General features: G+C 44.2%; 1 protein-coding gene across 1 annotated transcript; it reads left to right on the top strand.

The window, feature by feature from the left end:
- The first annotated feature begins 29,874 nt into the window (after positions 1–29,874).
- On the top strand, positions 29,875–58,791 carry deltaCOP (coatomer subunit delta). Its single transcript, XM_045743075.2, has 9 exons — positions 29,875–30,201; positions 38,334–38,597; positions 38,893–39,105; positions 39,517–39,684; positions 48,052–48,236; positions 50,342–50,471; positions 50,773–50,956; positions 55,501–55,817; positions 57,710–58,791. Exons 1-9 carry the CDS (start codon positions 30,199–30,201, stop codon positions 57,797–57,799), a joined length of 1,554 nt encoding a protein of 517 aa, XP_045599031.1. The 5' UTR covers positions 29,875–30,198; the 3' UTR covers positions 57,800–58,791.
- The last annotated feature ends 13,298 nt before the right edge of the window (positions 58,792–72,089 follow it).

Raw genomic sequence — 72,089 nt, 5'->3', positions numbered from 1 at the left:
GCTACTTGTGGTGTCTTGCTACTTGTGGTGTCTTGCTACTTGTGGTGTCCTGCTACTTGTGGTGTCTTGCTACTTGTGGTGTCCTGCTACTTGTGGTGTCCTGCTACTTGTGGTGTCCTGCTACTTGTGGTGTCCTGCTACTTGTGGTGTCTTGCTACTTGTGGTGTCCTGCTACTTGTGGTGTCTTGCTACTTGTGGTGTCCTGCTACTTGTGGTGTCTTGCTACTTGTGGTGTCTTGCTACTAGTGGTGTCCTGCTACTTGTGGTGTCTTGCTACTTGTGGTGTCCTGCTACTTGTGGTGTCTTGCTACTTGTGGTGTCTTGCTACTAGTGGTGTCCTGCTACTTGTGGTGTCCTGCTACTTGTGGTGTCTTGCTACTTGTGGTGTCTTGCTACTTGTGGTGTCCTGCTACTTGTGGTGTCCTGCTACTTGTGGTGTCCTGCTACTTGTGGTGTCTTGCTACTTGTGGTGTCCTGCTACTTGTGGTGTCCTGCTACTTGTGGTGTCCTGCTACTTGTGGTGTCCTGCTACTTGTGGTGTCCTGCTACTTGTGGTGTCCTGCTACTTGTGGTGTCTTGCTACTTGTGGTGTCCTGCTACTTGTGGTGTCTTGCTACTTGTGGTGTCCTGCTACTTGTGGTGTCCTGCTACTTGTGGTGTCCTGCTACTTGTGGTGTCCTGCTACTTGTGGTGTCCTGCTACTTGTGGTGTCCTGCTACTTGTGGTGTCCTGCTACTTGTGGTGTCTTGCTACTTGTGGTGTCCTGCTACTTGTGGTGTCCTGCTACTTGTGGTGTCCTGCTACTTGTGGTGTCCTGCTACTTGTGGTGTCCTGCTACTTGTGGTGTCCTGCTACTTGTGGTGTCCTGCTACTTGTGGTGTCCTGCTACTTGTGGTGTCCTGCTACTTGTGGTGTCCTGCTACTTGTGGTGTCCTGCTACTTGTGGTGTCTTGCTACTTGTGGTGTCTTGCTACTTGTGGTGTCCTGCTACTTGTGGTGTCCTGCTACTTGTGGTGTCCTTGCTACTTGTTGGTGTCCTGCTACTTGTGGTGTCCCTGCTACTTGTGGTGTCTTGCTACTTGTGGTGTCTTGCTACTTGTGGTGTCCTGCTACTTGTGGTGTCCTGCTACTTGTGGTGTCCTGCTACTTGTGGTGTCCTGCTACTTGTGGTGTCCTGCTACTTGTGGTGTCCTGCTACTTGTGGTGTCTTGCTACTTGTGGTGTCCTGCTACTTGTGGTGTCCTGCTACTTGTGGTGTCTATGCTGCACAATTATACTATTTCTATCCTTTTAAGATCCTCTGAACATAACTTAATTTCTGTTTCTTAATATTTAACAATTCCTCTCTTGCTCTCTAACCCTCTTAACAATTCTTGTATTACCCTTTTTCTACTAAGAAGATTAATCATTGAAGTTCTTGTTTGAATCTCCTTGGAGTGAGTAGTTTAGTTTTGTGTGTGTGTGTGTGTGTGTGTGTGTGGTGTGGGTGTGTGTGTGTGTGTGTGTGTGTGTGTGTGTGTGTGTGTGTGTGTGTGTGTGTGTGTGTGTGTGTGTGTGTGTGTGGTGTGTGTGTGTGTGTGTGTGTGTGTGTGTGTGTGTGTGTGTGTGTGTGTGTGCAATACTTCCAAACATGCTTAATAAGTCACTGATTGTAATTTCTGGTTCAGTAGTGTTCATCCCATTTTGATGTTTTCTCTCCCTTTCCCGTGTATCTGAGCATCGATTTGATGAGGTCTTCAGATCCTGGTCAGCACCACAGTTAACCTTATCTCTGTTTCTTTAAGGAACCGGGACATGTCTGTTCTTTGCTTCATTAAACATAATTCTGTAAATGATTAAAATAAATAATTAAAAGTGGTAAATTTTCATGGTATAACTCTGAGATCACCATCTAGGCTCTTGCTTGCCAAATCTTTCATAACTTGTCCGTTTTCATTTCCTTCTTTAGGTAATTCTGACTATTCTACGGCTACCTCTAACCTGAACTTTTCAGCACTTGTTAACTCGCCTTTTTTGATAGCTTACTCGGTTTGAGAGAATGTTGACAGTAGTCTAGCATGTTGTACTGAAGCCTAGCTCCCTAAGCCTGCATGCTACTGTCTTGTAACAGTTTAAACCATACTTGCAACAAGGGAGGCCCAGTACCATAGTGCTGCATCTTTGGGCATTGCTATGATTGGCTGATACTGGGAACTACAAAATGCCCATTGCCATATTGTGAACACGCACACTTTTTCTTGTAACTCTAACTTGGGAAACTCCAGCCTTCGCGATTATCCAGTTTCTTCTTGGGGTAAAACTCTATGGCTAACTGTTTTCCCTAATATAAGCTTGTTATCACACTGGAATTGATGCCCCTATCCAACTGCACTTATTGTCTCTGTTTTCCATTTTCATACTAAACCTTAATCCTCTTGGAAATATGCTTTCAACTGGTGCCAGGGAAAGATAACTGTTCCAACAGTTGCCCCTCGCCTTCAATCTCAAGTGTTTCAAGCTGTCCTCATTTTAAAATGTTACTCACCTAGAGTACTGTTTTCTATAATTATAATTGCCACAGTATATCTGCTACCTCTTAATGTCTAAGGCAAAACATAGTGTAATTCTCCTGCTTTCAGAACATCAAATGTTTTCAGTAAAATAACAACATACTGGAGTGAACGATATGAAAGGAAATGTTGAATAGAACCAGTGAAGAGTAGAGGATGCCATAGACACAGAGAACACTGTATGAACATCAGAGGTCCACAGTTGTTCAACATCCTCCCGACAAATATAAGAAATATTCCCATAACAAAATTGGAAGTGTTCAAGAAAAAACTGGACAGTTTTCTGCAAGTGCCAGACCAACTGGGCTGTAGTGGATATCTGGGCCTTTGGGCCACTCTAAGCAACAGAGTGTTGGACCAGTCAAGCCTAGCCCTGGCCAGGCTTTGGGAGTAGAACAACTCCCAGAACCCCATCTAGGTACAATGCAGATTCCCCTAGTTTCATATCGTCTATAATGGTTTCCTCCATTTTGTCATCACTTGTACCAGCCAATCTGCCTCAATCTTGAAGAATGGTACTGCTCATCGAGTTCTTCTCAGATCTTCTCAGAAAACTTTTGTTTTCAGTGAAAATATTTCCTTTTTTAATCTAAAAAAATATGTCTTTGCTGTGGGGAGAGCCTCATCGGCTCCCTGGAACTATTCAGTTATAAATCACATGAAGTTGTCAATGGAAGACCGTTTTGCGTCTGCTTGGTCGAAGCGTCTCCTCCTGTCTATGTAGTGCCCTTCCTCAGCTGTGAAGCCATTGTGACAGACGCTTTTCGGCACGACTAGTCGAGGAGGGGTTCTATATCTCTTCTGTATCCTGTACCTGTATCTGTAAGATGAACCTGTATCTCTTCCACCGGGTTCAGCTGTTGCTTCGGGTTCTGGCTCAGCTCGTGTCCTGTTGGGGAAGGTTTCTCCTTCTGGCCCCATGGTTTTAGGCGCTGCTTGCTCGGTGTCCGAACCCAGGGCGTTTTCCGCTGCTCTGCCTCTTTTAGCATACCGATCCGATATCTGGCTGGTTCAGCACTCCTCGTCTGGAGTTACTCTTCAGTATCAACTCTTCTGCACTTCACGTCTTGAGATTTTGATGTGGGTGTATCACCATCTATATTGTGACCAGGTGGCTTCTCTAATGGTATCCCACCTGCCGACTTCTCAGCAGTCATTTTGCTATTTCCTTTCAGTATGTAAGTTGTCTTCGATTTTGGTTCGTTTTGTGTTGGTTTTTTCTTTCTTGGCTCTTTCAGGACAAGCATCTTATGCCGAATACTGTCGCCTCGTATCATGCGGTGCTGGCAAAAGTGGTCCAGCTTGCGTTCAGGGTGGATGTCATTTCGGCTCTGTTTTGCAAGCTTTTTCGTGCCTTTTTTCCACCTCCGGCCTACTCGTCTGCTGCCTAAGCCGTTTTAGTCTTTGGACCTGGTGCTCTACTTTTTCTCTTCTCGATTTGTGGTGGCCCCTTCAGTCCCAGACTGTTTGCAGAAGGCTTTGTTCTTGTTGGCTTTGTCTTCTGGGTGTCGAGTCGGGGAGCTTCATGCTCTCCTCCGACGCTTAAGCTTTTGCTCTTTTGGTCGGAGTGGACGTTTTGTTTGTTTTCAGCCGTCATCTTTTCTGGCAAAGAAAGAGACGGCGGGCTTCCGGAGGGATCCGTGGGTTATTGTTGATTGGTTGGTCAGGCTGGCGGTGCATAATGTTTTGTGTCCGGTTTCAGCTTTACGCCATTACCTACGCAACTCAGCTTCCTGTGTCCGAGGATGCGCTGTGGGTTGATCCGACTTCTCTTGTTCCCTATTCCAGGGCTCGGGTCTCAGGTCGTCCGCAGGGTTATTTAGTCTAGCCTGCCTGCAGTCTACCCTCGCGCTCATGGTGTTCCCAGCTTTGGCTGTGAGATTTTTCATCATAATATTCTAGTATTACATCCGTCAACTTTAAACTGAAAGTCTAGATGGGCCTCCTGAGGAAGGAACTGCTTAGCTAACATGCTAGGTGTAATAAGCAGTTCATTCCCCCACTCTAGAGACCATAGAGAAAATGACTAGGCGTGAGCAAATGCCGAGACCTCAAAAGTTTGAAATCCCTTACATTGGGCCGTTGACCTTCGCATATCACTGGAGCGAATCTAATGAGTAGGTCACAGATTCACACAACATATTATTTTGAATTGTGGGTGGTATGAATTCAGCTCGAATCTCAAGAAGCAGTCTCAAATGAATAGCGTTAATAATTTCAGGCAATATGGCAAAACCTATATAAATCAATAGTGTGGGGTGTACGAAAAGACAGCGTCAACTTAACAACACAGTTTATTCAACAAAGTACTAACTACTACAACAACGAAAACTATCACTGACGTTACTCGAAATCCTTCTTGTGGGCACTTTTACGACGGCTAGACACCAACCACGAGTAAAACTACAGGATCCTTCCTGCAATCGTGTTGTGCTGCATAAATAAACTAATTTGAACATTCTGAGTGTGCACAGAGGATGCAATCAAGCAAAATATACTAATTCATAATCACTTAGGCAACAAGAAGGTAGGTTAGGAGACAAATCTCCTGAAACGTCCCATATGTTACTTATGCTCCTTGCAGCCCTTCCCTGCAGTAGCAGATGCAAATGCAATCAAACCAGCAGCCTATCAATGATATTAAAAATGACTAATGGGCTCACCATAGCCCGTGCTACTTGGAACTTTTTGTTCCAAGTAGCTGAATCTTAAACAACAACAGATTAATGGGGTTACTGGCAACTCCAGCTGTAATGGGAATCGGAGGAAATGGCTCTCTTTGTCTATTAGCCCGCCCTTAGTTAACTATTTCTATAGTTCCCCCCAGAGTTCCTACTGCAACCTCTCTAGTTCAACACCTTGTCACCTCGGTATTTGATTATCTAGGTGCTACAACCACAAGGCATTGTATCTGATTAGCTACCAGCAAGGATATTGCTAGTAGCTGACCCTCAGCACAAAATTTAACAAAAAATTATCCCACCGCTGCCATCATTGTAATAACCCTGAACTCTCTTGTAATAACTCTGAACGCTATCCCTGTTGTAATTCTCTTTCTCTCTTCACTCAATACCCCAGCTTAACACTGGTGCAGTCCAGTATGACCCCTCACTGGACTGCCACGAATATAAGAGGAATATTAAATGAGGAAGATACATCAAGGACAAGGGTTACTAATTTATAAAAAATAATAATAAATCATTAAACACTGCCACCACCTTCTCGTCCAACCATACCTGGATGTGTCTATCACCGATCCCCCAGGAAGGCAAGGAATCGGTAATCATGGTCTCCCGGGTAATATGAACTTCAGTAATAAATTTTGGGAATTAGTTTGATTAATTGACTTTACTTATTTAAATCCAACGGCAACTTTAATACCTATTAAATTGAGAACATGGGGCAAGTAAGTAATTATCAAAAGAAGGCACCAAACCGGGAAGGCTATGTAGCACCATCAAATGTGCGGAATAATCAGAGGGCGCTAAATATCACCAAGGATGCCAATACGAGAACAAAAACGCATAAGGCGAACGATATCAAAAGTATCCGAGTCGCCAAGAATTCTATTGAGGGACAGGTGACCGCGAGGGGCGGTCGGAAAGCAAGACACATGCTCGTCCTGGAAGTCAGGACATTTAAGAAGGACATGCACGACCGTAAGAGGGACAATGCAATTAGGACAATAAGGAGCAGGGCGGCGCTCCATCAAGTGGCCATGGGTTAAGCGAGTATGGCCAATACGCAACCTCGCCAGAGCTGTTTCCCATTGCCGGTTACAGTGGCAGGAGGACGGCCATGAGGAAACACAACATTTAAGAGTACGAAGTTTGTTACCAGTAACAGACGACCAAGAAGCCTGCCAACGGGTAGGAATGGAGGAATGGATAACCGGGTAAAAGTCGGAATATGGAATACCTTTACGAGAGATGGGACAAGAGCGGACAGCTTCCTTGGCGGCAGCATCCGCACGCTCATTTAAAGACGCACCAATATGGCTAGAAACCCAACAAAACTCAACCGACTTAAATTTACTGTGGACAAAAAACAGCCAATGCTGGATCTCGACAACTACTGGATGAACCGGATTAAAGGACCCGAGAGCCATGAGGGCACTACGCGAGTCAACAACAACTACAAAGGAAGACTGACAACGAGAAAGCAGGAGACGAAGAGCATAGAGAATAGCATAAAGCTCTGCTGTAAAGATGCTAGTCTCCGGAGGTAAGCAACACATATAAGTGCGATCAGGAAAAACAACAGAGTAGCCAACATCATCCGCAGACTTAGACCCATCAATGAAGACAGAAACGGAGCGGGAGTGAGAAGAAAAGTGCTCAAGGAAAAGGCGTTTTAGAACCGTAGGAGGGGTAAAAGCTTTAGTGATGCGGGTCAAGGATGTACTAAACTGCGGAAGGGGAACTCTCCACGGGGGCAAAGAAGGAACAACACGAGGAGAAACATTAGAAACACGAACGGAAAGAGAATCCTGTAAGCGAGATAACCGGACAGATAGAGGGAGGTGGTGAAGAGGAACAGGAACCGCAGGAGGGGTAAAAGTTAAAGCACGACAGGCGAGAGGAAGGATGTTGTAAGGACCGCACAAGAAAGCGAAGACAGTAGCAATCACGGCGGTCCTGGAGAGACAGGAAGCCAGTGTCAACATACAAGCTAAGGACGGGAGTCAAACGAAAGGCACCAGAACTGAGGCACAACCCAGTATGGTGCAAAGCATCAAGACGGCGAAGAGTAGAAGGAGAAGCAGACGAGTAAGCAGGGCAACCATAATCGAGCTTAGACAGGACGAGAGAGGAATGTAAAGCAAGGAGAGTGCGCCTATCCGCTCCCCAAGAAGTATGGGACAATACCCGAAGGAGGGCAAGGGCCTTAGAGCACTCAACACGGAGGTAAGAGATATGGGGAGACCAAGACAAACGAGTGTCAAGGAATAACCCCAAAAGCTTCGCGAAATCTTTGTACTCAAGGGGATGACCATAAAGTGACAGAGGGACGAAGAACTACCCGTTTCCTAGTAAAAGACATGGCATAAGTCTTAGAAGTAGAGAACTTGAAGCCATGATCGGTGGCCCAAGACGACACGGCATCAATCGCAAGTTGAAGCCGGTGCTGAAGGAGAGGTGAATCATCATGCACCCTGACAGCAAAGGGTAAGATCATCGACATAGAGAGCGGAGAAGACACCTGAAGGAAGAGAGGAAAGAAGACCATTGAGGGCAACCAGAAAAAGAGTAGTGCTCAGAACACTACCCTGGGGCACACCTTCGTACTGCTGAAAAGAGGCAGAAAGAGCGGTACCAAGGCGCACCCGAAAGGAACGACGAGAGAGGAAGCTGCGGAGAAAAAGAGGGAGATGACCACGAAGGCCAAAAGAATGAAGCTGGGATAGAATATGATATTCAAAGTGGTGTCGTAAGCCTTTTCCAGGTCAAAAAGGACGGCAACAACGGAGGTCCTCGCAGCAAAAGCAGTACGAATATAGACCTCCAAGTTCACCAGGACATCTGTCGTGCTGCGGCACTTGCGGAAACCAAATTGAGAAGGGGAGAGGAGGTGATGGTGTTCTAGGAACCACATCAGACGAACGTTAACCATACGTTCAAAGAGTTTGCAGACAACTTGTGAGGGCAATAGGGCGAAAGTCCTTAGGGGAAGTTCCCAGAGACCCTGGTTTGCGAACAGGGAGGACAACGGCATCGAGCCAGTCCTCAGGGACTGACGACGACTCCCAGATCCGATTATACAGGCTCAGTAAATACCGAGACGTGCACGGAGGGAGATGGCGAAGCATCTCATAATGAATACCATCGGAGCCCGCCGCCGTAGAACCGCAGAGGGCCAGTGTAACAGACTAGGCTGTTGTAAGAATTATCCAGAGTGGTTTATCGACAAAAGAGAATGGGAAGCTGAGCCGCATGGTGACCTGACCCCCAGGGGAATTCGCGGTGGAAATAACCGACGCTTTGTTCATATCTGCGTATAATGAATCATCCTATAGTATTCAGTAATTTAGAGAAAATTAGCCTTTATTCATTTTGCATAAAAATTGTATTGTATAATAGTACTGGATACAATATCAAGAGTATTCTAATTATTGAGTTTAAGTCACCATCAGTGACGTCACGAATCAGATCTAACTTTTAAGGCGGAGTGACTGGCGGTCATAGGTCAGCAGGGTTGACATGTCTAGTATTTCTCAAAGTTCAATTAACCATTTTGGGGATCGGGAACAACTCTGCCGTTAGATGTTTGTAATTCAATTCAGTAAAATAATTCAACCAGTCTGGATCAATTAAGTACAACAGAGGTTAATTGTTATAACTTAAACCTGGCTAGGAACTGGGTAGAACTTTGACTAGGCGGAAGGATACAAGGTTCTAGTCTGGGCTAGGCCAGACGAGGACAAAGCAGTGTGGTCACGGAAGCAGCTAGGAGAGGTCAAACATCTTACCTCTCCCCTAGACCAGCCAAGACATCTAGCTGGTCGCCCAAGGTATAGTTGCTATTGTTAATTATAGAAATAGTCTTCTCATTTGCCACTCAGGTCAAGTAGGGAGTGTTAAAGTGATAGGGAGTGAACATATTTAGATTTTGTTTTAGTTTTCTTTTAATAAATTAAATTTGTTATTAATTTGCATTTTATTGTTTCCATGTGTTTTATGTGTATACTTGTCCTGGTCACGTGGTCCACACGAGGCAGAGTTGCATTGGGCGCCGATTCTAACATCGAATCGGAATTATCATTACCGTGTAATTTATTCCACACTCAAGGTCATCGTTTATAGCGGGGATCAAGCCCCTAGGTTGATTAATTAGCGTGATCGATCCAGACCTCGATCATTGCTCTTGTATTACTGGTCTGGTGGTGGCAGCAGAGGTGACTCTAGGGTTTTGTTCAGAGCTTAGGTCACGTCATACTGGGTGTAGAATCCTAAGTCGGTCAATCGTCTTAGGACCACGTGGCGTGGAGTTGGCTTTGGTAAAAGTTTTGGAGTCCCTTGGTTTAGAAATAAAAGTAAGAATACGGGTAGAGGGAGTAGAAAGAAGGAAGTAAAGAGGGAGGGAACGCGAACCCGTGTTACAATGGTGCACAGCGGTGGTTTCAACAATTTTGTTTGAAATTGTTGAAAGGCTCACGCGTCTAGCCGTTCGAACACGTGCGCGGATGCTAAGGAGACAGCCGCGGGCCAGGATTAGCAGTGCGCCCCACAAGTGCGTTTGAGTGGGGATTGGCGAATCTTGGGTCATGCGGGCTGATATGATTAAGGTTTAGTTAGTAAGATTAGGCTGTTAAAATAGATTTATTGAAAAGGAGACCGCTCCGAGTTGATTGGACTGGGTACCATACTCGACCCATTGCAATTAATTCAGAGGTGTTGGGAGCCACCATACTCTCAACAGCAGTTCCTTGAGGGCTGTCGGGGGCGGATATATCTGTGGGACGCCAGTAGATAGTCCGAGGGCGTTATTAGACGACCCAAAACGCTAGGAAAAACGTAATCCGTGAAGGGCGTTGCGGCCTCCGAGGGACGGACTAGTAACCTACCTAGCAGCGATTCAACAACTAAGTGATCGCACACTTAGTGGAGGTTGAGTCGTCCCTAGTCATAATTGTTGCTGAAAGCTGCGTGTCGCTCTGTTGGAACCTAGATGGTGTGGCCTCTAGGCTAGGTGTGGTACGGCGAGCCGGTAGGAACAATTATAAGATTAAGTCGAGTGCATTTTTTTTTAATTAAGTATACTTAAATTTATAAAGTAATTTCCGTTTATTTGCGTTGTTCTAGATTAATTTTTCCCCTAAATTCAATCCCCGGTTAAAATTTTTTCAAAGTGTTTAGCATTTTCTTGCATATTAGGCTAAGTGCGTACGTTAAGTTTTGTTATTCCCTGTTCTGTTAGTCTAAGTCAGAGGCGTTGTTAATCCTCTGGACTTAGGGCTATATGTCGGTCACGATAGATAAGTGAAGGAGTTTAAGGGATAGTAAGTTGCGTGTAAATGCTTAATAGAGTCCGTGGTATATTTCTAAGTATTTTGGGATAAGTTTTCGGCTAAGTCGATGTCGGAAACTCGTTAACTGTAATTAATTTGTATTCGTGGGTCACGTGTATGATCTGGGCGTCATTAGGATTCTCCAGTCGATGCGAGTGATATTTTCTAGTTTTTACCAGTAAGACGGTAGAATTGTGTTTGTAGACTTAGAATTCTGTTTTCAGTAGAAACGTAGGTGGAAAATTTTCTAAGTCCAGCTTGGGCTAGAATCTGACTTTTTGGCGAAAATTCGAATTTTCATGTTTTGTGTATATTCTGGGGCCAGTATTACTCTCTAGTGCGCGCAAGGGACGTAATTCTGTCCGTAAGCATTAAACAGTGATAATTACATTTTTGCCGAATTTAGTTATTTTTCGAGAAAATCGTGTCGTAATTTTGTCAGAGTCCATTTGAGGTGAAAATCTCGGATTTTGACGAAAAATCGAATTAGTGAGTGTTGAAACCGCCCGAAGTGTCAGTATTGTTCTGCATACAACGTCAGTAGTAAATAATAACGTATTGATATCTGGGAACGAGAAACCCAAATTTTTGTGAATTAAACGAGTTTTGTGATATTTGGGGTGATAGAATTTTTTTCCCTCGGAGTCAGAAAAATTGGCAGAGTCCAGCAATTGAGTAAAAAACGCAGTTTTTGATAAAAATTCAAATTTTGGTAAGCATATATAGGTCCTGGGTGTCTATATTAATCGCTAGAGCGGTTTATTAACGTAAAACTAGTTATTTTTCCTTCAGAACAAAAAATTTTGATTTTTCAGCGTTTAAGCGAAAAAGCGCGGGACTTAGTTTTTTTTTTCAGCGCAGCTGGTCCCGCTCCATCAGTCATCAGGGGCCACGCTGCTCACTTCAAGCGCGTTTAGTATTCAAGTACAGTAAATATTCTTTATTAATCCATCACGAGTGCTGCGCGTTAGTTGCGTTATCATTTAAATTGTTTTATATAAATTAGATTCTTTAATTTTTTTTTAACGTAAAGGACTTAGGTTTCAGCAATAGAACTGCGGGATATTTCACGGTCAGACACGAGTGCGGGGCAGACACTCATTCATTGGATTCACTTCAGCGATTCTCTCGATAAATCGTTGTATTTCCTATTTTGGGGATTTAGTAGTTGTTTCTTGGAATAGAGTTGTGATTTTTTTTTTGTGTAAGTTTACGGTTGTAGTGAGTCCGGGTCGAGGGTGTACTATAGGGTAGTTTAGAAGAGACGTGGCACACCAGGAATCACAGAAAATGTTTAACCCAGATAATGACCAGTCAGTGGGGACCAGTGGGAGTGGAAGTGGAAGTGTAGAGGACAGCACCTCTTCCGACACCACTGGGGACCACCTAGGTACACCTCATCCGTCACTACAACCCCAACCCCATCCTCAATTCCCATACCAACCCCATCCTCAATTCCCATACCAACCCCATCCTCAGTTCCCATACCAACCCTTCCCCCAACCCCAGGCCACTCCATACCCATTCCAACCCCAGGCCACCCCATACCCATTCCAACCCCAGGCCACCCCATACCCATACCAACCCCAGGCCACCCCATACCCATACCAACCCCAGGCCACCCCATACCCATACCCATTCCAACCCCAGGCCACCCCATACCCATACCCATACCCATTCCAGCCCCAGGCCACCCCATACCCACCCCAACCCCAATCTACACCCCAGCCTGAGGTCACCCACACCATACCTCAACCCCAACCTCCATCCGCACCCCAGCCTGAGGTCACCCACACCATACCTCAACCCCAACCTCAATCCACACCCCAACCCGAGGCCACCCACACCATACCTCAACCCCAACCTCCATCCACACCCCAACCCCAGGCCACCCACACCATACCTCGACCCCAACCCCAGGCCGCCACAGCCTTAGACAGGCAGATGCGCACGGAGACGCCGGGCACTCAGTTGTCGCCATACGTAGAGGCGTTAAGTAAAGGCGAGGGAGCCGAGCAGAGTCACTGTGGCGCGGGTTCATCAGGCGGGAAGCAGCCCTCAGCTGCAAGTTCGAGCCACCCTGCGCGGGGTACCAACAGAGATCCGCGGAGGTGTTACTCCTGCTGGAAGCGCGGGCATATACAGAGGGATTGCGAAGTCACTCCTACGAAAGCATGAAAGCAGGCTCCTAGTGATGGTAGGCCTACTTTTGAGGTGAAAGTGGAAGGTGTGAGATTGACAGCTTTTGTTGATACAGGAAGCCAGGCAACGGTAATTAAAAAGTCAGCCTTCAGCAATTTTAAGTATGCACGTCTTCAACGTTGCGCAAAGACATTAACAGCAGTCAATGGGAAAAAGATTGAGATCGTAGGTCAAGGTACAGTTAATTTTGAGATGGGGAATTGCAGCCTCACACATGTACGATCGTAGAGAACCTTGATTTTCCTGGTCACATCTTAATGGGAACTGATTTTCTGTCGCGATTTGATTATTCCTTGTCTGCTCAAAAAGGGGCTAGGAACTGCAGGTTGCAGTTGGGACAGACTTCCTACCCAGTGGAGATGATCGACCATCCTCCAGTTGTAGCTGCAATTAAGAGGAAGCTGAAATATAATGCGCACTATCCAAAATTGATTTTTAAGTCTCTTCCAGACACAGTTAAGAGGTCATGCGCATTGCATGCATTGACTAAACAGAGTTGCCCACCACATTCTGTTAAATTTATTAAAGTAGCCGTGGGACGTCACATACAACCAGGTACCACCCTTCAGGTGGCTGGGAGATGTGATAGTTTATTAATTCCTCATCACTTAGTTGTAGTGCTCGATAAAGGTGCACTCATTCCAGTTGTCAATCTTTCACATAAGACTTTTCGCTTCAGGGCAGGTGATAGGGTATCTCAGGGAACCATGGTGGAGGACACAGAAATCTTTCACCATGAGTCAGCTGAGACGCCAGCCGTCACTGCACAATGTAGTGCACTGAATATGTTGAACACTAAAACACCATCCAAAGTACAATACGAAACGAGAAATGTTGCACAGAATGTAGAGGAAGTGGAAAAATTAATTTCAGCACTTGATTTGCAACATGTTGCACAGGCGGATAGGAAGGCACTGAGAGGAGTTTTACGAAAATTCCCGAAATTGTTTGCGACAGAGGATGACCAGATTGGTCTCCTTGATAAGATCGAGCACACCATTCCAACTGGTGACCATTTGCCTGTGTACACAAGACAGTGGAGGTTGCCGGAACAGGCAAAGAACATTATCAGGGAGGAGTGCCAGAAAATGTTGAGACAGGGCGTAATAGAGCCTAGTACGTCACCATGGCTCTCTCCTGTTGTGCTAGTTCGGAAACCGGACGGTAGTTATCGTTTCTGTGTTGACTACCGGAAGGTGAACGAACTAACTAAGGGTGATGTGTATCCGTTGCCCCGAATACAGGAGATAATAGATCAATTTGGTGCTGCTAAGTATTTCTCAACTCTTGACGCAAAATCGGCGTATTGGGCGATTCCGGTGGCAGAACAAGATAGGGAAAAAACAGCATTCTCGGATGGTAGGCACACTTATCAATTCCGTAGGATGCCGTTTGGTTTGAAGACAGCGCCTTCGTCGTTTCAGAGGGCCATCAACTTTATCCTTAGTCCGGTACTGGGTAGGCATTCTTTAGCGTACCTGGATGATGTTGTGATATATTCCAGGACGTTTGAGGAACACCTACAGGACTTGACTGAGACTTTGAAATTGTTAGATCAGGCAGGTTTCAGGCTGAATGTTCAGAAGTGCACCTTGGCGGCTCAGAAATTCAAATTTCTGGGGTTCCAGGTGTGCCCAGACGGTATCCGACCTGACCCAGATTCTTGCCGCGCCATTGCTGACATGCCTACTCCAAGGACAGCAAAGGACGTGCGTAGGTTTTTGGGGGCGGCCGGATATTTTCGTCGTCACATTGAAGGTTTCGCTGGCATTTCAGCACCCCTGACTGATCTGACAAAGAAAAATGCGAAGTTTGTGTGGAAATCTGAACATGACGAGGCCTATCGCAAACTGAAAGACCAACTAATCACGACACCGGTATTGGCTATTCCTGATTTTGAGAAAGAGTGGGAAGTGCACACTGACGCCAGCGGTATTGCTATTGGCGGGTGCTTAATTCAGCGAGACGCAGATAATTTACCCCATCCAGTAGCCTATTTCAGTAGGAAGGTCAAAGGACCTGAAGTTCGTTATTCAGCTACGGATCGGGAGGCACTGGCAGTAGTAGAATCAGTTAGGTATTTCGAGCCTTACCTATTTCAGCGGCATTTTGTAATCTACACAGACCATCGAGCGTTAACACATATATTTCAAAAGCGAACGAAATGCCCACGAATGTCACGCTGGTCTCACGAACTTTCGGCCCACTCATTCCAGATCTTGTACAAGCCTGGTCCAGCACATGTTGTACCAGATACGCTAAGTAGAAATATAGCGGCAATGCAGATTAATGAAAATATTGAAACCATTCCATCGGATAAAATGAGAAAATACCAGATGAACGAGCCGAGATGGAAAGAGATTATTGAGTATTTAGAGGGAGGAAAATACCCCAAAAAGAAAAAGAATTTACCTATACATGATTTTGAAATGAAACAGGGCGTCCTGTATTATGTTAATAGCCAGAATGATAGGGCAGTATTTCAGCTAGTTATTCCGGACGCGTTGCGGTCATCAGCGTTAAAGCTCGCACATGCTTCAAAAATTGCAGGGCATCCGGGGATCTTTAAAACGCACTTAAAAGCAAAGTCTCTATTTTATTTTCCAGGATTACTTTCTGAGGTAATCAATTTCGTGAAGTCGTGCCCTCGTTGCCAGAGGAGGAAAGGTACCCTTAAGGTACAAGCCCCACTTCAGGAATTTCCTGAAATTCGTGAACCGTTAGATCGTGTGGGGGCCGATCTGATTGATTTACACCACAGTCATGCGGGTAACAGATACGTGTTGGTGCTAGTTGACCATCTGTCTAGATACACTACACTAGTTGCATTACCTCAGAAGGATTCTCGTACGGTTGCAGATGCGTTCTTGCGTAGGTTCGTTACTGTATTCGGACCTCCTAAAGTTTTAGTCTCTGACCGGGGTCAAGAATTCAATGGGAATATATTTAGAGAAGTTTGTAAGATTTTAGAGACAACTTCGGCTTTTACAACGGCCTACCACCCACAAGCAAACGGAATGACGGAACGGACTAATCGTTCAGTCAAGGATATGCTTGCAATCCTTGCTGAACATGATGCAAACACCTGGGATGAACACCTACCCTATGTTCAGTTCGCCTTGAATACTGCCATCCACCAATCAATTAACACCCAACCACTTCATTTGTTTACTGGTAATTCATGCAATTTCCCCTCAGGTCTGCTTAACAGACATAATGTTGCATACGGGGAGGACTATCCTTCAGAGGTCCTTGGAAAAATGAGAAATGCATGGAATATTGCAGCTGAAGCGTCCAAGAAGGCACGGACTCGGTATGCTCATTTTTATGACAAGAAAGTGCGCCCTCTTGAGTTGACGGAAGGAAGCCTCGTATTGAGAGTGAATGAGGCTGCGCCCGCCAATCAGAGCAGGAAACTAGCTCCGAGGTGGCGAGGACCATATAGAGTAATTAAAAGGGCGGGGCCGGTTAATCTTGTTATAAAAGGAGTGTTCGAGGACCAGGTGGAAAGGACAATTCATGTAAATAAATTGAAACAATATCATGCTAGAGAGGAATTAGAACTGCCTTCAGCGGGTCTAGTTCCTGACTCAGCAGTGCTGACTCATGGCTTCACCGACGAGTCAGCAGATGAGGATGACCCTCTGTCATCGCTCATCAGTAGTCAGGTGCAGTCTCGCCACCCTATGGTGACGAGATCTCGCGCTATACAGTAAAGTAACTTCCTTGGTTAGTATAATTTAGTATTGATTAGATTTTCCTGTAAAGGCAATGAGATGTACTATGTCTATACTTAACTCAGGTAGCAACTTTTACCGTGCTCTGGGGTTCCACCTCCACCAAACCCAGAGTATATCTATGCTTCCGCTGTGTTGTGTCTGTCTGTTCCCAGGTCTGATTGGTACACCGACCCAGTTGTTCCAGCCACACGTGAACCCTTGTCTGTAAAGACCGAGGGGGGAGGCACGTTACACAAAGCCCTCCCCCCACCAGACCCAGTAACCCATACATCAGTTACTTTGGGGATGAGTGACTGTCCAAGAGTCACCCGGCCGACGCCTCACGTCACTAACGAGGTTGTCAGGGCCAGCGAGCTGTCCACATTATAGCAGTCACCGGAGGTGCCATACAACGCCGGGGTAGCTGTCTCGAGATCACCAATACCCACCTGCTGCGTCATCAAGACTGCAGTCATTCCAGCAGTGTTGGAGGAGAGGTCAAGAAATGGAAAGCACGTAGCAGTACTCAAGAATTTCGCCGGAAGATTAATGATTACGTCATCTGAAGTAACAAGAAAGCAGAAGTAAGGCGGTCACAGGTGGAAGGCACGGTTTCCCTACAGAGTACCGGGACTCGCCAATAGAAGGTCGCAAAATTGTCTCCTTTGGCCTAAAGTCGGCGGTACGAGGGTATACACAGTTGGTGTTTACGGCCTAGTAACCTGGGGACATCAAGAAACGCCTGAGATGACGTGAGCAATGATGGAAGACGAGATTCACCTGTTCTGCAAACAAGCAACCCGCCTCTACGACCTTCTAACATCACTCCTGCTAAGAGACACCGTTGGTACATCCAGTTCTGCTCTGCTGTGGTCATCTGCGACAAGTTTAACATCAAGACTACCGTGTGAACTGTGATTAATACGAAGGCGTGTGGACTGTCGAGAGCAAGATTAATGGCCGAAGTAACAGTATTCTACAGCTGTCACTTGGCACTCCGCTCTACTACACTCTGTCGTCATTCAAGAGTACCGGATGGGAGTACAAGAGGACCAGGTATTGATGTCTACACACGGGGAGAAGCAAGATCGACACCGTCATCGTCAGCGACTACATTCAGCATCCAGCAGCATCGATTTTTTTTTTTTTCGATTACTCAATATGAACAATTGATACAAACAACAAAGTTGGCTCTGAACATCTGTGTAAAGAACATCTGGACACTTTTGTTTAAATGTTGAAAAAGAGATTTAGAATCAATACTTTTTAAATGTTGAAAAACAGATTTAAAATAATTCTGGTATAATATATGAATTTTGCTCTATAAATTGGTCAGTAATCAAAATCGAAGCCCCTGTGTAATTGTCTCAGCCCAGAACAAACGGTTATGGAAAATTATGTTGTGCTATTTTTTTTTCAGAATGTTTGAACACAGGAGAGGCGGACCAATATAAACATTGACACTTCTAGTGAGTGAGAACACTTGGCTGTACAGTCAGCTGAAACCTGTGATATAGTATAGGAATTTTTTTTTTATATTTTTAGATACATGAAATAAACGTTAGGTGTGTTCCTTAGCATGTCAAGGCTGACATTGATGGGGAGTGGTTAGTACACGGATGTGTACCTGATAGTTCCGTAGTACGCTTCCGGATGACTGAAAGTTCAGTCTGATGATATAACTTTAATGTTTGTTTGAGCACGGTGTGGCCGGCTCTAGAGGACACATGGACTTGGCTAGTGAAGAGCCAAGAGAGTTTAATAGCTAGTTTTTGATGGTAGAGTAGGGACATGTTATTTAGCTATGTCAGTAAGGATAGGATGTATGTTTCCTGATGTTTGAGGATTGCTGTCAGTTGACAGCTGAGAAATTTATGAATTTAAACATGTTGATGTTGGACTATTATTTGTCAAATTTTATTAGTTAGGTTAGCTTTTGTTTGTGGCATGAGTTGAGTTGTGGGTTTGGATACTAAACCTCGTGAATTTTAACAAATTAACAAGGTTTACTAAGTGCTTGTGCGGGGGGGTTGTAACAGACTAGGCTGTTGTAAGAATTATCCAGAGTGGTTTATCGACAAAAGAGAATGGGAAGCTGAGCCGCATGGTGACCTGACCCCCAGGGGAATTCGCGGTGGAAATAACCGACGCTTTGTTCATATCTGCGTATAATGAATCATCCTATAGTATTCAGTAATTTAGAGAAAATTAGCCTTTATTCATTTTGCATAAAAATTGTATTGTATAATAGTACTGGATACAATATCAAGAGTATTCTAATTATTGAGTTTAAGTCACCATCAGTGACGTCACGAATCAGATCTAACTTTTAAGGCGGAGTGACTGGCGGTCATAGGTCAGCAGGGTTGACATGTCTAGTATTTCTCAAAGTTCAATTAACCATTTTGGGGATCGGGAACAACTCTGCCGTTAGATGTTTGTAATTCAATTCAGTAAAATAATTCAACCAGTCTGGATCAATTAAGTACAACAGAGGTTAATTGTTATAACTTAAACCTGGCTAGGAACTGGGTAGAACTTTGACTAGGCGGAAGGATACAAGGTTCTAGTCTGGGCTAGGCCAGACGAGGACAAAGCAGTGTGGTCACGGAAGCAGCTAGGAGAGGTCAAACATCTTACCTCTCCCCTAGACCAGCCAAGACATCTAGCTGGTCGCCCAAGGTATAGTTGCTATTGTTAATTATAGAAATAGTCTTCTCATTTGCCACTCAGGTCAAGTAGGGAGTGTTAAAGTGATAGGGAGTGAACATATTTAGATTTTGTTTTAGTTTTCTTTTAATAAATTAAATTTGTTATTAATTTGCATTTTATTGTTTCCATGTGTTTTATGTGTATACTTGTCCTGGTCACGTGGTCCACACGAGGCAGAGTTGCATTGGGCGCCGATTCTAACATCGAATCGGAATTATCATTACCGTGTAATTTATTCCACACTCAAGGTCATCGTTTATAGCGGGGATCAAGCCCCTAGGTTGATTAATTAGCGTGATCGATCCAGACCTCGATCATTGCTCTTGTATTACTGGTCTGGTGGTGGCAGCAGAGGTGACTCTAGGGTTTTGTTCAGAGCTTAGGTCACGTCATACTGGGTGTAGAATCCTAAGTCGGTCAATCGTCTTAGGACCACGTGGCGTGGAGTTGGCTTTGGTAAAAGTTTTGGAGTCCCTTGGTTTAGAAATAAAAGTAAGAATACGGGTAGAGGGAGTAGAAAGAAGGAAGTAAAGAGGGAGGGAACGCGAACCCGTGTTACACCAGGGCAGAACGAAGTTCAGAGAGAGAGAAGGGATCGTTATAGGAAAGTCGAAGACGAGTGCAGAAATCTAAAGGACGAGACTCAAGGACAGGTTTACGAAGAAGGAAAGATTGGGAAAGATGAAGACCAGAGCTAACAGAAGAAAAGTGGAAACCCAGTTCGGTAGCAACCTGCAACGGGTCCGCCACAAGAGTACCACGGAGGTGAAGGACCGGCAAAACATCGGGAACAAACTTACCTGCTATCTTGCGGATACGTTTTCAGATCTGTGGCAGGGGAGTTTCGGACGGAATTGTGGAGACATAAGATGCCCAACATTCACGTTTAGCCGTATAGATGGCCCTACGGGCCACCGCACTCGCTTTCCGAAAGAAAATAAAAGAATCGGCCGTCTGCCGACGGTGGTGCCTCTTCCAGGCTGCACGCTTACAACGGACAGCCCGAGCACAGTCTGCATTCCACCAGGGAACGCACTTCCGCGGACCCCGAGAGGAAGAGCGAGGAATAGAGCGGAGGGAAGCGTCGAAGACAGTGTCATGAAAAAGGAGGAGGGCTCGAGGGAGAGGCAGAAGGGAGAGGTCAGAGAGAGCAGCACTGAGGGTAAATAGGTTCCAGTCCGCTTTAGCAAACTGCCACCTAGGGAAGGAGAGGGAAAGACAAAAAGAGAAAAAGGAAACAAGGATGGGGAAATGGTCACTGCCATGGAGGTCATCAAAAACCTGCCACGTGAAATCTAAGTAAAGAGAGGAAGAGCAGAGAGAAAGATCAAGACAGGAAAGGGTGCGAGTCCGAGAGTCCAAATGAGTGGGCTCACCAGAATTCAGAAGAGACAGGGAAGAAGAGAGGATAAACGGCTCAAGAAGGCGACCTCGGGTATTCATCAGAACATCACCCCAAAGAGAATGACGACAATTGAAATCACCCAGCAGGAGCACAGGCTCCGGCAAGGAGTCCAGGAGGTGTTTCAGATCAGGAAGAGAAAGCGGGACACTCGGGGGGAGATAAATGGAACAAACTGTGTACCATTTCCCCACAAAGATACGAGCAGCAGAACAATGGAGAGGCGAAGGAAAAAGTAAGGGAACAAAAGGAACATCAGTACGAATCAAGAGAGCAGAAGAATTAGGAGCCCCAGCTGGGGTGGGGGGGAAAGAAAGGAATAGCCACGAAAACGACCAGGACGAGCACCAAGCATCGGCTCCTGGAGACAGACACAAAGGGGCGAAAACCGCGAAATCAGAAGTTGGAGTTCGAGGAAATTGGCGTAATAACCTCGAACGTTCCATTGAAGAATGGACATCGACGAGAAGAGAAAGGACAACAACAGAGAACAAGGAAGAAACAAAGGCGAAAGAGCAATATAGCACGTTAAAGAATATCAGGGTCGGGATCAGGGTCAGCAAAGTCAGGGTCAGGGGGCATGGGTAAACTGAGCAAAGACGGAGGGAAAGAAGCGGGAGAACAGACCAGAGGGGGGGGGCGGGCGTGGTCCGGAGGAGGAGGAGGAAGAGGAGGAGACAACGGAGAGGAGCAGTCAAGGGTAGCAGCAGGAAGAGGGGAGTAGAAAGAGGGAAGCGCACCTCAGCAAGGGCAGCAACCGAGCGGGAAGCGGGAGCCAAAGAAACCTCCATAGCAGGAACAGGGGACGCAACCACCGAAATGGGAGGGGAAGGAGCGATAGAGGCAGAAGTAGGAGCCGAGGAAGAAAGCAAAACCTTCTTACCCGCCGGGGAGGAGGAAGGAGAGGAGCCAGGCTTACGCTTCTGACGTAAAGAGACAGGCGTCCCAGCAACTACGTACTGGGCAACGGATTCTAGCGTCTCAACAGGAGAAGCCGAATGAGAGCACACGTGACGGCCGTTTGGAGAGCGATGGACATCAGCCAGCACCGACAGGCGGTGGGGAGAGGCAAGAGACAGAGGGGAAGGAGGAACGGAGGGAGAGGAAGAAGGAGACACAGGAGACGAGACAGACTGGATAGAAAGGAGGGGAACTCCAGACAGAGGACCAGGAGGTGGATCCTTCGGGACAGAACTCAAAGGAACAGAGGAGGGGGCAGTGGGCGTATCAGGATCCAAGGCCCGGAAACGGTTGTGAGTCTGAGGAAGGTGGGAAGAATGAGGAGAGGAAGAGCGCAACACGCGAGCATAAGAGATATTAGCATAAGGCGGGAGCCGGCGAACCTGGCGCCTCGCCTCAGGAAAAGATAAACGCTCCCGGTGCTTCAAGTTGAGGACGGCTGCCTCAAGCTTGTAATGGACACACGCACGGGAGAAGGTAGGATGGGCCTCACCGCAGTTGAGGCAACGAGCCTGGGGAGAAGTGCACTCCGACTTAGAGTGACCTTCGCCACCACACAAAGGACAGAGAGAGACAGTCCCAGAGCAGCGGAGGGCACCATGCCCAAACCTCCAGCACTTGTTACAGAGCCGAGGAGAAGGAATGTACTCCTGGACAGAGCACCTGGCACCAGCAAGAATGACAGAGGGTGGAAGGGTCCGACTATCAAAGGTAATCTTCACAACCCGAAGGGGTTGACGACGACTACCACGAGGGGGGACTAGTAAACGTGTCCACTTGGAGAATAGAATGGCCCTGGGCAGCAAGGATATGACGAATATCGTCGTGGCAGTCTCGCAGATCCCGAACACCAGTCGCAACATGGGGCGGGAGGAGAATAGTGCCAACACTGGCGTTCAACTGAACGTTCTTTGAGACCCGAACAGGGGTCTCGCCAAGGCAGGATAAGGCAGCCAAGCGGGAAGCTGCATCCTGAGAAGGAGCAGCAACGACACGTGTACCGAGACGAGTGGGGTTGAAAGTAACAGACGCATCCACGGAATCAACGAGATGTCGATGGAGGGAGAAATCGTCAGGAGGCGCAGAATCAAGAGGGAGGAGATCAAAATATTTGGCCCACGAAGCGGGACCAAACAAGGCCTGATAGGTAGCAGAACTGGAAGGAATCGAGCGAGGGCGGCCGTGACGAAGACGGCGGTGAGAACCCCCAGAGAGAGAGGGGTTAAAAGGCACAGTCGTCACAACTAGAGATGGAGCCGCGGCAGGGGACGAGGTAGTCACCACTGGGGGTTTGGGGCTCGACCCAACCACAGAGGAGGGAGGGGAGCCGAGGGGAGGAGTCTGAGAGGCCAAAGGAGGAGCAAGGTCGGGGCCCAATGCAGCGAAGGCTACAGAGCCTGGTCTTCCAACACGGACCGACTCAGGGGCTTGGTCGCCCACCCCACGAGCCTGAGAAGGTAAAGGGGAAACAGCAGAAACAGTAGATATCATTGCTACGAAAAATCAACATTCATTCACGAATGTGCCCCCACACCCACCATGGAGCCACAATTAGAGGCAGGACACCCAACAAGAAGCTATCACCGATCATGCCGGGGCCTCCTAGGGGTGCGTCGTGAGTATACGCCCCACAAACGCCACCTTAAGAACCAACAGTCCGTCGAGATCGGGTTCAGTGACGAAAGGGGGATTGACAATAAAAGGTTCCCCTCGCTCTCGACGTCGGGTACTACAGTTCTACGGGTGCAAGAGTATGCCTCCTCAAGCACCCGGGCGTCAAAATAGAAGAAGTCCAAGGGAAGAACCAGAACAAGCAAAAGGTCGGCAGGAAACGACAAGCAGATAGGAGAAGAGGGGGGAGAAAAACTAAACAGAAGGAAAAGGAAAAGGTGCTCAGCATAATTGGAGAGGACGGCAGCAGGAGCACAAGGCTAGAAAAGGACAGAGGACTGTCCCAAGGAGCATTACACTCCGGCAGCCGCCCACTAAGCCCCCCTCACGGCAACAACGAGCTGAGCGGGGAGGGGGGGGGACATGGGGCAAGTTATACAATTTATTTTATGAAACATGTAAATTAAGGCAATTTGAACATATACCCTATTCTATTCCCCTAGAGGCACAATGGATATCTACTGAGGACATGAAATAAAAAACACAATACCTTAAAACCGCACTGAGGCCAAGATGTCGATGGCTGCCCTCAGCCCCTTGGATGCGGGCTGGTGTCCCCTATCCCAACACACTCTTGAAATTTTGTTTTACCAGCTTACCGGTGGAATGGATTGCTCCTCCCACCATCTAATACAGCCCCAGGGTTCCACCCCTTATTTTGGCAATGGCCAACTATTTACACTAGGCCTGAGGTCTGGCTCTCTAGGGCCAATAAGGACTTCCCTGGAAACACAATCCGAAACTGTCTCTATATTCCGCTTGCTACAACTTGTAATAAAGTTGTTACATTATGGCTTAACGTGTTTATGACGTATTAGAACGTTGTTACAACTTGCTATATTGGTTGTTATAACTGGTTAGGAGGTGTTGAAACTTGTTCGAACGTTGTACCAACGTCGTAGTTTCGGTGTGTGTTTGGCGGGTTGGCACTTATCTACTGCCAATCACCTTCCATGATCTGCCATGAAAGGTTACATGAATTCTTGAAGATTGAGTCAGCTCTCTCCAGCTATTAGAAGGGAACAAGGCGCCTCTATGGAGCCCCGTGCACCTCCGAGCAATGCTTACCACACTGTTAAATTATGTTCAAGCCCGTCTCCTCCAAAATAAAGAGTAGGGACATTTGACTCGCCTGGTATGGGGAAGTGACCGGTGAGAGGGGAAGAGAGGGAATGAGAGGTGGATGGAGAAGGAAATCTGAGTGGGGAAGCCAAAGGTATCACGAGGGCCAGCAGCAAGACCACCCTCAGGTCAACCTCTTGACCCTGACAAATGGGCGACAGGGAGGGGGGGAAGAGGAGGAGACGAATGACGGGCAAGGGGAGGGGAGAAAGGGAGAAGGAAGGAGGGGAGAAGGGAGAACCAATGATCTGAGCACCAGATCATTACAACTCCCCCTCCTCGGAAATTAAGAAATTTGTGTGTAAAGAAATTTAAACACTCTTCTTATCCGGAAATCCTGCCCTACCATAACCATTAACTCTAAGCTACCAGCAACTTTATAGAGAACTCTTAAAACATTTCACTGCCACGAACAGAAAATAAAATGAAGAGAAATGAAGAGGTTATTAAACGTCGTGAGGGAGGGAGGTAGGTGGGAGGATTAAGGAGTATGGGAGTAGCGGTCAGGTGAAAGGGAAAGTTTGAAAAGAGAGGCGGAGGGAGAGACGAAGAACTTTTGTGCTACTACGGAGAGTAGTGGAAGTAGAAGAGTGGAAAGTAGAAGGTAGAAAGGACTACCCCATCTATTCTAGTTCATTACATACAAGACAAGAATGGAACTTGTCTGTACTCTAACTTGTTATCAAATGTTACTTTAGCATGTATCAAATGTATTTGCTGTAAGCATGTACTCATACTCATCAAGTCAGTGAACTCAGAGTGTTCTACACTCTAGTTTGCAATATATCAGAAAATCCAAGGTCTAGCGAACACAATTAAAGACAATTTAAACAATAAATTCATCCATTATATTTAACATGATAAGTATCAATTCAGGCAATTTAACTTAATGTTGACTATGTCAAGATTAATATACAATGTGAGTTACCACACAAGACATTGAGTACACTACGGCTGTCTGCTCCTGATGATCACACAAACACCTTAAGTGTGGAAAACACGAAATAAGTCATCTTAATGCAGACGATGAGTCACAATAACGTGGCTAAAGTATGTTGACCAGACCACACACTAGAAGGTGAAGGGACGACGACGTTCAGGTCCGCCCTGGACCATTCTCAAGTCGATTGTGAAGTCAGTAAAAAGTCATCTTAACATTCAACTCACCAAGAGTCTGAGCCTAAGTTGGATAGAGAGGGGGTGGAGGGGGTTGACAGACCCGTCCGGCCGACAGCCTATCTCGGCTGCTGTTCAATCGTCCAGCCTCTCTATCTGTTCTGTATTCTGCAGATGCTCTATCTTTCGAATGTACAGTTCCATGGGTATTTATGGGGGACCTGGTAGCTAACTTCTGCCCACAAGTAAGTTAGTCTAAGGCTCACTACCTACCACACCTTAAACAGTGACTTGTTTGACGGGCCCAACCCTGTCAGCCGTCTACTATTATCAGCTTAGCAGAAGCAAGGTCAATTCACACGACCTGACCCCCTGGTTAACTTGTAGTCACTAACACTCTAGAAGTGTAATTTTTTAATTGCTGTAACCCTTTCTACTACCGCCCACAAGATGGGTATGGGGTGCATAATAAATGAACTAAACTAACTAAGGTCAGACAACCTGGTGCCTCTCAAATATCCCGTCTGCTGACTCATGTTATTGGTAAAATAAAATATAACTAAACTAAACACCTTTATGGTACTACACAGCAACCCTCCTTAATTAAATTCTTACGTTAACACTTCGTCCCTTGGACGATCAACAATCAATGACTAATTGATTACGTTAATATTAATAGTAACACTTAGGTTAACTTATTTTGTCCTCCACAGACAAGTCAAACTGTACAACTGTCACTCGTAACTCTGAATTACACAAACACTTGACCCGTCGAGCATTCAGTGAGTAATCCCCATTAATCCCTGTACTATGGACAGCTGATTAATCCCAGCACAAGTTACATTATCGGTTACTATCGTCCACTCGATAGTTTACTAAAATTCTATGTCCAAGGTGCTAAGAGGACGGCAACCACCGTTGACTACCTTGAGCAATTACTACCTCGAAGTTCAATAATTAATTACACACACATATACGTCACCTTTCACACTGGCTCAACAATTATAACATCAACGAAATTAATTCCCTCTGGGGTCCTACACACCCCGATGAACCCAGGTGACTAGATCACTATCCCACGGACCCATAACTAACCACCACGTCTACAGTACTTAACAATGACTTTACTCTCTGGAGAGTCAATCAAATTACCTGTCCAACTGACAGATACTTAATAATCGACGTTACGTTAATGCAACAATGGAGCCTTCGCGTGAGTCGATCAAACCCAGATTGGAGTTGATTACCTCGACTTCCGTGAACCCTTAATTACCTGTCCAACTGACAGATAATATGCAAGAGACAGTACTTAAATGCAAGCTTTCAGCCCTGCCGGAATTCCTGCAACACTGTCTGACTTCCCCTGAAGTGGCTGCTTGGCCCCAAATCCCTTGACCGACCAAACAGCTGTTCCTTGGAAAATAATTAACCCAAACGTATCTTACATTAACTCAGTGTCTTGTGAACAATTCCTCTATAAGCAATGGGTGTTCCCTTGATGATGTTACGTTAATTACCCTTGACTAATTAACCCTCACAGAAAACTGGACTTCGATAACAACCCAATATACAGAATAACAACACCACCAAGTACTTGTCCCAATGACGCGTTCACCCACAACACAGTAAATCAACACTCGATGATCTAAAAACAATTACAACCCGGTTGCAATTGACAATTACTGCAGAACACCAGTAAATAACACACGCGGTGATCTAAACCATTATAACATGGCCCAAACAATTTACTGAACTACAGCAATAAAACACTGCATGGAACCGCATGGAGGTGAGGATACATGGAGAGCTAAGCTATTAGAGGTGGTGACGGGAGACATCTCCCGTCACGCAGGGTACAGTCGCACCTCCACAGATCTCCAGTATCAGCTCTTGATACTGGTAATGGCTCAAAAGGGCCACCACTTACGGCCTATTCATGCCCGTGTCACCTTTTGGGTGGCTTAATCTTCATCAATCAATCTTAAGAGGTGGTGACAAGAAACTTCTTAAGCTAGCATGTCAGAGAACCCACAAGGATGAGAGGAAACGATGAACCAGCGAGACTTGACCTAGTCTTCACTCTGAACGACTCCGACATAAGGAATATCGGTTTCGAGGCCCCGGTAGGAAATACGACCACAGTGTACTGACGTTTGAGTATCTGGTTGAAGAAGGGTTAACGAACTCGAAGAAGAGAACTGAAAACAAAGGCTGGCATTCCAAAAAGGAAAATATGAGGAGATAAGGGAATTCCTAACAGATATAACATGGCGAAACAGGGCTCAGAGGAAACACTGCCCAAGACATGATGGACTACATCACGCAGAAGTGTAAGGAGGCAGCAGACAAGTTTGTTCTGCTGCCTTTCAAAAAGGAAAACAACGAAATGCAGATAAGAAACCCATAGTTTAATCAGAAATGTAGGCTAGCTAAGCAACAAAGTAAAAGAGCATGGAGAAACTATAGAAATAACAGGACACTGGAGAGCAGAGAAAGATATTAGAGTGCCAGGAATGAATATGTCAGGTTGAGAAGAGAGGCAGAAGGGCAATACGAAAAATGTGGTGATCTCACTGATGTCAACAATTACAGACCTATATCAATTCTACCAACCTTGTTAAAAATATTTGAAAAACTAATCTACAAGCAGCTTTACTCATATCTAGCCAAACTCAACATACTTAGCTCTTGCCAATATGGTTTCAGACCCAATAAAAGCACTAACGATGCACTTATTTGTATGATTAACTTGATACATGCAGCTCTTGATAAAAATGAGTTCCCTGTTGGGTTATTTGTAGACCTACGTAAAGCTTTTGACACTGTCAACCACCAAAACCTTCTTCTTAAATTACATTATGGAGTCAGAGGACACTCCCTGCAATACCTCCAGTCTTACCTTACTGACAGGCTCCAGTATGTTTCTGCGAATAATTCCATTTCTCCCACCCTACCCATCAACATTGGTGTTCCCCAGGGCAGCATACTTGGTCCTCTCCTCTTTCTCATCTACATTAATGACCTTCCAAATGCCTCCCAACACCTCAAACCAATCTTATTTGCTGATGACACAATCTTCATTTTTTCCAGTCCTGACCCCCCTTGCTCTAAATGTCACCGTGAATACTGAACTTAATAAAGTCCATCTTTGGCTAACTGCTAACAAACTCACCCTTAACATTGACAAAATTTTCTGTATTTTGTTTAGTAATAAATCCTCAAATGAAATTAATCTAAGAATAAACAATATTCAAATCAGTAGTAAAGTTGATGGTAAATTCCTTGATGTCCTCATCGATAACAAGCTGAATTTCCAGGGACACAACCTAAATATATCAAAAAAAGTTTCAAAAACTGTTGGCATTCTTTCTAAGATCAGATATTATGTTCCTCGCCCTGCCCTGGTGACTCTCTATTACTCCCTCATCTATCCATATCTCAACTATGGTATTTGTGCTTGGGGTTCTACTACCCAAAATCATTTACGTCCTCTAATTACTCAACACAAAGCTGCTATTAGGACAATATCCAACTCTGGCCCCAGACATCACTCGGTACCCCTACTCAAATCTCTGAATATGTTAGATATTAAGTCATTGCACATTCTCTCATGTGTATTATACATATATAAAACGCTGAACTGTAATGCCAATCCTGACCTCAAAAGATTCATTGAAGGTTGTAACAGAACCCATGAGCACCACACCAGAAATAAATACAGTTTTGATATTCCTAGAGTACGACTTAACCCAACAAACTTTGTAAAATCTCTTTATGTATGTACCTTACCTAAATAAACATTTATTTATTTATTTATTTATTTATTTATTTATTATATCGACAAGTTCCAATCTCTGCCAAATTATGATCATTGACATCCCTGACGCGCCACTGTGTCACATCTTTCAACATCACCATTCGTGCAGTCCCCAGGAGGACAAAACTTCATGCAAACTACACTTATCGCGAAGAAGAAGGAGATGGAGTTTCACCCACAGGATTATAACCGCCTACCCGCCGAAGCCGTAAATACCAAAATTCAGCTGGAACAAAAACATAAGGGCAAATGGGGGAGGGGGGGGGACATTTGACAAGCCGCAGGCGTCCTGTCCTCCTCGAGGCCACTAGAGTGTTAATGGCTTCTCAGGTAAATTAAAGTAAATTCAGGAACTAACTAAAACTTGTCAACTCAAGGGAAAACGGGCCAAAAAAGCTGTTCGGCATTAACCCTTCTAATTGATATCATTTAAACATAATCCTAAGTAATGCATGAGAGTACTCATTAGGTCACATATTCTTGATGAAATTGTAAACTTAAATAATTAGAAACACCTAAAATGTATTATATAATCGACAAATGCTTATGAGATGTTTCAAAATGAAGCCAAAGTCGGCGGAAACACATCCGAACACATATAAGTGACAGCTACTGCAAAATCGAAGTTTCCCCAAAAACCATATTAATGTAAAAATCATTTCTCGAGCCACGCACGCTACTGTGCGCAACTGACAGCCATCGACGATAAATTGTTACACGAGGCGACCACGCCGGAGGCTAGAAATACATACCAGAATAAGGCCAAAGGCGGCACAGGAGCGAGTGGACACGTCAGCTCGCGGGGGAGAATCGGAGTGTTCCGCCGCCCTGGGCACAACAACGTCACCCTCCACACTGGTCTCCGGGACCCGCGGCTCCTCCTCCTACTCCACCACACCGCCTCCACCTCGCCCTTGATCATGGTGAGTGCCGCGTGCGGCAGCGGCCGTCTCTGGAGGCCGCTGCTGCCGCTTGCGGGTCAAGATAAAGAGAGGTTTGACCCCAGGTCTGTCTGTGTGTGTTGTGGGGTCACCCGGCCAGTCCCGTAGGCCTCTGGGGGTCAGGTTGGTGTGGTGGTTGTGGTTTGTGTGGCAGGTTGGTGTGGTGGTTGTGGTTGGTGTGGTGGTTGTGGTTGGTGTGGTGGTTGTGGTTTGTATGGCAGGTTGGTGTGGTGGTTGTGGTTGGTGTGGCAGGTTGGTGTGGTGGTTGTGGTTTGTGTGGCAGGTTGGTGTGGTGGTTGTGGTTTGTTGTGGCAGGTTGGTGTGGTGGTTGTGGTTTGTTGTGGCAGGTTGGTGTGGTGGTTGTGGTTTGTGTGGCAGGTTGGTGTGGTGGTTGTGGTTTGTTGTGGCAGGTTGGTGTGGTGGTTGTGGTTTGTGTGGCAGGTTGGTGTGGTGGTTGTGGTTTGTTGTGGCAGGTTGGTGTGGTGGTTGTGGTTTGTTGTGGCAGGTTGGTGTGGTGGTTGTGGTTTGTGTGGCAGGTTGGTGTGGTGGTTGTGGTTTGTTGTGGCAGGTTGGTGTGGTGGTTGTGGTTTGTGTGGCAGGTTGGTGTGGTGGTTGTGGTTTGTTGTGGCAGGTTGGTGTGGTGGTTGTGGTTTGTTGTGGCAGGTTGGTGTGGTGGTTGTGGTTTGTTGTGGCAGGTTGGTGTGGTGGTTGTGGTTTGTGTGGCAGGTTGGTGTGGTGGTTGTGGTTTGTGTGGCAGGTTGGTGTTGTGGTTGTGGTTTGTGTGGTGGTTGTGGTTTGTTGTGGCAGGTTGGTGTGGTGGTTGTGGTTTGTTGTGGCAGGTTGGTGTGGTGGTTGTGGTTTGTGTGGCAGGTTGGTGTGGTGGTTGTGGTTTGTTGTGGCAGGTTGGTGTGGTGGTTGTGGTTTGTGTGGCAGGTTGGTGTGGTGGTTGTGGTTTGTGTGGCAGGTTGTGGTTGTGGTTTGTGTGGTGGTTGTGGTTTGTTGTGGCAGGTTGGTGTGGTGGTTGTGGTTTGTGTGGCAGGTTGGTGTTGTGGTTGTGGTTTGTGTGGCAGGTTGGTGTGGTGGTTGTGGTTTGTGTGGCAGGTTGGTGTGGTGGTTGTGGTTTGTTGTGGCAGGTTGGTGTGGTGGTTGTGGTTTGTGTGGCAGGTTGGTGTGGTGGTTGTGGTTTGTGTGGCAGGTTGGTGTGGTGGTTGTGGTTTGTGTGGCAGGTTGGTGTTGTGGTTTGTGTGGCAGGTTGGTGTGGTGGTTGTGGTTTGTGTGGCAGGTTGGTGTTGTGGTTGTGGTTTGTGTGGCAAGTTGGTGTGGTGGTTGTGGTTTGTGTGGCAGGTTGGTGTGGTGGTTGTGGTTTGTGTGGCAGGTTGGTGTGGCAGGTGGGTGTGGTTTGTGTGGCAGGTTGGTGTGGTGGTTGTGGTTTGTGTGGCAGGTTGGTGTGGTGGTTGTGGTTTGTGTGGCAGGTTGGTGTGGTGGTTGTGGTTTGTGTGGCAGGTTGGTGTGGTGTTTGTGGTTGGTGTGGCAGGTTGGTGTGGTGTTTGTGGTTGGTGTGGCAGGTTGGTGTGGTGGTTGTGGTTTGTGTGGCAGGTTGGTGTGGTGGTTGTGGTTTGTGTGGCAGGTTGGTGTGGCAGGTGGGTGTGGTTTGTGTGGCAGGTTGGTGTGGCAGGTGGGTGTGGTTTGTGTGGCAGGTTGGTGTGGTGGTTGTGGTTTGTGTGGCAGGTTGGTGTGGTGGTTGTGGTTTGTGTGGCGGGTTGGTGTGGTGGTTGTGGTTTGTGTGGCGGGTTGGTGTGGTGGTTGTGGTTTGTGTGGCGGGTTGGTGTGGCAGGTGGGTGTGGTTTGTGTGGCAGGTTGGTGTGGTGGTTGTGGTTTGTGTGGCGGGTTGGTGTGGTGGTTGTGGTTTGTGTGGCGGGTTGGTGTTGTGGTTTGTGTGGCGGGTTGGTGTGGTGGTTGTGGTTTGTGTGGCGGGTTGGTGTGGTGGTTGTGGTTTGTGTGGCGGGTTGGTGTGGTGGTTGTGGTTTGTGTGGCGGGTTGGTGTGGTGGTTGTGGTTTGTGTGGCAGGTTGGTGTTGTGGTTGTGGTTTGTGTGGCAGGTTGGTGTGGCAGGTTGTGGTTGTGGTTTGTGTGGCAGGTGGGTGTGGTGGTTGTGGTTTGTGTGGCAGGTTGGTGTGTTGTTTGTGGCTTGTGTGGCAGGTTGGTGTGGTGGTTGTGGTTTGTGTGGCAGGTGGGTGTGGTGGTTGTGGTTTGTGTGGCAGGTTGGTGTGTTGTTTGTGGCTTGTGTGGCAGGTTGGTGTGGTGGTTGTGGTTTGTGTGGCAGGTTGTGGTTGTGGTTGGTGTGGCAGGTTGGTGTTGATTGTGGTTTGTGTGGCAGGTTGGTGTTGTGGTTGTGGTTGGTGTGGCAGGTTGGTGTGGTGTTTGTGGTTTGTATGGCAGGTTGGTGTTGTGGTTGTGGTTTGTGTGGCAGGTTGGTGTTGTGATTGTGGTTTGTGTGGCAGGTTGGTGTTGTGGTTGTGGTTGGTATGGCAGGTTGGTGTGGTGTTTGTGGTTTGTGTGGCAAGTGTTTGTGGTTTGTGTGGCAAGTGTTTGTGGTTTGTGTGGCAGGTTGGTGTGGTGTTTGTGGTTTGTATGGCAAGTGGTTGTGGTGTGTGTGGCAGGTTGGCGCTCGGCTTGGGTGGCAGGTGGGCGTGGCGCTCGGCTCGGGTGGCAGGTGGGCGTGGCGCTCGGCTTTGCTCAGGTGGCAAGTGGGGGGTGGCACTCGGTTCGGGTGGTAGGTGGGCGAGGCACTCGAATCGGCTTGGTGGGCGAGGTGCTCGTATCGGCTTGGGTGGCAGGTGGGGCTTGGCTCTGCTCGGGTGGTAGGTGGGGGATGGTGCTCCGCTCGGGTGGAAAGTGGGGTGTGGCACTAGGCAGGTGGGGCGTGGCACTAGGCTCGGGTGGCAGGTGGGGCGTGGCGCTCAGCTCGGTTAGGGTGGCAGGTGGGGGATGGCACTTGGCTAGGGTGGCAGGTGGGTGTGGCGCTTGGCTCAGGTGGCAGGTGGGGGTGGCGCTCGACTCAACCGGGTGGCAGGTGGGAGTTTCATTCGGCTCAGGTGGCAGGTGAGGGTGGCGTTTGGCTTGGCTCAGGTGGCAGGTGGGGGTGGCATTCGGTTCGGCTCGGGTGGCAGGTGGGGTAGCATTCGGCTCGGCCCGGGTGGCAGGCGGGTGTGGCGCTCGGCTCGGCCCTGGTGGCAGGCGGGTGTGGCGCTCGGCTCGGCCCGGGTGGCAGGCGGGTGTGGCGCTCGGCTCGGCCCGGGTGGCAGGCGGGTGTGGCGCTCGGCTCGGCCCTGGTGGCAGGCGGGTGTGGCGCTCGGCTCGGCCCTGGTGGCAGGCGGGTGTGGCGCTCGGCTCGGCCCTGGTGGCAGGCGGGTGTGGCACTCGGCTCGGCCCGGGTGGCAGGTGGGCGTGGCGCTTGGCTCAGCCCAGGTGGCAGGTGGGAGTGGCGCTCGGCTTGGCCCAGGTGGCAGGTATGTATGACGCTCGGCTTGGCTCGGGTGGCAGGTGGGGGTGGTGCTCGGCTCTCCTCTGCTCGGGTGGTAGGTGGGGCGTGGTGCTCGGCTTGGGTGGTAGGTGGCGGGTGGCGCTCGACTCGGCTCGGGTGGTAGGTGGGGGGTGGCGCTCGGCTCGGGTGGCAGGTGGGGGTGGCGCTCGGCTTGGCTCGGCTCGTGTGTCAGGTGAGGGTGGTGCTCGGCTCGGGTGGTAGGTGGGGGAGGCGCTCGGATTGGCTCGTGCGTCGGCTGCCCTGTTGAAGTTGTTTGCGCCTATTCTAAAGGAAGCAGTGTATGTGTTCTTTACTTCTTGCTTCGCATGCCGACAGGCGATGCTCATCGATTCTTTGGAATCTGCTTGGGCTCTGGTTCTTAGATTTTCGTTCGCTTTTTTGTCAGTTGCTGTTTGCAGTCTGTGTGGTGGTGCATTTTCTGTAGGCAGCTTCGTTTAGTTGCTGGCCTATGTTGAACTTGTTGGTTCTCTGTGGGGGAGGGGTGGTGGGGGAAGGGTCATGCCAGGGCTCGGGGTTCCTTCGGTCATCGTTAGTCAGTGGTACCAGATTTGGAGCCAGCCCCTCCTGCGGAGTAATTGGCTTCTGGTCGGCGCAGTGCCAGCTGCTCATCGATTGAGCTCTTGTAAGGGTTGTCGTTTTGTCTAAGGCTCTTTTCTTGTTGGCATTGGCCTCTGGGGGTTGGGGTCAGGAAACTTCATGCTTTTCTCCGGCGCAGGGGTTTCTACTCTTTCAAGCCTGGTGGTGGTTTTGTTTGTTTGCAGCTGTCTTCTCCTTTTCTGACGAAGAATGAGACTGCTGCTTTCCGAAGGGGTCCTTGGGCTGTTGATGCTTGGTTGGTTCAACGAGGGGTGCATCATTTTTTTGTATCCGGTTGCGGTTTTTCAACGTTACTTGCGCTCCACGGCCTCCGTGGCCGGGTACGCGCTTTGGGTTGACCCAGTTTACCTTCTTCCCTGTTCCAGGGCGTGGGTCTCCCAGGTTGTCCGCAGGATTATTTGGTCCAACTAGCCAGCAGTCTATCCCCGTGCCCATGATGTTCGTAAGTTCGAGGCGTTGGCTGCTGTTTTTGGTAATGTGTGTTGGGCTGACATTCGGGCACAGGGTTTCTGGAGGTTGAACAGGGTCCTGGCCGCATGGTACCTCTTTAATGTTCCTGGTCCTTCTTGGGCATGTATAACCTTGAGTCACAGATTGCAGCTAGTTGTATCGACTTTGAGTTGAAGAGCAAGTGGCGGCTGCCTCCCAGGTAAGTCCCTATTTTCCTTATTCTTTGGTTAGGTAGCTCCGGGGAGCTGAAGGAGGTCTTCACAGAAAACCAGCATTGAATGTAATGAATTGCCATTTTCTGGGCGAGACCCGGAGGCTCCCTGGCATCCCTCCCTCCCTCCCTCTGTTTGGCATTTTTCCTGTTTTTTTATATTCATCCTCTGAACTTGGGTTGGGTAGCCGGTGCGGGAGGTCTGGGGCTTCCCCCTTCCCTCTCCAGGGAGGGGGGGGGGAGCTGTTCAGACAGCGGTACGTATCTAGTTGTACTTACCTAGTTGTGTGTGTGCAGAGGTTGAGCCCTGGCTGTTTGGTCCCGCCTCTCAACTGTCAATCAGCTGGTGTACAGATTCCTGAGCCTACTGGGCTCTATCATATCTACATTTGAAACTTTGTATGGAATCTGCCTCTACCACATCATTACTTAATGCATTCCATTTGTTAAGTACACTGAATTTTTTTTTTGACACTGAAAAAAAGTTTTTCTAATGTCTCTGTGGCTCATATGGGTACTAAGTTTCCACCTGTAATTACCTAAGTGTAATTACTTAAGTGTAGTTACTGGATGAGAGCTACGCGCTTGGTGTCCCGTCTCCCCAGCATTCTTTGTCATAAAACGCTTTGAAATTACTGATGGTTTTGGCCTCTACCACCTTCTCACCTAACTTGTTCCAACCGTCTCGATTTTCTTCCCTATCAATTTTATCGATTCCTGTTATTATTTTGTACGTAGTGATCATATCGCCTCTTTTTCTTCTATCTTCTAGTTTTTGCATATTTAATGCCTCTACCCTCTCCTTGTAGATCTTGTCCTTCAGTTCTGGGAGCCACTTAGTGGCATGTCGTTGCACCTTTTTCAGTTTGTTGATGTGCTTCTTAAGATATGGGCACCATACAACTGCTGCATATTCCAGCTTTGGTCTAACAAGTCGTGAACAATTTCTTTAGTATTTCTCCATCCATGTATTTAAAAGCAATTCTGAAGTTAGAAAGTGTAGCATAGGATCCTCGCACAATGTTCTTAATGTGGTCCTCAGGTGACAGTTTTCTCTCTCGAACCACCCCTAGATCCCTTTCTTTGTCAGAATTCTTTAAAGATTTCTCACATAATTTATACATTGTGTGGGGGTCTATGTTCTCCAGTTCCACATTCCATAACATGGCATTTATTCACATTAAATTCCATTTGCCAAGTGTTGCTCCATATACTTATTTTGTCCAGGTCTTCTTGAAGGCCATGACAATCATCTAGGTTTCTTATCTTCCCTATTATCTTAGCATCATCAGCAAACATGTTACTGTAATATAATTCTGTATTCCAACTGGTAGATCGTTTATGTAGACAATGAACATTACCGGTGCAAGAACTGAACCCTGTGGTACTTGTTCCCTTGTTCGTGCTCCACCCTTGCTAAAGAATTTATCCACCCTGTTAATTCCCCTGAGAATTTTGTAGGTGGTTATCATGTCTCCACTTACTCTTCTGTTTTCCAGGGATATGAGGTTCGGCTCCCTTAGCCGTTCCTCGTAGCTCATACCTGTCAGTTCTGGGACTAGTCTGGTGGCGTACCTCTGAATCTTCTCTTTTTTTTTTTTTTTTTTTTTTTTCTTTGAGATATATACAAGAGTTGTTACATTCTTGTACAGCCACTAGTACGCGTGGCGTTTCGGGCAAGTCCTTAATCCTATGGTCCCTGGAATATGATCCCCTGCCGCGAAGAATCGTTTTTTTCATCCAAGTACACATTTTACTGTTGCGTTAAACAGAGGCTACAGTTAAGGAATTGCGCCCAGTAAATCCTCCCCGGCCAGGATACGAACCCATGACATAGCGCTCGCGGAACGCCAGGCGAGTGTCTTACCACTACACCACGGAGACTCTAACTTTATCTTGTGTTTTAACTAGGTATGGAATCCAGGATGGAGCTGCATACTCCAGGATTGGTCTTACATAAGTGATATACAAGGTCCTGAACGATTACTTGCACAAGTTTCTAAAGGCAATTCTTATGTTGGCCAGTCTAGCATATGCTGCTGCTGATATCCTTGTGATGTGGGCCTCTGGGGACAGGTTCGGTGTAATATCAACCCTCAGATCTTTCTCTATTTGACTCTTGCAGGATATCACCTCCCAGATGGTACATTGTGTTCAGCTCTCGGTTCGCTTCATCTAATTTCATTACTTTACAATTTCCCGAGTTGAACTTTAGTAGAGATTTTCTAGACCATTCCACCAGTTTGTCCAGGTCGTCCTGTAGTTTCTGTCTATCTAAGTCTGTTTTGATTCTTCTCCATAATTTTTGCATCATCAGCAAACATTGAGAGGAAGGAGTCTATATCCTTTGAAAGGTCGTTTACATATGTATATTAGAAACAGGATGGGTCGAAGTACAGAGCCCTGTGGGACTGCTGGTGACATCTCGCCACTCTGATATCTCCCCCCCCCCCACTCACAGTTACTCGCTGTTTCCTCTTGCTTAGATACTCCCTTATCCACTGAAGCACCTGACCTTTTACTCCTGCCTGTTGCTCCAAATTTTGAATCGGCCTTTTGTAGCTGTTGCATCGATGTGGCGGCTGTGGTGATGTCATGCTTGTTTGCTTATTTTCTAATAGGGGAGTTCTGCCTGCTCATTTGGCTTTCGTTTTACAATTTTTAACCAGTTTGTTTTGGGATTCCTAGCTTTCAGGGTGCCTGACCTGGTAGATGGCAGACATAGACTGCTTCCAATTACATGGGGGGGGGTGTCAATAGGCCATTGCTCCTTCTGCCTCTCTGAGGGGGCCAAGTTCTGGCTTGTGGTCCCCGGTAGGCTAAGAACTTAATCGATTGACTGTTGTCTCAGTCCTCAGTCTAATATTGACACTTCAGCCCAGGATAGCTCCGGGAAGCTTCCAGGTCTCGCCCAGAAAACGGCGTTTCGTTACATTTAATGCTGTTTTTTTTTTACACATAGGCAGCAATGACCATTTCATAATAGCCACTGTCTAAGGGTTAAATTAATTTTAAATCTGCCAATATATAGTGCTCATACAGTATTGCATTGCGCCTATGGAAAATAGTGTTCAGTGTTCTTACCGATGGCTTTAAGGTGGCAAATTAGGAACTTGTCTCAATTGTAAATTGGGGACTCCCTTTTAAGAATATATATAATCAGATTATGACTATGAAAACAAAGTTTCAACCGAGTAAAGCACATCATTAAATTTTTAATTTAACGTGACCAACAAAACCAAAATTAAGTGTTATGATGATTGACTGGTAACATCTTTCATGTTGAGTTTTAAAATTCGCTTGAATTCCACAGGTGTTGCTGGCTGCAGCAGTCTGCACCAAGAGCGGCAAAGCTCTGGTGTCGCGCCAATTTGTCGAGATGACCAAATCTCGCATTGAAGGCCTTCTGGCAGCGTTTCCCAAGCTGATGACTACTGGGCGACAGCACACCTTCGTGGAGACAGAATCGGTCCGCTATGTTTATCAGCCCTTGGATAGACTCTACATGCTGCTTATCACAACTCGAGCATCGAACATTTTGGAAGATCTGGAGACACTGAGACTCTTTTCCCGTGTGGTAATTTAAAGTTTTTTCTTCTATGTAGCACAGTACTGTATGTCTGTGTAAGCATCCGAATTGTTGAAGCCAAGGTAGTCTGCATTGTCAAATATCTTAAAAAATTAACTTGTACTAATAATCATTCATTGGGTCAAAAACACTCCTTCAAATATCCTATTTATCTTTTGTAAACTATTTTGTTACTTTTTATTTTTTCATATAATTTTGATTGCACGAGTTTCATAAGATATATTTTAGCAGGATAAAGAATAGAATTCTATTAACTGTACTTAAGAGGTTTGCCTTTTTACAGATCCCAGAATATTGTCGCAACATGGAGGAGAGCGAGATTCTTGAAAATTCTTTCCACCTCATATTTGCTTTTGACGAGATCGTCGCATTGGGTTACCGCGAGTCTGTCAACTTGGCCCAGATACGAACATTTGTGGAAATGGATTCACACGAAGAAAAAGTGTATAGGGCAGTTCGTGAAACTCAAGAGAGGGAGGCTCGTACCAAAATGAAGGTAAAAATATGCGCTTCGAATTGTTCTGTAATTTAGCGTTAATTTGTTATAAGTACAGTTCTATTGAATTATACGAGTAGTGTTAGTTTGTATAAATGATAGTTTTGTAATTGCGTTTGTGATGGTTAAGCTACTTATAAAACTTCCATTTACTGTAAACTGCCACTTGTCTACTTGATATAGCTTCACCAGAAGGAGGAGAAAGATGGAAAGTGCCTAAAGTGTGCAGTGTTAGTTAACACTTTGTGGCCCAACTGTTCCAAGTTGTCCTTTAACGGCCTTAGGGTTCCTATTAATGTATTTTAGTGGCCAAATTTAGTTTTCTGCTTTTTGTATTTTCAAATTTAAACATTTTATACTGTACTAATTGGGTATGTGGTTTTAATGACTTCGGTATATTTTAAATTCTAGGAGAAGGCTAAGGAACTCCAGCGAAAACGTTATGAAGAACAAAAGAGAGGTGGCAAGAACCAGGGTTATTCTGGTGGAAACACTGGAGGTTTTGGCATGTCGGGAGGATTTGGAGGTGGCTCGGGAGGCTTCACGACACCTACCGAAACCATCACAGCCTCTACACAGGTAATGTGCATGTGATTACAGTATAAAAATCCAACAAAGGTATACAGTATCTATTCCAATACATTTCCCTTTTAAGTCATCATAATTGTTTAACACTTTTGTGCTTTGCGCCAGCGAGCCCCACACTGTCAGGTGGGTCCGGGCATTACCGCGTGCTCCATGGGATCGCGTGGTAATTCTGAAAAGTGTATACTGTGGTACCTCGGGTTACGAACGTCCCTGTTTACGAACTTTTCAGGTTACGAGCCAGATTTGTTGAACTAGCTAGGCAGTACAACAAATCCATGTCAACGATATGCACTGTACTTGCCAAGAAAAAGGACATTATGAGTGCTAAAGTGGCAAAAGGCGTATCAATGATCACGAAACAAAAAACCACAAATACTTGAGGATGTGGAAAAGTTATTAATTTGGATACACAACAAGGAGTTAGCGGGTGATAGTGTTTCAGGGGCCATCATTTGTGAGAAAGCCAGGGTATTGCACGAAGACCTTGTAAAGAAAACCCCTAGAACGAGTGCAGATACTAAAGACTTTAAGGCAAGCAGGGGATGGTTTGACAAATTTAGAAAAAGAAGTGGTATTCATAGTGTTGTGAGGCATGGGGAGGCTGCCAGCTCAGACAAACCAGCGGCTGAAAGATTTATTGAAGAATTTAAAGAGTTTGTAAAGGCTGAGGGATACCTACCGCAACAAGTGTTTAATTGTGATGAAACAGGACTGTTTTGGAAAAGATTGCCTAAGAGGACATACATTACCAAGGAGGAGAAATCACTGCCCGGACACAAGCCTATGAAAGATAGGGTTACGCTTGTGCCGTGTGGAAATGCCCCACTCAAGGCCCTGCTTCTCCTCGACAATGCTTCTGCTCATCCTCCAGGTTTGGAAGATGCATTGTTGAACAAATATAATTTTCTCACAATAAAGTTGCTTCCTTCCTAACACCACTCCTCTAATTCAGCCTATGGACCAGAAAATCATAGCAAATTTTAAGAAACTTTATGAAAGGGCACTTTTCCGGAAATGTTTTGAAGGGACTGAAGCCACAAACCTCGCCCTCAGAGAGTTCTGGAAACACCATTTTAACATTTGTAGTGCTTTAAAACTCGTTGACAAAGCCTGCCAAGAAGTGACTCAAAGAACCCTGATCTCTGGCTGGAGAAAATTGTGGCCTGAATGTGTGCCAAAACTAGACTTTGAGGGGTTTGAGCCTGTAAATGAAGTGCCTATTGTTGAGGAAATTGTTACTCTGGGTTGGAAAATGGGCTTGGAATTGGATGGTGCAGATGTGAAGGAGTTGGTGGAAGAACACAACGAAGAACTGACCACCGAAGAACTCCAAGCCCTTGAAAAGGAGCAGCAACAAGAGGCAGCTGGGAATATTTCTTCAGAGGAGGATGAGGCAGAAGAGAAAATCCCTTCCTCAACAATTAGGAAGTGGTGTCAGATGTGGGAAGAAATGCAAACTTTTATTAAAACAACTCGCCCAGAGAAAGCCGTTGCATTAATCTTTTCAATGACAATGTGATGCCTCACTGCAGACAAATGTTGCGAAGAAGGGAAAAACAATCTTCAATGGATCATTTCGTTGTGAGAAAATTAAGCAGTGAGCCACAACCAGGACCTAGTGGTATGCAGGCAAAACATGCCAGAGGGTGCACTCCAGAGAAATCTTCACTGCCTGATGTTATACAGTGGTACCTCGGAATGCGATTGTCCCTGTATGCGAGGTTTTCGGAAGGCGAGCAGTATTTACTCCAAAAATTTGTCTCAGAAGGCGAGGGTTACTTCGGGACGCGAGTTTGTTGATACGCGTACAGGCCGACCTAGCGCGTGGTGGTTCGGCGATCGTCGCCCCTCCGCCCCGCCGCCCCTCAGTTTACCATTGTCTCGCGCTCAGTGACTACCCCCACATCAATTCTTCTCGCGGATTTTCAGTGTTTTGTTGGATTTTTGGTGATTTGTCTATACAATTTGTTATTATATATCTCACCATGGGTCCCAAGAAAGCCAGTGGTAAGGATAAAGGCCAGAAAGCTCATGTGAGGATGACAATAGAGGAGAAACAAGAGATCATTCGGAAGCATGAGAACGGTACACGTGTTGTTGAACTTTGTAGGCAGTACAACAAAGCCACATCAACAATATGCACTATACTTAAGAAGAAAAATAAGATTATGGGTGCTAAAGTGGCAAAAGGAGTAAGAACATTAACGGCACAAAGACCACAAATACTTGAAGTGGAAAAGTTGTTATTAATTTGGATACACGACAAGGAGTTGAGGGGTGATAGTGTTTCGGAGGCCATTATTTGTGAGAAAGCCAGGGTGTTGCACGAAGACCTTCTAAAGAATACCCCTGCAACGAGTGATGCAGATAAGAAAGAGTTTAAGGCAAACAGGGGCTGGTTTGAAAAATTTAGAAAGAGAAGTGGTATCCATAGTGTTACAAGGCATGGGGTTATGTGATGTGATTATGGAAGGGGACTCCCCTTCCAAACAGTAACTCCTCTCCTCCTCCCCCCTCCTCACCATCTTCCATACGCCTACAGCACTCGACAGCAAGGTAAGTAATAACTGGAACACAGTTTTGTAGGTTTATTTAGATGAATTGGGTAAATTAGGTATAAAAATTTAGTTTGATGTGGGGTTTTTGGGGTAGTCAGGAACGGATTAATTCATTTCCCTTTATTTCTTATGGGGAAATTAACTTCGGAATGCGAGTTTTCGGAAGGCCAGGCGTCTCCAGGAACGGATTAAACTCGTATTCTGAGGTATGCCTGTAATGGAAGGGGACTCCCCTTCCACACAGTAACCCCTCTCCTCCTCCCCCCCTCCTCACCATCTTCCATATGCCAACAGGAGCCATCAGCAAGGGTAAGTAATAACTTGAACATACTTTTGTAGTGTAGATTTGGGTGAATTAGGTATAAAATTTACTTTGAAGTGAAGTATTTTGGGGAGTCAGGAACGGATTAATTCATTTCCCATTATTTCTTGTGGGGAAATTAGCTTCGGTTTACGAATTTTTGGGTTACGAACCGTCTCCAGGAATGGATTAAATTCTTAAACCGAGATACCCCTGTACTCTTTTTCAACTTTGTCACCTCAATTCTCGTCCTAGGTTTTTCAATTTGGTATCGTTGTGTTCGCAAAAGAATTCTCTACAGGACTAAATGCATATAAACTCCAAAAGCCTGGCCTACCACCCGCAGCAGAGAAAGTGAGAGCGAGTTACCCGGGAGCGCGCAAGAGCAATAAAATGTGTACACTCTCTTTTCACTTTGGTTACCTCAATTCTCATCCTAGGTCTTTCATTTTGGTATCAATGAGTTCGCAATAGATTTCCCTACAGGAGTATATGCATATAATGTCAAAAACCGTGGCATGCTCCACCCGCCAACAAGATGAACGTGGGCCAAGGTTACCAGAAAGAGAGCGCTGTGCCACCCCCGAGCACCACTCATTACATTAGAGAGCGCAGTAATACATTAAAGTGTATACTATTTTCAACTTTGTCATCTCAATTCTCGTCCTAGATCTTTCATTTTGGTATCAAATTGTTCGCAATAAAAAGGCGCGTATTTTAAAACTAGTCCCATAATAATAGAGCAATAACTGGAATTTTAACATATATTTTAATTCTGGAAGCTCATCATCACAAAATTATTTATATATTTCCAGTGTTCTGACATAAATTTTTGTGTTACATCTTTCATTTTGGTATCAAATTTTTTGCGACGTAAAGGCGCGCATTTTAAAACTAGTCCCAACATAATAGCACTGTTATGTAAAATATGGTGGGCTTGCTATGGGGGAACTGGTACTATTAAGGGGTAAGGGTAGTTAGAAAACAGAGTTATCAAATATGGGAGAGCTAAAAGGCCCGGCCCCCCAAAAAACTATAAGCAGTGCTGAATACTTGGCTACACACAATGTCAGTCTAGAGGTTGGTCTAGAGGTTGATTAATGCACTCCCACACAGGAAGAAGGGATACTCTGTTCTAATTTACTTATTTATTAACCCCTTAACAACCCCCCCATATACACTCACACCAATAACAATAATAATAATTACTTTACCACACTATCTTATGTTAAAAGCCTTTGTCCACATAGACAGGATGCAAGGTTTTACACTGAGCACAAGCTAGTGTAAAGTTCTACTGGATGAGCACTGAAGCTGGTAGTGAGACTTCACTACCCTTCACTCACTGAAGGGTAGTGAGACCACGTGGTACCCTAATACAAAACACAACACTTAGGGGTACCCAAAACACTGGCAAATACTACCCCCAGGTCTCACCAATCGTTACTACCAGAGTAGGCACACTTAAAATACCGTACTTAACTTAATGGTACAGGAACTTAAGGTAAGGGAAATAAGTAAGAGGAGAAGGGAGGAGAGTAGGGGTGCAGCCACAGAGTAGGTCTCGTCCCCACGAACGCCAGCCAGAAGAAGAACGCTCCCAGCGACCAGCTCAGGCCTCCCGCATGTGGTGGTGCCGGAAGGAGCCTTATTGATCGTGCAGCTAAGCACATTAAAAATCTTCCCCTATGGAACGTATTGTTACTTTACAAATGATTAAAGTATTAGTAAACATAGTTGGTGCCTATGTTATTATTTAATAATCAACCCCCAGCTCAGTTTTTAAATGCTCTTTGAGAAACAAGAATAGTCTTACGTCTGGCAGGGAAGATACAAACAATTTCAGCTCGTGATGCGTTCAAATATACTATAGGAAAGTTTAATAACTCAATTTTGACCTCTGGTTTCCACTGAAGAACCCAGGGTCGTAACAAGCACAATAAATAGAATTTTAACAAATATTTAAAAATTTTGACCAAAAACCTATTTATAATCATATAAGTGTTCGGACATCAAGTTTCATGTTACATCTTTCATTTTGGTATCAAATTGTGCGCATTCTAAAGGCGCTTATTTTGATACTGTCCCGAGGTCGATTGGATAAAAAATGAATTTTATACAAATATTTTTGTAGTGGACGCAAGTCCGGTCCAAAGTTAGGACTCTGGAGAAAAATAATGGACAAGAGTCCGGTCCAAAGTTACCGATAGTGTTAACTGATGCTTTCTTTCATCAGATACTGTATGTACTGCCATTTACAAAAATAAAGATAGTGTAATGAATTTTTTCTGGGGGGCGTCGGCTCTCCGTCATCTCTGGGGGCGCTGACGGGGCTCCCCAGAGCTATCCAGGCTGATAAGGATATATTAGCTTTCTGGCATCAGTCATTGTGCATGGAGTTCTTGTCCATTGGGGACCACGAGCCAGAACCTGGCCCCCCTCTGAGAGGCACGAGGAGCAATGGCCTATAGAAACCCCAGTATGGATGGGAGAATTCTACGTCTGCCACCGACCGTGTCTGGCACCCAGAAAGGTAGGCGCCCCAAAACAAACCCCTATTCTGGTGAAAATATTGCTCTCGAAAGTCGAACGAGTAGACAGAACTCCCCAAATTAAAATTAGCAAACTAGCATGACGTCATCACAATGCTGTGCCACTGTCTGCGCAACCCCCCCCTTCCTCCATGGGAGGGGGGAAGGGGAGAGCCCCAGACCCTCGCACTGGCGATTCACCCTTTAGTTCTTGGCTGATGTGTTGCTGGCAAGGTTGTGTGCCTTTGGCTCCAGATTTAGTCTGCTAGTCTGTTTTCGTGCCTTGTGGTGCCATCCTGTCTCTACAGTCGGTGTGCGAGCCAGAAGTATTATTCTTCAAGTACTCGGGCTGCATGCGCCTAGGGTTTCCTTCCCTAGGTGTCCTGTAAGTACCGTCCTTGGGGCTTGGGGCCACCTTCCACAAGTCACCTCGGGGTCTACCTTAACTGTCTTTTACTGCTTGGTGATAGACTGCCCTTAGAGTCGGCTAGGGTTTTTGTTTACCCGTTTGCCTCTGGGTAGAGGCAAATGGGTAGGGTATTATGGGTAGGGGGGAGGGAAGTTTTCTTCACTGGTTGGGGCGCAGGGTATAGCGCAGCTTATCACCACTCATAGCGACTGGCTCTGTTCCGCCTGGGCACATTGTCCTCTTGTGAGGGCCTTCTTTTTCTTTTAATTTTCTCTGCCTGGTGGAGGGTCTGCCTCTTGGTTGGTCATACAAATTTTTTTGATGGTCCTCTGCTAGGCCCTCACGAGTGTATATGTCCTGGAGGTGCAGCTTTTAGCAGTTTGCTTTGTAGTTTTGGGGTGCCGGTTAGCTGTATCCTGATATATGTACCTTTTGCATGGTCTGGGCTTCCCTTAGTGTGCTAACTTAGTGTGTTAGTAGTGGGAACCTCGCGGGGGGCTCCTTGGTCTGATGGATGCGACCCCCCCTCCCCCCGAGTCCCCTCTTGCTTCATGCGAGGTTTTCGGATGTTCTGTCCCTTTGTCTATGAGTGACAATCACCGGTTATGCCTCCACCATGCTGCCTGTAGGGTCGGTGATCCTTTTGACCCGGAGTCATGCAACGTTTGTTGTTTGTACGTACTCCAGTTCACCCTAGCTACTGATCATGACATGCGGGTGCAGGCAGCCAAGGCGTTGCGTGCTCGGTTTAGGTTGCTGCAACGCGATAGGTTCGTTGCTTCCCTGGAAGCCCTGAGACTGCCCCGTTTGGGTTATAAGGACTCTGATTTGGGGGTGGGAGTGGCTTCGACTTTGGTTCTGTCTGCCCCCTCCTTGGGGGGGGGGGCGACTTTGAGCATCTCAGTGCGTGCTTGTTTGCTCCTGCCCTTCCACAGAATGTTGGTGTGATGCAGCTTCATGTGCAGGTTCCTTCCCTTTTGGCTGCATTGGTCACGGAGGATTTACACGCTCCTGGCCTGCTGACTTCGGCCCTACGATTCTTCTCCCTCCTCGAGCTGCCCTCGGACTGGATTGAAGTGGATGTGGAGGCTCTTCGGGCCGCCTCTGGATCTGATGCGGTGCCCTTGGCGGCGCATGTGTTGTCTGCCTTGTTGAAGCGGTTCGCGCCACGGGATGTGGTTTCGCATTTTTTTTTGCTTCTCGACTCGCATGTTGGCAGGCGGTGCTCGCTTCCTCTTGATCTTGTCTGTTTTACTCGGTTTCTTTTTAGTGCTTGATATCTCTGTGACAGTGATGTGTACTAGTATTCCCTGCTCTCTCCGTCTCTTTTTGGTGAGGAGCTGTTTCAGTGTTGTTAGCAATAGGGAAGCCATGAGACTTCCCCAGAAAGAGGCATTTCATTATAATCTCTACTAGTTTTTACTGCACAATATTGTGTGTGTGTGGACTTATCACAAGGTTAACCTGCATATGCATTCAGTGGTTATAGGGCTTCCCAAAACAATGGGAAAGTAAAGGTAAATGGCCCCCCAGGAGTGGCCAGTGCAGTGGTGAATCAAATAAAATGTTGCACGGACAACCTGTCCCCCTAAAAGGATGGCACTTACGACTATTTGGTTGACTGTACAAAATACTGTTGCAGACAACACTTCACATTTTGTACCATTTATTTTGTAGAGGATGTGAAAAAGATGCCAAAAACCAAACTTAAATATTCTTGGCCTAGTATAGCACATTTATACTATATTAGGCCTAAGATAGTATATATTTGACCTATGATTATGTGGACAGATTAGGCTATTTAGTTACTTTTCCATTTTCTTAATACATTGTCATTTGGGCTAATTCAGTAATACAAAATGAACTTCTTTGGGTACTTTTTTGTTTGACCAAATAGTCGCTAATAAGTACACACATCATTTTAGGAGCTGAATTAACTTGTCACCTGTATAATCCTGTATTAAAAATGTACCGTCTCCTACCAACCTAACTGATGTGTGTGGATTAAAATGTTGAGAATTAAAATGCTTTGTTAGACCAAAATGCAGATCTAACACACTAATCTGGTATCTGTTGTACAATCCACTGTAGTATGTAAGTCTGGGTGTCTGTTTGTCCTTGGTCTTGTACCTAAATTCTGTTGCATCTATCCTAGTTCTCCTGATTAATCTTTTCTCATGTAATTAAAGTGAGTGAATGTGGCAATAACACACAATTGTCTAACTCAAATATTTTATTTATGAAAATATTATATAAATTACTTTTGAATTAAGTTTGCTTGCACCTTTTTAAATTGAAATAAGTTTGATGTAAATACGGTCAAAGGGATTTATAAAGGGAGTAGCTTCAGTTACTCTCGCCCCATTGCAATGGTGAAGGGATAAGGTCAAGACAGAGGGAAGAGATCTTTATTTCTGAGACTAGAATCCATGGTGTTTCTTGACGCGACATAGGATAGGGATACTGAGGATAATCTGTGTACCACTTCCATGTTGAATTCAGCAAATGGAAATAATCGTATTTTGTCTTAAATGTGAACCACCTCTTCTGTTACTGCAGGAGACGAGACCGTCCTCCACCATAAAGCCGTCTGGACCCAACCGAGCTATGAAGCTAGGCAGCAAGGCCAAAGACGTGGACTCGTTCGTGGACCAACTCAAGTCTGAAGGAGAACGTGTCGTGTCATCTTCGGAGCCAGTCTCTAAGATGACCCCAGTTAAGACCCCTCAAGTGGATGTGGAGCCGTATGTAACTTGCTCTTATTTTCCTAGAATAAGCTTTGAAAGTTCAGTGAAAAAAATCTATTTATCAAGGTGTGATGTTTCTATGGCACATCTAGCTAAACTAGCGAATAGTGAAGGGGCTGCACACAAGATTAATGCCCAACACATATGTTAACTGTTCTGAATTATTCAGAGCAGTCAACAAATGGAATGCATTAGGAAGTGATGTGATGGAGGCAGACTCCATACACAGTTTCAAATGTAGAAATTATAGCTTGATAGGCTTAGGAATCTGTACACCAGTCGATTGACAGTCAAGAGGCAGGACCAAAGAGCCAAAGCTCAACCCATGCAAGCCCAACAACTTGGGCTGGACGGTAGAACGACGATGTTGCTTCATGCAGATCGGCGTTCAATCCCTGACCGTCCAAGTGGTTGGGCACCATTCCTTCCTCCTGTCCCATCCCAAATCCTTATCCTGATCCATTCCATGTGCCATATAGTTGTAATGGCTTGGTGCTTTTCACTGATAATTCCCTCCCTCCCCCGCAAGCACAGGTAGGTAAATGTGCATCTCGGTAGAAAGTTTGAAGTATAATACTGTAATCATAAGAGTAGTGGGAACTAAAGAGGAGAATATCTATGGCCAAGGCTATAATTTGTTGGTTAAAGAATCCAGAAGAACACACAAACTGTGTGTACAATACGCACACATGAACGTCTGCTAATAAAGTACCAGCCAACTGCATAACAAAACGCACATATCTAAGGAAAGACCAAAGGTCTTTGTGATTTGGTCTCTGCTAACCTGCAGAGTACCAGGTGGGTAGTGTCATGGTACTCCTTTTGACATGTAGGTGGTGCTCCCTAGTGGCACTTGATGGAGGCTCTGGGGAGGCCTTCTAGTGATTAGTGACAGTGAGTCCTGGCAGTCCTTTAGATGTCTTGTAGCTCTTAACAACACTTTGGCGTACCCCGCGCGCCACCCCTCAACTGTGCGATATGGGACCCAGGGTGTCACGGGAACGTGCGTAAATTCTGAAAAGTGTATACTCTCTTCAACTTTGTCACCTTAATTCTCGTCCTACGAGATTAAATTTTGTATCATTGTGTTCGCAATAGAATTCTCTACAGCACTAAATGCATATAAACTCCAAAAGCCCGGCTAATTACCCGCAGGAAACAGAGAAAGTGCGAACGAGTTACCCAGGAGCGTGCAAACGCGATAAAATGTTTTCACTATTTTCACTCTGGTCACCTCAATTTTCGTCCTAGGTCTTTCATTTTGGTCTCAATGGGTTCACAATAGAATTCTCTAAAGGAACATTAGCATATAAAATAAAAAACCTGGTCACACTCCAACCGCCGACGAGTTGAAGACGGGCCATGCGTTAGCCGCAAGTGAGTGCTCAGACGCCTTCCAGCTACACTCCCAATTCCCGCCCTTTTCAAGCCTTTCTTTCGCAATTTTCTTCCTGGAAGGGCCTTGTTCATGATCACTATCCATCGTGGAGTAAGCGTAGATAGTTTCTAAAGCAGCAGTAAGAAATATAGCCACGGAAAATAGCCGAAATGTTCACACGTTTGAGATGCAAGGGGAGGCGACATTGGTCACAACAGTGGAGCAAAAACAATGGGCCCACGGCGTGTGCCAAGCCGCCTGAGGGCCACGAGGCTCGACAAAGAAAATGGGAAGACATCGGCGTGCATTTTAAAACCAGTCCCAAAAAATTGGATAAAAACCTGATTTTTGGCGATTATTTAAAGTGGATGACGCAATGCTGCGTCATCCCCGGCATTACCGACAGTAAACGGATGACGCAATGCTGCGTCATGCCCGGGCGAAAGTGTTAAAAGTGTGTAGTTGAATGATCCTTCCAGTGGTAATTTTGAGTTGAATTAAATTTTTCTTAGAGGTATGACCTGCCATGCACATGTATTGCACAATGTATAATATCAACCTGCCTTGTATGCAAATAATCCTGTCCATGGGAACCAAATAATCCTGTCCATGGGAACAGCAGGATCTTGCCCAAGAAGGGGGGGAAGTTGTATAGGTCAAATTTATTTTTTTGTTGAATGTAATTTAATAGTGTAAGATTTTGAATTATTCCCCATTCCCACAGGATACACATAGTGATGGCAGAGGACTTAATTGTGCGAGCTGGAAGGGACGGAGGCTTACAAAACATGGAAGTTCAAGGCATACTAAAGTTACGCATCACCGACTCCGAACATGGCTTTGTGAAGGTTCAGGTGAGGTGGTTCTCCCAATTAGTGTAAAATTAATACTGTACTTTATTCCTTGTATAGCTACTAAATGTATTTGGCAGATATGAAGTTAAGGAAAGTTGGGACACACTTTGGACAGTGATGTGATAGTTTAATAGTTCCTCCAGCACCTCACTTGGGGTGTACATGTGTGTGGGAGGCTGCATAATGGGTTGGAAAGTGCTTTCTTTATCTTTGCAAGGGACATTTGATACTTTTAAATTTACAATGTACAATACAACATGACATTGGCAGTTATGCGGTATGGTTTTCTCCTTATTTATAGGTTGATAACACAGACACAAGACCTATTCAGCTACAGACTCATCCAAATGTGGACCGTGATCTGTGGCGCTCGTGTGGCCAGATAGGGATGAAGATGTCGAACAAACCATTCCCTCATAACACAGATGTTGGTGTACTTAAGTGGCGCTTCCAGACCACGGATGAAAGCTACGTTCCCCTCTCAAGTAAGTCTCGGCATGACCTCGACTACTGTCTGTGAATTATAGATGAATCTCTTACCGGTTACTTAGGAACAAGTGTAACATCAGCTTTTTTTTAATTCAAAATTACTAGTTAGTGACATCTTTGTAATCAAAATTGATAAATGTTTATTAATGGAAAAAACAAGTCTGCATCCCTCCTGGCTGTGAGAGCCTCAGTACTGTCAGAGTGACTAAGGCTGCCTCATGCAGCAGGAGCTCGTAGCACAGCTGTGAAGGTCAGGCTCATAGCATCACTGAATAATGATGAATGGAATTGACTGCAATTATTTTGCGATGATAGTATCATAGGTGATTACCTCACAGTAATAAAAACTACGTACAAGGTGGTTCATCACATGATGACCACAATGCTAGTCATGACCAGAGCAGGAGGCAGACGTTCACAGTACACAGCCCAGGTTTTGTACATATCTGCTCCATGAAACGTAACATCGTGTACCTTTAGAAAATCAGCTTGTGGAAATGATTCATATTCATGGTTTTGCAGAGTCGTGTGGGGGTGTCTGCTCGTAGCATGTGGCTCTATAGTGTGCTTCGATTTCATTATCATAGCCACCAGAGTTACTTTGTGGTTTGTTACGGTTTGTAAAAATGTAGATAGGTGTGTGTGTGGGGTGTAGTAACAGCAAAAACTGTTTTATTGTCCAAAGAATATAATGTGCGCATATTAGTGATGCAAAGCAATTGGTGTGTACCTATGATCTACGTGTTCTTTGATACAAATAACATTATAGATAACCCAATACATCATTCCACTTGAAAAACAAACAAATTATTATCAATAGAAATGCAGTACAAATAAAGTAGGTTTATTGCGTGTACTTAAAACTTGGTGCAAGGTGTGTGTGGTGCTCGGGTGACCATTGTTTGTGGTTAGTAGATTCTCTTGTACAGTGGAGCCTCGATTAATGAGTAATCTGTTCTGGCACCGAGCTTGTTATGTGGAAAACTCGTCTTTAGAAACGAATTTCCCCATTTAAAATAATGGAAATAAAATTATTCCGTTCCACCGTCCAAAAACATCAATACCTGTATGACATTTTATATTGTAAATATAATACTGCACATGTAATTATAAATGTTTTGTTTTACCGTTTTCAATTGTACGTGTACTTTACCTTATGAAGTCTTTGCTGGCTTGAAGGAGACGATGAGGAGGTGGGAAGGAGGAGAGGGGTTATGGTATGGAAGGAGAATCTACCTCTGAGTCAGCCGGGCTCTCTCTTCTTGGGAATTTCATCCCACTGAGACCGGATTGTGGTTCACTATCACGTGTTCGTCTTTTCTCTACTTTTGCTAAGAATGTATTTATCAAACATTCACTACACTTCCCTGATCTCACTGGAAGAGGCAGCAGCATCCTTCCTTACCTCCTCCTTCCCTGATGAGAGCTCTTTGTACCTCTTGGCTCAGCTGCTTCTGAAGTTCCAGGAGTTCCTCAGTGGTCAGTTCCTCACTGTGCTCCTCCACTAACTCCTGCACATCAGCAGCATCCAACTCCAGACCCAAAGTGTGCCCCAGAGCAACAATATCCTCTTTAAAATGGTGCAAATTGTTGAGGAGGACCTGCCATACTCCCTGGCAAGATCAGTCACACAGACACCACGCTCGTGCTTTGCTGTAATTTCCTTCTTCAAATCCACAGCAATTGTCTTTCTTCCTCTTGACAACACTATCTTGAGCAAGAGGCTTCTTTGGCAACATTGTGCATTACAAATTAGTCACAAAAAACAAAAAAACAAAACAAAGAAAAGCACAAATAAATGCAGAGGGATGCTTGTCCTGCGCATGCAACAATTTGTGAGAACCAGCAAAAATGCTAGGGAGCACCATGTGGTTTCACTCGTTAATAGAGCAAAAGCTCGTCAGTAGAGACAAATTTTCGGCGAGTGTCTCGCTTGTTACTCGAAATGCTTGTAGATAGAGCCGCTCGTCATTCGAGGTTCCACTGTAATTCTCGCCAGGCCATTATGGTGCACAAAAATGGAGATAAGTTACTACACAATAAACAAACATTATATATAATAGCAAAAATTGTATTTTTATTGTTCAAATACAGTAATATAATATTTGAACTCATATTAGTAACACAATTATACGTGTATACCAATATTCAACACTTTCTGTGATACAAATATTGACAGCCCAATTCCTTATTACACTTGAAAATAAATCCATGGTAAAAACATTTAAAATATGAATAAAATGCTGTATACAGAGGGACACATGCTTTATGGATTCCACTTATCCAGTAGAATACTGTTTCCTGTTTTTGGTTAGTCCAAAGAAAAAGTCCAATAAACTGGTGAGGTGAGGAGTCCGAATAAAAATATGCAATAAAGTCGTGAGGTGAGCATCCGCTGTGGGGAAAACTGACTCGCGGGATTTATTTATTTACAATTTATTAATTTACAGTACAGTACAACCTCGATTCAACGTACTATATGGGACCAACCCCAGTACGTTGGAGCGTTGGATTCGTTGCAAGATGTGACCTTCAGGAGGCGTTTGTGTCGGTCTTTTTTTTCTTGTACACAATAAAAATGCATTATCATATTACATACTGTACCTATATATTACTTCTCTACTAAAAAATACTGTAATTCATAAACTTACCTTATTGTTGGAGTTATGTCCATCTTGAAGTTTCGTGAAGTTGTGAATGCTCTACAGTAAATACGTGCTGTAGTGCATTATGCCTTTAGCACTGTGTTGATTAAAAGTAGTTCTGCTGTATGTTGAGTACTACAATACAGTTTATGAAAACTATTGTACACTAAAATTACTGCAACTTTAATTTTAACACTATGTACACACTTAAATTTAACACTTGTTCTAACTGTTCGCGACGCACACGATGTTTTTAGATGTTTGCATCAGCTTTGCTAATGCTCGCTGCTGCTGTGGGTTCAGCAGCTTCTGAGCTGGTGCTGGCTGCTGGGTACGGCTGTGCTCGTGCTGGGTACGGCTGTGCTCGTGCTGGGTACGGCTGTGCTCGTGCTGGGTACGGCTGTGCTCGTGTTGGGTACGGCTTTTCTCGTGCTGGGTACGGCTGTTCTCGTGCTGGGTACGGCTGTGCTCGTGCTGGGTACGGCTGTGCTCGTGCTGGGTACGGCTGTGCTCGTGCTAGTTGATTTTCTGCTACTAGTTCTTGCAAAATATTGCTTCATTTTTGGCATTAATAAGGCACTATTAGTAAGCCCCTGAGACATTTTGTTCTATAACCAAAGAGCTGTAGTAAAGAAATGGTCAATTCCACAATTATTCTTCCACCGGCGGATAAATACTGTTCGTCAATCGCAGACAAAGCTAAGGGCACTGGGTGCATACTGTACGAACGCAGACTAAGTCCATACGTACACCCTTCAGTCGGCCAGATCCAGTAACATAAATCTCTCTTAAATATTCGATTTACATCAAATTATATATTTTTGGGTTATATATTTAGTTTAGCAACATTATTACGGTAATAAGAGCTATAAAAAATACTTATTTTGGAACCGATTTATTAATTTTATTATTTCAAAGCCGTAGGTCACTGAACTGTTGCGATGAAATCGAACAAAACAAGCATGGTGTTGTGGACAGGGATTAGACCCGTCCACTCGTGCTGGAGTTGTGCTGCCAATAATGTGAATAATTTCTCAAATAGCAGATAGCAATCATATTACAGTATATTTTTGGTTTTACTGTATTTAGTTTAGTTTAATTAGGATAATAAAGTTATTAAAACACCAGTTTTAGAAATGATTTATTAATGTGAAACGTTTAAAGTCATGGGTCACTGAACTATGACAACACAGACGAAAGTGAGTGAAACCTCACTGTAAAGTGAGGTTTACTGTACAGTATTCCCTTATCTGTCCACCCTCACTCATCTTGTTTCATCACAGAAAATGTATATAAGAAGATTTCACCATATTAGCTAGCTATTCACGCTTCAGCCTTTAAATTAATTTACAAAGATACATGTGCTCACTACCACCACCACCACCACCTGGCTCACCACCACCCACCTTGCTCACCACCACCACCACCTGGCTCACCACCACCATCACCACCTGGCTCACTACCACCACCTTGCTCACCACCACCACCACCACCATCACCACCTGGCTCACCACCACCACCACCATGCTCACCACCACCACCATCACCTGGCTCACTACCACCACCACCACCATCACCACCTGGCTCACCACCACCACCTTGCTCACCACTTGATGGTCCAAATACCCAGTCAATAAAATGACTGGGTACTTTGTCTTTAAAGGTACACATAACTGTTAATTTTGAAATAAGAAGCAGCATTATGCGAGTATGATTATGGTAAAAGTAAAGGTTAATAACGTATAATTTTTAAGTAGTTGAGAAAAGACCGAGTTTCTTGGAAGTCATTGTATGGAATAACCTTAAGTGATGTATTGTACAGTTAAATGGATGTTGTGGTTTAGTTTGTTTTAAAGGTTTTTGTTTTTCTTCCCCCCCCCCCTCTTCCCCCACAGTTAACTGTTGGCCTCAGGAGAATGGTACAGGAGGCTGTGACGTTAACATAGAATACAATTTGGAGAAGAGAGACATGGAATTGAATGAGGTGACCATAACCATCCCTCTGGCCTCTGGGGCTCCTCCTCCTGTCATCAATGAGTGCGAGGGTGAACACGAGTACGACCGCAGCCACTGTGCTCTGGTGTGGCGCATACCGGTTATTGATAAGGGTTCTCCCACTGCATCCATGGACTTCACGGCTCGTGGTGTTCCGGACAATTTCTTCCCAGTGCGTGTCAGCTTCAATTCTCCTCGACCCTACTGTGACCTTAAGGTTAGTTAAATTTTTATGTTGTACGATGTCATCTGCTTATACAAAGGCAAGTGTTAGAAATAGGTGACAAAATGTAGCATGGACTTTAAATCTTGAAATACTGGTGAACCTCATTTAATGCCGGGATTAGGTTCCTGACAACTGTGACTTCAATTGAAATGATGCTCAGCGAAACAAAAAACCTCTTAGGCCCAGTGTTTTAATTAAGGGTTACATTCCCTGGGTATTGGGAAAGATGATTGGCCATTCTTCGCTCGCTCACCGTTGTCGTACCACTTTTTAGCGTAGTTTCTAACGATATTTTTTCCTTTTGTTTCTTTGGTCTAGTAATTAATAATTAGGATTACTACTTGTTATAGGCCATTTACCCATCATGCCTTCTTGTCCAAGTAAATTTTGTACTAATAATAGCAAGCATGGAACTCTACACCTTGCTGCTTTGTCTGTGATGAAATTGTCTTGGCAGCAGATAAATTCACTTGATAATGTGTTAACATAGGTACAGTATATGGTTGTATTGTATTATACAATAAAGTATTATATAATTTTTACAACCTGTCCTCAGGGAGAAAGCACCCTGGAGGTAATAAATTCAAAACCACTACATAATTAGTGCTGTTATGTACTCTGCCTATGGTTAGGTTAAGGTTATGTTAGGTTCGGTTTGGTTACTCTAATACCTGTATGGTGTGGTGTTCTCGTCTATGTGGAATCTGAAATTTGAATATTCCCTAAAATTTCTTTAACAGAAAACCAAATTCTTGAGGCCATTTCAAAGAAAACTTGTTAAGCATAGACCATAGACTTCATATTTAAACCAATGATTTATACAATAATGTTCTAACTTGAGACTACGTATATTATGTTACGGACAAAGGTTCACTTGCCACTTGCCAGTTTACAAGTAGACTGTTATTGGAATTGTAATATGCTTTCAGACCATGACAAATATCCAAGTAAATATCCAGGTTTTTCCTTTTTTAAATATTGAGGTGTTTAACCATCGCAGCTGGCCAGTCATTAGGATCATGTTACCCTGAGAGTGGCCTAAATTGTTATGTATAGTACTGTATTTTGCGCTATTATTTTCAGTAAATATAAAGTTTCCTATTTAGTATTGCATACGCATATGGTTGTCTGTTGTCATTATCCCTTATATACTGTACTTCATTTTATATTAGTGTCATAGGCTTCCACATAATTTTCTGTCCTACATTGGAAACTTAAAAAAACAAAAAAAAACCTGTTTTGGCAGATAAATTTATTTAATTTTTCTAATGACACAACAATGGAATGACATTAACTGGGGCAATGTTAAATGGGGTTCACTTGTATACCGTAGATGCACCATAGAGGGGAGTGTGACTGATAAGACGTCATTGAGTGCGTGCCTATCTGTAGTTATATTTGTGAGTTCTGTTTACTTGAATTTATCCGAGGGCCACTTGACACTAGTGGCCTCGAGGAGGGCAGGAAGCCGGCAACTTGTCAAAGGTACCCACATTTGTCCTGGTGGATTTTCAAGCTGGATTTTATAGTTCAACAGAATTTTGGCATTATCTGCTTTCAGGGGTAGGCAGTTCCCTGGGTTTATAACCCTGTGGGTGAAAAATAATTCCTATTTTAAGTCCTAAATTAAGTGCAGCCTAGGGCCTCTAATTCTTAATCGTATGACATTCACTTTTATGCAGAATATTTGCAAGACGCACAGTTGCCTATTTTGGGTTTCTTACTTGTATTCTTGGTTTTCTGTTTTAACTGAAGTTTTAGAGGGAGGCTTGATATTGAATCCTAATAGAGGTATACTGTGTGTGTTAGTAGTAATATTTTTAATTTTCAAATAAAATCCTAATTTGTTAATTAATTCATGGTATTTTACATTTTTCTTGTAGGTACTGGGGGTGGTGAGCACATCAGATGGAGCCCCCGTGACATACTCTCATGAAACGCAACTTAAAACCAACGTGTATGAGATTGACTAGAGCTTTATGCAGCTTTGTTATAATGCACAATTTTCTGGATTTTCATGATCTTACTTTATATTTACTGGGTTACTTGTTAGAATAACTGGGTTTCAGTTTTCATCGTATCACTCGGTATCAAACACATTGGAATATTTGGTTGGTAAATAACTTGGAAGGTCTTGCTTGTTATGGATATAAAAAATTGCTTCCATTCCATTTCCTTTATTTTTTCCACTTTTCTGAATGTTTATCTTCACGATTTAGGTTACCTTAATCTACACAGTAGCGGTAAAAGTTGTTTAAAGCACTTGTTAAGGTTAAGACTAGAAAATACTCTTTAACCACCATTTACTATTTTTTTTCCTCTTTCTCTTTCTTCTGTTAGAGACAAAGTAGGCATTCCCAATTTTCTATAAAAACCAAGTTGGTTATAGTATTCCATTTTAAGAAATGTCCGTGACGGTGCAGATATGGGTAAGTATGGATCACATGTGTCGGGGAGCTTTATGTAACATGCCCAATGAATTTTTAGCATTGTATTTGTAACCAATTTACCATCATGCAAAATTTGTTACAAATTATGGTGTTGGTTCAACACTACAGCAGAAGTAAGTAGTGACGATGAACATCTCCCACTGGTGCACGGCAAAAATGAGGTACCTTTATGACAGGGTATTGTCACGAACTAATACATTTAAGGCTGCATTGAGAGCCAGTTATTTGTTTAATAGTGGGAGTATGCTTTCAAGGTGTTACGTAGTTTAATGAGAAACTTGTCTAGACACCCACATGTAGGACCATTGTCTCCAGAAATATCTAAATACAGGATAGTACATTTTTATCATTGGAGCATTCCTTTGTTAGCATTATGGGTGATCAGTGTATATAGTGAAAAGATTTTTATTATCCATTTTGATTCACGATTTAAGCTGCTATAAATATTGAAATAAATCTCTTATGACATTAAAATATTGTTCAATATATATTCTGCATTAAAGAGATAAAACCCACTCATAATTTTTATTGGCCATTTGGACAATGAAAGTGTTGATTGCAAGACTACTACTCCTTTGGTCTTGTGAATCAGTCAATTTTTATTGCAATAGGAGTAATGATTGACAAACCAAATTAAAATGGAGAATTGATATGATTTGTAAACTAATCAAAAGAAAGTCTGAGACTATTATGTGCCACAGATGGTGCTAAATAAACTCTTTTTTTTTTCAAAGATATAAACACAAGAGAAGATTACCCTTTGACATCAATCATCTTTGTATTGTATTGACCAGTTGTTTGTGTGGGAAGGTTGTGGGTTTGAGCGCTCCACAAATATACTTCAATATACTCTGACACATTAGGGGTACAGTGATGGAACACTGATCAGTTATCACACAGTGTATAACCACATTTAGGAAAGAAAAAGTGATGTCACTAGAACTTTGTGTTTAATAGAGAAGAACCACCACAATCAGTCCACGTGGGAGCGTAGTGCCTACATGAAGCCCTACACAAGGCCCTTGTCTACATATATTTAGCTCTGTATTCTTGGACTATAGTGAACAGTGATACGGTAAATAGTGAGCGGTAAAACAACAGGCATAAAGGTTTGAAAGTGTAGGTAAAATGCCACATGGAAAATTTGGAATGTATAATTCAGTGAATAGTGAGGCAACACAGACCAGACCCTGTGTACAGCCAACCCGTTCTCGCAAATTTAATAAGTCAATATTGACTTATTAAATATGTGCATAGGTGACATACTTAACATAATAGTTTCCCTTGAAAAGCTTCATAGAAAACACCGACCTTACCTAACCTACTTAGTATGTTAAGATAAGCATCTTATTGCTTCGTAATTACAATTATTACCTAACCTATAATAGGTTAAGTAACAATTGTAATTACGAAGCTATAAGATGCTTATTTTAACATACTAAGTAGGTTAGGTAAGGTCAGTGTTTTCCATGAAGCTTTTCAAGGGGAACTATTATGTTTAGTATGTCACCTATGCACCCAACTAATAAGTCAATATTGACTTATTAAATTTGCGAGAACGGGTACAGCGGCCACAAGGCTTGCCTGTGTACACACTCGGTAAGCTGTGAAGGGTCGCCCCCCCCCCTTTACCACTGGTTAACAACTACCGGTCCACTGCCTTATCACCACCACTGACCAGAAGCATTATGGTCAGAATGCCTTTAGTAAAGATGTGCATAATGCAACAAGGAAATAGATTACGACCAGCGCTTCCAATGCCACCTATGTTCAGCCATACACAGTAAATGTGCCAACATGTCAAATAACGTCAGGAAAATTGGTCTCGGAAACCACTCCGTGTACTGAAATTGAAATTGAAATAAGTTTATTGAGGTAAAATACACGCAAAGGGATGAGGGAGCTCAAGCTATTCTCACCCCATTCAGTACAATGTGTTAATACATACATAGACACACATCACAAATAAACATATTACCAAACATTCTGAGAGATACACACACAAAGTTCCTCCTTCACAAGTAGTATGTTATCAGACGTACACACAAATACTTTTATGACCTAGGTATACTGTATAGACAATTTGAAAGAGACATGCAGATAATTCAACAAAATATTACAATCTTGGTGCAAAATTCTTATATCTCTCAAGAATATCATCAACCTTTCCGTTATGACACATCCAGGCTATTTGTTCAGGAACAGTCCTTATCTCAGTGTTTCTATATACATTAATCAACGGACAATCAAGAACATAATGGGCCAGGGTGTGAGACCTTAACATACCACATAGTTTACACTTCGTGTCATTATCATGAACATCTATCCCATATTCCCAGTAATATTTGTACCCAAGCCTGAGCCGCATGTACACAGAGTCACTCCAAGCATTTCTCCTTTTACCATAAGTGAAATGGGTGTTTTGACTCGCATACATGTAGTGTTGCATGGTTTGACTTCTCTCATACATTATCTCTCTCCTCTCCACTCCCGCCTGTGCCTGAATATTTCTGATTTTGCTTCTTATTTGTCTCATTGTGAATTCACATTCAATGTCAACTTGTGGTTTTGATGTGGCACGTTTGGCCAAGTCATCCGCCACCTCGTTGAGCACTATTCCAACATGAGATGGAATCCACATGAATTTCACACTATAACCTTTCAGCTGTATCTCAGTTATTCTTCTCTTACAGTCCTCAACTATAGACATGAAGACTGGGTTTCGACTGTTTAAGGACTCCAGTGCTCCTTGGCTATCGACAAATACAAAAACATTTTTGCCGTCATGACGTACTTCCTCCAAACACGCCAGAATGGCCTGCAGTTCAGCTTGTGTGGATGATATATAATTACTAAGCCGGAGTTCAATTATCCTGTCCACAGTCCCAAACTCTGTATATTCCCTTATTAGGACACCACACCCTGCCCTGCCATCCTCCCCCACCGACCCGTCGCAATATACATGTAAACTGTTGCCTCTTGGTAACCGAGATATCATGCTTCCATACAAACACCGTAATTGTCCCGGTTCATGATGAATCTTTTTAACCTTGAGGGGTACAATTTCGACGTCTATTTTCTGTACTTTCCAGGGAGCAGACATATTACACTGTCGAGAGGGTTTACAGCAGTCAAGTACGTCGTATTCCCTGAGGTCATGAGCTAATCCCCTCGTGTAGCGTGTCTCCCTCAGTTTCCTGGAAGTGTGTACGTCACTCAGGCAGGTCTGAACGCTCTCAAACAGCTTATCCCCTCCTTTTCTCCGCATGAAACGAATAGATACTCTAGTGTTAATGTCACGGACTCTATCACACACACACTGTAAATTTAATTCCATTCTCATTATTTCAATCATTGCATTTCTTTGACATCCAAGAATAATCCTCATAGCCTCGTTCTGTATCAGCTCTATTTTTTTAATTCTGCCTTGGCCTGTGTAAGACAATACGGGTGCTGCATAGTCTATCAGGGACCGAACAGTACTTATGTATAACATCCGCAAGATAGGTACCCCAACACCTTTACCAGAAAAAGCCAGTGCTTTTAGAGGATGCAGACGGGCTTTACATAAGGTGCTGATATGATTTATTTCAGCATTTTTACTCTCACATGTGTATCCAACATACATGCCCAGATACTTGTACTTCTGAACACGACTCAGTTCCACACCATTTAGAGTAAGTGTTATATTTCTTCGTTTCCTATACTCATATTTGGTTTTATCTGCATTTATAACTAAGCCTAACTTGTGACAGGTTGTACCAAGTATGTTAAGAGCAGTTTGAATTTTGTTCCCAGAAGTGCCTTGTATAAGAATGTCATCAGCATATATGATCGTCGTGACCCCTGGAGGATACATCTCTGATGCTAATCTGTTCATTAATACATTGAATAAGGTGGGACTTAATACTCCCCCTTGGGGGGTACCTAACTGGAACCTCCGTTCCTCAGACATGTATCCCTGGTAATACACCTGACCTTTTCTGCCTTGTAGATAATCCCTTATCCAGTGTAGCAATCTCCCTGTTATTCCCAGATTGGCTAATTCGTATAAGATTACTTCCCCATTGGCTTTATCAAATGCTCCTTGTAGATCAACAAAAACTCTACAATTGTCATCCACATTAGACAAATACTTTAAGAAAGAATCCGCAGTACTTTTGCCTTTGATAAAACCAAAGAGATTACTGGACATGTTATCACCTACAAGGTAGAGTAGCCTATTTAACAAAATCCTTTCCATCATTTTACAAAAGCAGGATATTAATTTAAGGAGACAGGACCTAGATTCAGGAAGCTCTGTGTATTTCTTCGTAAGTGGGTTTGCTACGAAGGTTCCTAAGTGCGCCCTAAGAAGATGCTTAGGTGCGATTCAATAAGGTATACTTAGGAAGAAAATTGTTGGTTCACCTGCGTGCCGATAGAGGTCACTACTGTGTTTCGTTTGGCCAATCAGAGAGCAGCAACATTCTTCATATTGAAGATTTAGCGCTGGCTTATCGGAGCTCTACTGCCGCCTATTTACGTCGAATTTTCTTATAAAATTAGTATATTTCGAAGTAAAACAATGTTTTTTCAACTTCTACAGCCAGCACCGACATTGTAGTAAACAAATATGTTACATTTGTTGTTTACCTACGTAATTCTAAGAGATACTGTGTAGCTGTCCTTGTTGCTCGGAAGATGCGCTGACAATTATTGTATATATTTACTGAATTTACCCAAGGGCCACTAACTATCTAGTGGCCTCGAAGAGGACAGAAAGCCGGCGGCTTGTTAAAGGGCCCGCCAATTGTCTTAATGATATTTTTTAGCTGGAATTTGGCATTTACGGCTTCAGCGGGTAGGCGGTTCCATGGGTTTATAGCCCTCTTGGTGGAAAAAAAAAATCTGTTTTCAGTCCTACTTGAGAGAACATACTCTCCAACACTATATCTGTGATTGTCCTGTTATCAGTGACTTCATACCAAATGGTATGAGGTATTTTGAGCTCTGTAATTACTTCATACACTCAGGAATATTGGAAGATATTCTTGTGCTGCACCCAGATTTTGCCAGTGGAGGCTAATAGATCAGCATTAAGTATTTTGTTCTCTCCTAATTCCATGTATGACTGGCCATCCTGTGAGGTGAGGATGTTGGGTGAGCTGGTAGCTGGTTTTTGATCTACACTGTGTGGTCCTTTATACAGAATAGGAAAGCAGCACATTGCTGTGTATACCTAAACATGTTTAAAAATACATTGTTTGAGAGGAGTTTTGTAGAAACTGGTAAGAGTAATTATAATATAATGTTTCCATGATTCAGTGCTTACCTCTTGTGAAAATTGCTTAGAGTTGTTTAGTCAGAGTTTATTTGTTTTTTGTATTGAGGCTGGTATTTTCTAAATTGATTCCATGTACAGTATGTCTAACCATCCTGTGAGATGGGAGTATTAGATAAACTTATAGCTAGTTTTTTATCTGCACTGTGTAATATTCCATATAGAATAGGGTAGCAGCACATTGCTGTGTATACCTAATCTTCTTAATAAAAAAAATCAGTAATAAAGATTTTAAATTATAGTTTGTATTATTACAAATACAGTACTGTATTATCCTTATTAAATCATGTTGACCATGGATCATTAAGATCTCATGTTGATATGTAATACAAGTCATATTTCTTTTGAACTGCTAATCCATGCTAATCATTCATTAAATTGTGCATTATGTCTCAATTTTTCACTTCCTTGGATATACTGTACAGTACAAAAAGATAGGATAAAAATAAACCAGTAATATTTCTTTCATTATATTTTTCATTTAAATAACTGCATCAATATTTTTACAGCTGACAGGATTTGTTTTACCATACAGGTGCATTATTTGTTGAAAAAAATTTGGTTTATTGTTATACACAATGGTGCTACATAGCCTTCCCAGCTTGGTGCCTTCTTTTAATACTTACTGATTAAAAAATAAATAATAAATACATTTTATTCAGGAAAAGTACATACAGTTGATTTACAAACATAATGTTGGATTTATAGACAGAGCTAGTACATACAATACCTAAAGCCACTAATACTCATAGCATTTCGGGCAAGGTGTGGGGGAAAAAACACAGACTAAAACTTAATAGTAATCGGGATTAGGTATAAATTGTGTTGAAAGAAGGAATAAAAAATACAAAAAGGGGGGTTAACATAGCATAAATCAGCAATTGCACATGTTGGTGAACAGCGTTGTTTAAAAAATAGCAAGACATGGGTTGACATTTAGGAGGTAAGTTAGGTTACATGGAGTTAATTAGGTAGTACTTGGTTTAACTCTTAAACTGGTTGAGAGAGGTACAGCCTTTGACATGATTCGGGAGGTCATTCCACATTCTGGGTGCCTTGATTTGTAGAGCACTTCTAGTTTGGTTACACACAGCCAAATTGAGTAACAGGAAGAGGTCTTGGACACAAATTTGTTCCATGCTAAATGTAGAGGAATCAGCTGAGTATTCCTCAAATAAAATAAGTTGCCTCAGCTTATAAGGTAAATAAAATAAGCATTTCTCAAATAAGTAGCTGCCTCACCTCACTGCCTTACTGCTACATAGCCTTCCCGGCATGGTGCCTTCTTTTGATAATTACTTGTTCCACACCCAAATTGTATAACAGGAAGAGGTTTTGGACCCCTACTTCCCTCTCTCTTTTTTAATCTATATAGTCATAATTATAGCTTTAAGTATTCAATGAATAAAGTTTGTGACATTTTTACCCTTCTCCTAACCTAACATCATTTGTGCAGCATATTTTTATTTTGTCTCGCCCAGATTTAATTTCAAAATAAAACCAAACTAAATAAATTAGAAATGGGTATGTATAGCTAAGGTACACCCTTACTACTAGGTGAACAGGGGCATTTGGCGATAGTAAATGATCCCATCAGGCAGGGCTCATCACCTTCTCTCATATTTCATGTTCACCAGTGTTTATTTACTTAATAACTACTGGTATAATATCTTGCTATTATAAAACTAATTCTATTATCATCAAACACATATTTACTTCAAGTTTCAAGCAGAGAATGCATATATAACTAACACGAAGGACTCCTCTCCACTAGATTCACCAGCTATAATATTTTGGTCATGTTCCAATATCATAAATCGATCCCAGTGTTATGTAGTAGAGAAAAAATGACTTATATCCAGTTTACGTAAAGCTACGAGTGGTCGAAACCACACTTAAATCCCGGAATGAACTTACGAAGATTTTTCCACTTAGGGTAGCTCTTTGAATACGGACGTAGCCGCCACGAAGGCGCTAAGACGGAATTCGTTCTTAGCTAAGAGGAAAAACCTTCGTAAGTACCTTCCTGAATCCGGCCCCCGGTCTGAAGCCTCCGTTTGACTTAGGGATAGGAATGATGACAGCCTCTTTCCATTTTCTTGGTAACTTTCCCTCCCTATAACTCATGGTAAACAAATCAAGTAAGGGACTAGGTTTCATACCGGCTAAATAATTAAGTATGTCATACGTTACTCCATCTTTTCCCGGAGCAGTAGAGCTGCCACTTTTTATAGCATCCAGTAGCTCATCGTGAGTTATCTTAGTGTATGTTATAGATCTTGTATTTAAAGCACATAAAGTTACTCCATTTCTAATATTTTCCCACGACTCAATGGTGACTCTCGTGTCTGCAGGTAAGGACTCTATACCAGCAGCACTAGCCCATTTATCTACTAACTCATTAGCAACCTTCCCTGGATCTGAGTGAGCAATGAATTTGGTCTTACAACCCCTGATTTTATTTACTGCTCTCCATATGTCTTTAAGGTTCTTAGTATTACCAATGGACTGAGCAAAGTCTTGCCAGTATCTGTCCCGCGCCTCCTTCCTCACCTGACTGCATTCCCTAGCCACTTCCAACATTGTATTTTTCTCTTCATCCCTCATTCCATTTTTTAACCATTCTTTATGCGCACTCCGTAGCATTCTCTCCCACCCCTTGACTTGCTGATCATTGGAATATTTAAATTTCTTAGGTCCATGCGTCTTGCTTCCCCTGCCCTCGTTATTTTCCCTCTGTACTAATTTCTCTATGTTCTCGACCATGTCCTCGTAAAAACTATCAACGCAGAGCGGCGTGTAATGTTGATACCAATCTCCCATATTTTTAATAAAATAATTTTTCATATCTTTATTAATATTTAGCCTTTTCCTTTGAAAGTGGACTTGTTTTTTCCCCAGTGGTAATTCAACGTTCAAGGCAAAGTGGTCACTAAGTAGTTCCCGAACAACCCGAGCCTCCCCCATAATCCCCTGAGAGTTTAAAACGCAGGCATAGTCAAGCCGTCCTCCACTGATGTGAGTTGGTTCATTGTTTCCCAAGAGACAGGTATCTGGATGATCTTGTAGAAACTGTAACCACTTGACCCCATTAGCATTAATACTACCCAGTGTCCCAAGGCTTGTGTGCCGAGCATTAAGGTCCCCAATGACCAGTGAAGGATTAGTATAAATGCAGTCAGGTAGATACTGAGCGTCGAAGCAGTTCCTGGATACATACAAATTAACTACAATAAATTCCCCTTCCCTTAATGATAATTTAACACAGACACTCTCTATACCTTGCGTTTTTGATGGCGGTTCTACTAACTCTGCTGGTATGGAGTTCTTTACATAAATTGACGTGCCTCTGATGTTATTTGCAGCGAAGAGGTTAAACCCTTTATAGCCATTTAATTTCAATAAGCCTTCATTCCTATCCCCTGTCTCCTGGAGAGCTACAACATCAATATCATTTCCCATCACATAACAATGAACATCTGTAACCCTGTTTCTTAAACCATTAACATTCCATGACAACACTTTCAGTCTAGGGTGATCCATTATTAATCAATTCACTGTCTAAGTCATCCCCAATAAGTTCACTAAATGATAGCCATACCTTGTATAACATCTCCCACCTCCTCCCAAGTTCACCAGTAAAAGCGACATTGCGATTCTCAAGAAATTTTTTCAGTCCTGTGACGTCCATTATTGGCCCAAATGATTCCTTCATTTTATGTGTAATTATAGGGTTCTTCCTTTCACTACGACTACCATCATTCACACACACTTCACTTTCCTTCATTTCATCACTCAATATTTCATTATTGTCCTCAACCACTATATCCTGATTATCCTTCACCGTTTTGTGATTTTCCTTGACCTCCTGAACGTTTAATTTAGCCTCGATGGACTCGATTCTCTGCCCAAGATTTTGGAGGAACTCACCAACTTTTCTAAGTTCAGCCCACACTTCCTTGACCATATGACCCTCTTTCTGAGCCACAGTAGCCACTTCACTCACCGTTACACTGTCCCTGCCGGAGTCCTGACTCCTTTACCCACGCATTCGTCCGGTTCACTGGCACTGTTTGGTGCAGACTGTTTTGCTGTGCTCTCGGTGTCTGGGTAAGAGCTCTTGCTTGCTCTGTAACATTCACCGGCCGGAGAACACCCATACTCGGCCTCTTGCTACACACAGCCGAGCTGGCGTTGTGAACACCTCCACAGTTGCAGCATCTGGGAACTATTTTCTCACCCAGATTAAGTCTGTTTCTACACACATTAGAGAGGTGAGACTTTCCGTAGAAACGACATCGGGGATCATTTTGACAGCTCCAGGATTTATGCCCCCATCTGCAGCATTTCAGGCATATTATGGGCTCTTCCACATACTTTGCTACATGCCTGTAGCCAGCCCCGGTGATGAACACTTTCTCGGGTACTTCACCTCTCACTAGAGCCACCACCTGACTCCTAGCTTCACCTTTAATAAGGTGACGCTTGGCCCACACAAATCGTTGGTCGTCGAGGATGAACTCGGGGTCCAGAATCTGAGGGTATTTATAGATAATTACCTTCGTCAGCTTCTCGTTCCCCTCCGGTATTGCCATAACAATTCCATCATATCCTTGCTGGCTAAGAAACTTCACTGCCTCCATAGAACCTACCGTTAAGTAAGGTCTGTTTACACCTTCCTTCAGCAAGGGCTCGAACTTGCGGTGTTCTCTTCCGAGTGTGACGGTCCACAGCAGCTTCTGATGATAGGCCAGCGTGCATGAGGCAGGGAAGAGAAGCCTCCATCTCCGCTGACCCTCACCTTCCTGACATCGTTCCGTCCGTTTGTCTGCATTAGTCTCGGCGTCGTTCTTCATTCTCTTGTCGTTTCCGTTAAGTGTACCATTACTGTCAACACTACGCCTTGCCTCCTGTCTTCTGCGTTTCTTCTTATTCCTTGTCAGAACTTCTTGATACGCGCCCTCCTCGTTTGACTGGCTGCTTTCAGAGTCCACGTTAATAACGCCGTGGGAAGTAGCCAGTTCTTCTGGTGACTGAGTCTCCATCTCAGTACCCAGCATGGGGGGAGGGGGGGGGGAAGGTGCGGAGCAGGTATCTTGACCCGACCGCGTCCCAGGTAAGACTGTTGTAGGCCTAGAATGGTTAGGCTAAGTTAAGTTTGGCTTGGCTAGGTTAGGTTGTTAGGTTAGGCTAGGCTAGGTTAGGCTGACCAAGGTTAGGTTAGGATAGGCTAGCCTAGGTTAGGTTAGGTTAGGTTAGATTAGATTAGGCTAGGTTATACTAGGTTATGTTAGGTTAGGTTTTAGTTAGGCTAGGTTAGGATAGATTTGGCTAGGTTAGATTAAGCTTGCTTTGTAATAAACTAGCTGTTGTAGGAATGATTCAGAATGTTCTTATCTACGCATGGAAGAATGGGAAGCTGGACCCATGTGTAGTGACCCGGGAGCATCCCCTGGGGATTGGCGGTGAAAATAACTGCCGCCTTTGTTCACAATTTCGTATGATGAATTATTCCACATTATTCAGTAATTTAGAGAGATTAGTCTTCATTCAAATTGTATAATATTCCTGTTTATAGTATCAAGAGTATCATGATTGTTAGAATAATGAGTTAAGTCACCATCAGTGACGTCACGAGCCGGGACTAGACTTTGCGGCGGAGTGACCTGAGGTCACAGGTCATCAGAGTTTCCACGTCCACTATTTCTCAAAGGTCAAATAGCCATTTTGTAATCGGGAATAGCCCTTCTCTAAGATGCTTGTGTAATTAACTTCAGGTAAAATAATTCAACCAGTCTGGGTCAGTCAGTGCAACAGTTAGTTTAGTTCATATATTATGCACCCCATACCCATCTTGTGGGTGGTAGTGGAAAGGGTTACAGAGGCACATAATGGGCTCAGGGACTGAACACCACAATTCATTTAGCTAAGCAAGTTACAATCTTGATGAGTTAGTTACAAACTTTAATATAAGTCGTCACATCAACAATGGGTTCGAGATCGACCTCAAGTACAGGTTCTAAATTAAGCAACGGACATATGTGGAGAGCTAGTGTCACAATTGATATGTTTGTCCTGCACACCGCCCCCCATCCAGTGGGCAGCGGTGGATAGGTTACAATCACTCAGTTACTACCTACAGTTAGCAAACTGGGGATATTTGGCTAAAATTTCTGGTAGCATAGCAACAGAGATGAGTTGTTCAACTTCAGCCTTGCTAGCAACTTGGTAAACTAGGCGCAAGAATACGCTGCTCTGGCGTCTGGGTAGAGGAGCATGTGGTAAAGACAGTGTGGTATCCGGAGCAACAAAGGGAAGGTATCCACTCCACCTCTCCCCCAAGACCAGCAGTCCACCGCTGGTCGCATACCAGGTAGAGTCGCTCAGAGTTGTTATAGGGAATAGGTCAACTCATTGCTTCTCATGTCAGGGCGTGATAAGTTTAGGGAGTGCTTTGATCTTTAGATTTTGTTTAGTTTTGAATAAACCATTTAGTTAGAAATTTGTCTTTATATTAATTTCCATTTTGTGTAATTTACTTGCATTGTCCGGGACCACGTGGGTAGCGTGGCCTAGTTGAGTTGGGCCGATTCTAACACCGAATCAGAATTCATTATCCCTTTGATTGTTAATTAATTCCACAATCAACGTAAATCCAATTATATATATTACTAGTGGGGATCAAGCCCCAAGGTTTATTGATTAGCATGATCGATCCAGACCTCGATCATTGCTCAGTGTTACTGGTCTGGTGGTGGCAGCTCAAGGTGATTCTAGAGTTTCGCTAGAAGTCGGTTTCCACGTCATAAGGTTGTAGAATCTTAAGTCGGTCTTAAGACCACGTGGCGTGGGGTCGGCTCAAGTAAAAGCTCTGGGGGGTCCCTTGGTATTGAGAAGCGAATAGAGATTAAGAACCGGGTGAAGGTAAAAGTACATAAAGAGGTAAAGAACGAGACGCGGGTTACAATAGAACCCCCCCCCCCTCCCCCCCGTGTTACAGCTTAATATATGGTATCTGTAAAAACTTTCATTTTTGGAGGATGGATTGGTGATTTGGGAATTCGCGGGCACTCTAAAGGACCCACGAAAGAACCCATTATGTGCCTCTGTAACCCTTTCCCCCCACAGCCCACGTGATGGGTATGGGGTGCATAATAAATGACATCATGAAGACACCACATCCCCATGAAACACGATAACACCACAGCTCTCAGATAACGGAGTTGGTGCTGATCAAGATAACACCCAACCCACACACTAACTCCCGCGTCATAAGTGAAGACTTTATACACAAACATATTAATAGGAACAAACGAGTCTCCATATTTCATAATGTTTTATAAGTAAATGTTAAGTATGGGAGATAATGTGTTACATAAAACATTTAAAATATTTACAGCCCGTACAGGGATCGAACCTGTGACCTCCCCAATGTAAGAAACAAGGGCGCTCTACCAACTGAGCCAACGGACACGACAAGTAATCTGGTCCAATAAAGCAGGTCACTCAAACGACCATTTGCAAGGGTAATTACCAAAGGTTTTACTACTGCTAGGGTCAGTAGGGAGCCTTATTGACCTGTCTTAGATTACAACCAAACAACAGTTGACTCACTCCCGGGAACTTATTTACTTAAAATATAGTACAGCTACAATCCTCTTTCATTATTATTATTATTATTATTATTATTATTATTATTATTATTATGCGACATGGCTCTAAACTCTGTAGTAAGAGAGTTAATTGGCCCTACAGATTTGGCTCTTTGAATTACATTTACGTCCTCTAATTACTCAACACAAAGCTGCTATTAGGACAATATCCAACTCTGGCCCCAGACATCACTCGGTACCCCTACTCAAATCTCTGAATATGTTAGATATTAAGTCACTGCACATTCTCTCATGTGTATTATACATATATAAAACGCTGAACTGTAATGCCAATCCTGACCTCAAAAGCTTCATTGAAGGTTGTAACAGAACCCATGAGCACCACACCAGAAATAAATACAGTTTTGATATTCCTAGAGTACGACTTAATCAAACTAGAAATGCTCTACAAATCAAGGGACCCAGAATGTAGAATGACCTTCCCAACCATGTTAAAGACTGTACCTCTCTCAACCAGTTTAAGATAAAAACTAAACACTACCTAATAAATTCCCTGTAACCTACCTTACCCCTATATTGTCAACCCATACCTGTTTTTTTTTAACAATTAACGCTGTTTGTCGACCTAATTATATTTGAGCTGCTTTTTCAGCCATGTTCCCCCTTTCTTATTCTTATTTTTATTTGTTCTCAACACATTTTATACTTTAAACTCAATTAATATTAAGTTTTAGTCTTTAATGTTTTTCCTGCCCGAAACGCTTTGCGTAATAGTGGCTTTAGGCATTGTATGTACTAGCTTTATCTATAAACTTATTATTTTTTGCAAAAATCTCTTGTATGTATATACTTTACCTGAATAAACATTTATTTATTT

This window comes from Procambarus clarkii, chromosome 31 (assembly GCF_040958095.1).
Source record: "Procambarus clarkii isolate CNS0578487 chromosome 31, FALCON_Pclarkii_2.0, whole genome shotgun sequence".
NCBI lineage: Eukaryota > Metazoa > Arthropoda > Malacostraca > Decapoda > Cambaridae > Procambarus > Procambarus clarkii.
The sequence above is the reverse complement of the archived record's forward strand: the minus strand, read 5'-3'. Positions and strand labels throughout refer to the sequence as shown.

Excerpts from the sequence above, each read along its gene's own strand:
- deltaCOP (XM_045743075.2), top strand. Across the intron at positions 48,237-50,341 it reads CCTCAAGTGGATGTGGAGCC|GATACACATAGTGATGGCAG; the intron begins GTATGTAACTTG and ends CCATTCCCACAG. Across the intron at positions 50,472-50,772 it reads ATGGCTTTGTGAAGGTTCAG|GTTGATAACACAGACACAAG; the intron begins GTGAGGTGGTTC and ends CCTTATTTATAG.